The 67,780-nt window shown below is 56.4% G+C and overlaps 5 protein-coding genes and 1 long non-coding RNA gene across 6 annotated transcripts in view; 3 read left to right on the top strand and 3 right to left on the bottom strand.

Annotated features, from left to right (window-relative positions):
- Nucleotides 1-2,290, bottom strand: part of LOC137456639 (zinc finger protein 135-like) — a 22,551-nt gene extending 20,261 nt beyond the window's left edge. The window contains exon 1 of the mRNA XM_068168202.1: nucleotides 2,161-2,290. The gene's annotated coding sequence lies outside the window, so the exon portion shown is untranslated. The remainder of the gene's footprint in view (nucleotides 1-2,160) is intronic.
- Nucleotides 2,291-12,086: 9,796 nt separating this feature from the next.
- On the bottom strand, nucleotides 12,087-16,084 carry LOC137456692 (C-type lectin domain family 2 member E-like). The gene is made up of 5 exons (XM_068168253.1): nucleotides 16,060-16,084; nucleotides 15,040-15,132; nucleotides 14,583-14,776; nucleotides 13,737-13,840; nucleotides 12,087-13,077 (listed from the first exon to the last, which is right to left on the bottom strand). Exons 1-5 carry the CDS (start codon nucleotides 16,082-16,084, stop codon nucleotides 12,825-12,827), a joined length of 669 nt encoding a protein of 222 aa, XP_068024354.1. The 3' UTR covers nucleotides 12,087-12,824.
- Nucleotides 16,085-18,039: 1,955 nt separating this feature from the next.
- On the bottom strand, nucleotides 18,040-21,716 carry LOC137456630 (class II histocompatibility antigen, B-L beta chain-like). Its single transcript, XM_068168161.1, has 5 exons — nucleotides 21,276-21,716; nucleotides 20,705-20,974; nucleotides 19,983-20,264; nucleotides 18,639-18,745; nucleotides 18,040-18,429 (listed from the first exon to the last, which is right to left on the bottom strand). The coding sequence occupies exons 1-5, from the start codon at nucleotides 21,364-21,366 to the stop codon at nucleotides 18,421-18,423; spliced, it is 759 nt and encodes a 252-aa protein (XP_068024262.1). The 5' UTR covers nucleotides 21,367-21,716; the 3' UTR covers nucleotides 18,040-18,420.
- Nucleotides 21,717-35,184: 13,468 nt separating this feature from the next.
- Nucleotides 35,185-35,949, top strand: LOC137456691 (olfactory receptor 14J1-like). Its single transcript, XM_068168252.1, has one exon. It carries the CDS (start codon nucleotides 35,185-35,187, stop codon nucleotides 35,947-35,949), a length of 765 nt encoding a protein of 254 aa, XP_068024353.1.
- A 16,329-nt stretch (nucleotides 35,950-52,278) lies between these two features.
- LOC137456660 (uncharacterized) lies at nucleotides 52,279-54,665 on the top strand. The gene is made up of 5 exons (XR_010991074.1): nucleotides 52,279-52,386; nucleotides 53,374-53,412; nucleotides 53,538-53,576; nucleotides 53,972-54,046; nucleotides 54,524-54,665. It is a non-coding gene; the product is annotated as an uncharacterized lncRNA (long non-coding RNA).
- A 4,790-nt stretch (nucleotides 54,666-59,455) lies between these two features.
- Nucleotides 59,456-60,388, top strand: LOC137456690 (olfactory receptor 14A16-like). The gene has a single exon (XM_068168250.1). It carries the CDS (start codon nucleotides 59,456-59,458, stop codon nucleotides 60,386-60,388), a length of 933 nt encoding a protein of 310 aa, XP_068024351.1.
- The last annotated feature ends 7,392 nt before the right edge of the window (nucleotides 60,389-67,780 follow it).

Below are 67,780 nucleotides of genomic sequence, written 5' to 3'. Positions count from 1 at the left end.
CTGCCCTGGGGCTGTGCTCCTGTGCCAGGGGCTCAGCTCCCCCTGGGGCTGTGCTCCTGTGCCAGGGGCTCAGCTCCCCCTGGGGCTCTGCTCCTGTGCCAGGGGCTCAGCTCCCCCTGGGGCTGTGCTCCTGTGCCAGGGGCTCAGCTCCCCCTGGGGCTGTGCTCCTGTGCCAGGGGCTCAGCTCCCCCTGGGGCTCTGCTCCTGTGCCAGGGGCTCAGCTCCCCCTGGGGCTCTGCTCCTGTGCCAGGGGCTCAGCTCCCCCTGGGGCTGTGCTCCTGTGCCAGGGGCTCAGCTCCCCCTGGGGCTCTGCTCCTGTGCCAGGGGCTCAGCTCCCCCTGGGGCTGTGCTCCTGTGCCAGGGGCTCAGCTCCCCCTGGGGCTGCCCTGGGGCTCTGCTCCTGTGCCAGGGGCTCAGCTCCCCCTGGGGCTGCCCTGGGGCTGCGCTCCTGTGCCAGGGGCTCAGCTCCCCCTGGGGCTGCCCTGGGGCTGTGCTCCTGTGCCAGGGGCTCAGCTCCCCCTGGGGCTGCCCTGGGGCTGTGCTCCTGTGCCAGGGGCTCAGCTCCCCCTGGGGCTGTGCTCCTGTGCCAGGGGCTGTGTGGTCCCAGGCTGCTGTTTAAGGTTCCTTGGGATCCATTTTAGGGTCCTGGGCTCCACTGGGGCATCCTGCTGCAACACTTTTGAGTTCCAGGACTCATTCTGGGGTCCCCCAGGGCCAATTTGGAGTCCAGTGGAACATTTTATGGCTCCAGAGGAGCATTTCTGGGGCCATTTCCAGCTTCCATTGCTAAAGTGTCCTGGAGCTCAACGGCCCCCACGTGGTGGGCAGTCCCCCAAAACCGGGGGTGTCCTTCCCAGGAGCCAGGGGACCCCAAAACAAAACACCCTGAGGGAGAATCTGGAACCCCCCTGCAGAGCAGCACACAGGGGCAGGGGGGGTTTGGGGGCATCCTGCAGTTAAGAGGCTCCCCAAAACCCTGCAGTGGGGCTGGGGGCACTTGAGGTAGCAGCACAGGGCTGGGCACAGCAGAGCCCCACAGGCAGGGGCTGGGGGGGCACAGAGGGCTCGGATGCCACCACCCCCAGCACAGCCAAACCTCCCCAGGGCTGGCAGCAGCAGCAGGAGCTGCTAAGCTCAGGCTCAGCACAGCACCCACGGCTGGCACCCCCCCAGCACCCAGAGCACAGCCTGGGCTCCCCCCCCCCGGCACCCAGGGCACAGCCTGGGCTCACCCCCCCCAGCACCCAGAGCACAGCCTGGGCTCCCCCCCCCGGCACCCTGCTGGGCACAGCCTGGGCTCCCCCCCCAGCACCCTGGGCACAGCCTGGGCTCGCCCCCCCAGCACCCAGGGCACAGCCTGGGCTCCCCCCCCCCCAGCACCCTGGGCACAGCCTGGGCTCTCCCCCCCCGGCACCCTGCTGGGCACAGCCTGGGCTCCCCCCCGGCACCCTGCTGGGCACAGCCTGGGCTCCCCCCCCAGCACCCAGAGCACAGCCTGGGCTCCCCCCTGGCACCCAGGGCACAGCCTGGGCTCCCCCCCCAGCACCCAGAGCACAGCCTGGGCTCCCCCCTGGCACCCAGGGCACAGCCTGGGCTCCCCCCCCCCGGCACCCTGGGCACAGCCTGGGCTCCCCCCCCCCGGCACCCTGCTGGGCACAGCCTGGGCTCCCCCCCCCAGCACCCTGCTGGGCACAGCCTGGGCTGCCCCCCCCCAGCACCCTGCCCGGCACCGGTGGCTGCGGCTGGAGCGCAGCAGCAGCCAGAGGCAGCCTGCAGCTGCCCCTAGCAGGGGGCTCCAGCAGCACAGGGAACCCCCAAACACACCGACCCCTGCCCACCCCCACCCCCCCCCCCGGACCCACACCCGCACCCCACCCCCCAACAGCACAGACGACACCCAGGGACCCTGCACACCTCTGCCCTGCCCCACAGACCCCCCCCCCCAGACACAGACCCCCCCCAGACACAGACCTCCCCTAGACACAGACCCCCCCCCTAGACACAGACCCCCCCCCTAGACACAGACCCCCCCTAGACACAGACCCCCCCCAGGCACAGACCCCCCCCCAGACACAGACCCCCCCCAGGCACAGACCCCCCCCCAGACACAGACCCCCCCCCCAGGCACAGACCCCCCCCGCAGCCCCACACATTCCTCACCCCGCCTGCAGCCGGCGCGGAGGCGACGCAGAGCAGGAGGCCGAGGAAGGGCTCAGCGCGCAGGCGGCCGCCGGCCCCCGGGGGCAGGCTCCCGGCGAGCACAGAGCGCTGCGAGGGAGGCCCCGGCCGCGACCCCCGCCGAGCGGAAGCAGCTGTGGGGCCGGAGAGGAAGTCCCGCCCACAACTGGGCGTCAACAGCCAATGAGAGGCGCCGGGAGCGAGGCAGCTCCTCCCCCTCCCTGCCCCCGAGGCACAGCGAGATGCTGCCGCTGCCGGCCGCGGTGCCTGGGGGGGTGGCCGCGGTGCCGGGGCGGGGGGGGGCGGGCAAGCGGCAGCTGCCGGATCGTGAGCTGCGGCGGCGCCGGAGGGGCTGAGGGGCTGGGGAGCGCCGAGGGCGGAGGGAGCGGAGCGGGGCATCAACAGCCAATGAGAGGCGCCGGGAGCGAGGCAGCTCCTCCCCCGCCCCGCCCCCGAGGCACAGCGAGATGCTGCCGCTGCCGGCCGCGGTGCCGGGGGGGGGCGAGCGGCAGCTGCCGGATCGTGAGCTGCGGCGGGGCCGGAGGGGCTGAGGGGCTGGGGAGCGCCGAGGGCGGAGGGAGCGGGGCGGGGCATCAACAGCCAATGAGAGGCGCCGGGAGCGAGGCAGCTCCTCCCCCTCCCCGCCCCCGAGGCACAGCGAGATGCTGCCGCTGCCGGCCGCGGTGCCGGGGGGCGGGCAGCCGCGGTGCCGGGAGGGGGCGGCCGCGGTGCCGGTGGGGGCGAGCGGCAGCTGCCGGATCGTGAGCTGCGGCAGCTGCCGGATCCTGAGCTGCGGCGGGGCCGGAGGGGCTGAGGGGCTGGGGAGCGCCGAGGGCGGAGGGAGCGGAGCGGGGCATCAACAGCCAATGAGAGGCGCCGGGGGCGAGGCAGCTCCTCCCCCTCCCCGCCCCCGAGGCACAGCGAGATGCTGCCGCTGCCGGCCGCGGTGCCGGGGCGGGGTGGGGCGGGCGAGCGGCAGCTGCCGGATCGTGAGCTGCGGCGGCGCCGGAGGGGCTGAGGGGCTGGGGAGCGCCGAGGGCGGAGGGAGCGGAGCGGGGCATCAACAGCCAATGAGAGGCGCCGGGAGCGAGGCAGCTCCTCCCCCTCCCCGCCCCCGAGGCACAGCGAGATGCTGCCGCTGCCGGCAGCGGCGCCGGGGCGGGGTGGGGCGGGCGAGCGGCAGCTGCCGGATCGTGAGCTGCGGCGGGGCCGGAGGGGCTGAGGGGCTGGGGAGCGCCGAGGGCGGAGGGAGCGGAGCTGGGAAGGGTGCGGGAGGAGGGCCTGCGCGGGGCACGCCGGGAGGTGTAGTTCTCAGCCCGGGCGGCGCCGTCCTGCCTGTTGGGTGCGGGGCAGGAACAGGGCTGGGGCGCAGCAACTCCTTTGAAACTCTTCCTAATGAGTTCTTAGGAGATTTTCGTCAGCCTCGAAACGTCTTTAAGAGGCGCTCAGGAGCTTGGAAGAGCTTTTGATTGTTTTGTTTTGTTTTGTTTTGTTTTGTTTTGTTTTCAGGTTTGTTTGCAGAGTTGAGAATCCAAAAGCTCTAAATCAAAGCCACTGCAAAGCTCTTTACAAAGAAACTTCATAGTCTCTCCAGGGAGGTTCCAGAGAGCTCTGGGAGGTTTGGAACTATTTCAGTGACTTCTTTAGGTGTCTTTAAGAGCTTCAAGGAGATGCTGCTGTTTTTTTTCAGGCAGTTTCAAGCCCTCAGAAGCATTTTGGAAGGATGTTGAACACTGAAAGAAGGTCAGGAACTCGCTAAAATCTCTTCCAAATGAGGCTTTTGGAAGTTCCTTGGAGGGTTTAAGGACTTCTGAAGAGATTTCAATTGGTTTGAAGCAGATTTTTCAAAGATCGTTGAGTGCAAACTAAAAACTCCATCAACAACAAGGGCAGGTCCTGCCTGACCAACCTGATCTCCTTCTATGCCCAGGTGACTGCCTGGTGGATGTGGGGCAGGCTGTGGATGAAGTCTACCTGGACCTCAGCAAGGCCTTTGACACCGTCCCACATGGCAAACTCCTGGCCAAGCTGTCAGACCATGGCTTGGACAGCAGCTCTCTGAGCTGGGTTAGGAACTGGCTGGAGGCTGAGCCCAGAGAGTGGTGGTGAATGGTGCCACAGCCAGCTGGCAGCTAGGCACCAGTGGTGTGCCCCAAGGATCAGTGCTGGGCCCTGTGCTCTTTAACATCTTTATTGATGAGCTGGATGAGGGCATTGAGTCCATCAGCAGTAAATTTGCTGAAGACACCAAGCTGGGGACAGGAGTTGATCTGCTGGAGGGTTGAGAGGCTCTGCAGAGGGACCTCGACAGGCTGGACAGATGGGCAGAGGCCAAGGGCAGGAGATCGAACACATCCAAGTGCCAGGTGCTGCACATCGGCCACACCAACCCCATGCAGAGCTACAGGCTGGGGTCAGAGTGGCTGGAGAGCAGCCAGGCAGAGAGGGACCTGGGGGTACTGGTTGATGGTAGGCTGAACATGAGCCTGCAGTGTGCCCAGGCAGCCGAGAGGGCCAATGGCATCCTGGCCTGCATCAGGAAGAGTGTGGCCAGCAGGAGCAGGGAGGTCATTCTGCCCCTGTACACTGCACTGGTTAGGCCACACCTCGAGTACTGTGTCCAGTTCTGGGCCCCTCAGTTTAGGAAGGAGGTTGACTTGATGGAACGAGTCCAGAGAAGGGCAACAAAGTTGGTGAGGGTCTTGGAACACAAGCCCTGTGAGGAGAGACTGAGGGAGCTGGCGTTGCTTAGCCTGGAGAAGAGGAGACTCAGGGGTGACCTTATTGCTCTCTACAACTACCTGAAGGGAGGTTGTAGACAGGAGGATGTTCGTCTCTTCTCCCAGGCAGCCAGTACCAGAACAAGAGGACACAGTCTCAGCTGCGCCAGGGGAGGTTCAGGTTGGATGTCAGGAAGAAGTTCTATACAGAAAGAGTGATTGCCCATTGGAATGGGCTGCCCAAGGAGGTGGTGGAGTTGCTGTCATTGGAGGTGTTCAGGAGGAGACTTGCTGGGGTGCTTGGTGCCATGGGTTAGCTGTTTGGGTGGGTTGGATTGGTTGATGGGTTGGACACGATGATCTTGGAGGTCTCTTCCAACCTGGTTTGGTTTATTCTAAATAAAGGTTTATTCTAAATAAACTTTCCCAAGTCTTCAAGGAAGCTGTTTGAGTGCAGCTTTAGGTGGTTTTAGGAAGTTCTAAAGCTTTTGAAAGATTTCAGTCAGTTTTTAATGGGGTTTAAGAGTTCTAAAGAGTTGTTGATGATTTTTAGGGCAGTTAATAACCATTTTTAAGTGTGCTTGGAGTGTGTCAAAACTGACCAACAAGCCTAGAAAGTCCCTAAACCCTCTTCAGAATTAGTTGTTGTGAGGTGCTCAGAGATTTTCATGAAATCTTGCAGAACTAACCAGGTTGGAAGAGACCTTCGAGATCATCTGGTGACAGGTTGGACTCGATGATCTTTGAGGTCTCTGCCAACCTTAGTGATACTGAATACTGAATCAAGTCCAACCTATCACCCAGCACCATCCAATCAGCTAACCCATGGCACCAAGTGCCTCATCCAGTCTTAGAATCACAGTACTGTCAGGGTTGGAAGGGACCTCAAGGCTCATCCAGCTTTCCTGGAGCCTCCTTCAGATCCTGGAAAGCCACAAGAAGGTCTCCTGGGAGCCTTCTCCTCTCCAGACTGAACAGCCCTAATTCTCTCAGTCTGTCCTCACAGCAGAGCAGCCCCAGCCCTCTGCTCATCCTCGTGGCCCTTCTCTGGACACCTTTGTGGTGAAGGCACATTATGCCCAGATATTGAATCTTGTCCCAGCATGTGGACAAGTTCCCCTTCTTTCACGAGGGAAACAAAGGCCAAGGCATTAGCCAGGCCAGCACGGAGCACTGCACACACCCAGTGCCTGGGATGCTGGTGCTAATACCAAATATGGCATAATTCCAGCTTCATTCTTCCTATAGGCTGAAGCCAGTGGTTTACAAGAGTGCCCATTGGTCAAACCCAGCCCCGAGGAACCTAGAAGTATTACCCCAGTTGGTAAACAAGTTGCCCCCTCTTTCACTTTGCTTTCTCTCCTTGCTTGAGAGGACGAAGCTCATGCCATAGCCTCTGCCATTGAGCTCAGTGCTATTAAGTCTTCTCTCATATACACAAGCAAACTCGTAGCCTCTGCACGATGAGGAGAAGCCAGCATCCAGGGAGGCCTGCTGAGGCTCAGCCCTGAGAGTATCTCCAGAGGAGGGACCTTCGCTGAGCCCGAGAAGCTCCAGCGTCACATTGCCAGTCTCACCGAGCGGCAGAGCCCACCGTGCCTCCAGAGCACTGGACCCCTGAGGGTAAGATCTGCCCAGCTGTCAGGAAGGGACTTAGCCGAGTCCGGCAGTCCACACGTCTGCGTTAGCCCTAAGCAGCAGACCCACGGGCAGACACAACCTGTGTGTGTCAGATAGGAAAGCAGGATCGCATGCCTGTGTAACCCTGCCGTTGTGGGAGAGGAGTCACCGCTTCTGCCGCTCTGTGCCTCAGGGAAGCCCAGAGCACTGTCCGTGCCTGTGCTCCAAAGCCCAGACTGCTCTGGGAGAGTCCTGCTGCTCCTTCGAGCCAAGCAAAGGGGAAGCTGCCGCTCCACGCAGCCGTGCTTCTTCCCTGGGGCCGTCCACGCCAGCCCCGAAGCCATTGCCACAGGGCCGACCCTGCTGGGTCCAGCCCCGCCTGCTACTGTGCCAGATCAGAAACCTCCATGCCCACCGGGAACCATTGCCCTGCCCTGCCATGCCGGCTGACTCTGTGAGGGCCAACCCCGTCCCAAGACCAGCCCTGCCAGGCCGACCTCACAGGACTGATCCCTGTGGTCTGGAGGGAACTGCCCGAGTCCTGCATAGGGAACCTGCCTACCAGCTAGCCTAGGTTCCACCTCCTCTCTTCCAGGAACAGCTGCAAAGGATTCTCTGGATGCAAGATGGATTCTCTTTAGATGCAGTTCCCTTATCAGTCTGGAACAGTGTGGCACAGGCCCCAGCCACGTGGTTAAACAACTAAGAGCAGCAGCTGCAGGAGGGTGTTGGCAAAATGAGGGCAGGAGGAGAGAGAGAGCAAAGAAATCACCACCCCCCACCCCTGAAATAGGGTTGTGGACAGGAAGTGGGAGTGGAACAGACTTTGAGCCGGGGACCCCTTCCCCTGGGAAGGTGCCAGGTCTCTGCCCACCTGGTGTCAGGTTTTCTTCTCAACCCACTCTGCCCAAGGCTGGGCTTAAACTGGCACACATGCTGCCAGCAGTTCACATCCTCACACACAATTTTCTGTGCATTCTCACCCAGAAACTTTTCCATCTTCCTGCATTCCTCACCAGGTGCATCCTGGTCCTTGGGCAAAAGCAATCCCACAAATGGGTTTGCATTGACCTTGGGCAGGGCTAACCCAAACCTTCTTCCTTAGGATGTTCTTTATGTGTACCACAGGAACTTTATCAGCTTCTGCAGCACGTGGCAGCTTGGCCTGAATCATAGAATCATAGAATGTTAGGGGTTGGAAGGGACCTCCAGAGATCATCATGTGAGAAATTGTTTTTAATATTTGGCTTTCTCAAGGGGAATTCCTGGGCACCGTGGGGTTTGATCATTGGGCTGATTGGTTGGTTGTGGTCTGTATTGTGTGGGGTTCATTCTTGTGTGTTGGGAGGGAAAGGTGAGGTGCCAACATGTCTAAAGACTGGCCAGGTCAAAAGTGCAGGTTTTGTCTCAGTCCTATGGAGAGGGGTGGGAGCGTGCTGGGGAATATCACAGTCTCACAGTATCACTTAGGTTGGAAAGGACCTCGAGGATCATCGAGTCCAACCTATCAACACAGACCCCATGACTAGACCGTGGCACCAAGTGCCACGTCCAATCTCCTCTTGAACGCCTCCAGGGTCGATGACTCAACCACCTCCCTGGGCAACCCGTTCCAATGACGAATGACTCGCTCGGTGAAGAACTTCCTCCTCACCTCGAGTCTAAACCTCGCCTGGCGCAGCTTGAGACTGTGTCCTCTTGTTCTGGTGCTGGTTGCCTGGGAGAAGAGGCCAACCCCTTCCTGGCTACAACCACCCTTCAGGTAGTTGTAGAGGGGAATGAGGTCACCCCTGAGCCTCCTCTTCTCCAGGCTAAACAATCCCAGCTCCCTCAGCCTCTCCTCATAGGGCTTGTGTTCAAGGCCTCTCCCCAGCCTTGTTGCCCTTCTCTGGACACGCTCAAGTGTTTCGATGTCCTTCTTATGTATGTTTGAATATGAATATGTCTGTTTGCTGTCTCTGTAAGTTCAACTCATGTTGTTAGGATGCGCCTCTAGCAAATTCGCTCTGAGCCCAGCGCTGTGTTGCCTTTGTTTTATAACAAACTGGTTACAAATTTCAGCAGTGAGCTCGTTTCTCACAACTGGAAGTAAAAACTTCGGTTGCTGTGGGGATAAAGTCATGATTCTGGGCCCAGGCTGATAGCCCTTTTGATATCCCAGAATTGTCAGTAAGACCTCTCACGGAGAGGAGAGTTTGGAGGGCGTTTAGCACAGCCTCTTCTGTTTCGTGGGTGTCGTAGTTTGGGCTGGGTGTCCTCTGCTACAGGGGTGTTTCCTGTGTCCAGAAGTCCAGCCCAGTGGGTGGACACAGGAAATCAGGTTATTTCCTACCATGCTCCCTTGCACCACTATAAGTTTTATGGCGGGGTCTGGCACTTCCTCTTTCCTTCCTCCTCGCCACCCGGTAACTGGGGGAGAGATGAGATTTAACACATCCAAGTGCCGGGTTCTGCACATTGGCCACAACAACCCCATGCAGTGCTACAGGCTGGGGTCAGAGTGGCTGGAGAGCAGCCAGGCAGAGAGGGACCTGGGGGTGCTGGTCGATGGTAGGCTGAACATGAGCCTACAGTGTGCCCAGGCAGCCAAGAGGGCCAATGGCATCCTGGCCTGCATCAGGAACAGTGTGGCCAGCAGGAGCAGGGAGGTCATTCTGCCCCTGTACACTGCACTGGTTAGGCCACACCTCGAGTACTGTGTCCAGTTCTGGGCCCCTCAGTTTAGGAAGGAGGTTGACTTGCTGGAACGAGTCCAGAGAAGAGCAACAAAGTTGGTGAGGGGTTTGAAACACAAGTCCTATGAGGAGAGGCTGAGGGAGCTGGGGCTGCTTAGCCTGGAGAAGAGGAGACTCAGGGGTGACCTTATCACTCTCTACAACTACCTGAAGGGAGGTTGTAGACAGGCGGATGATGGTCTCTTCTCCCAGGCAGCCAGTACCAGAACAAGGGGACACAGTCTCAGGCTGCGCCAGGGGAGGTTCAGGTTGGATGTTAGGAAGAAGTTCTATACAGAGAGAGTGATTGCGCTATGGAATGGGCTGCCCGGGGAGGTGGTGGAGTCGCCGTCATTGAAGGTGTTCAGGAGGAGACTTGATGGGGTGCTTGGTGCCATGGGTTAGCTGTTTGGGTGGGTTGGATTGGTTGATGGGTTGGACACGATGATCTTGAAGGTCTCTTCCAACCTGGTTTGGTTTATTCTAATAAAGGTTCTAATATTCTATTCTAATATTATCTCCCGGCCATGGGCCTGGTTAGGCCCAAGGCCACAGGGGGATGGGCAATCTCAGATCTGGCCAGCTGAGACTAGCCTAGCAGTGGGGGGGGGGGGGGGAAGGAGGAGCCCTGGGTGTTTGGGTGCACCCTCAGGTGGGGATGGGATCTCTCTGGGTCTGTTTTGGGGTTTCCTCTTGTCACTGTGTTTCTAGTTCTCTGCACGCACTCACCGTTCCATTTAAACTTTCCATCACTTTTGCAATCTGTTTGTCTGAGTCGTTATTTCTGCGCGTGGTGGGGAGGGGGTTTGCCCCAACCCATTTCAGTGGGGTGCTCCCCCGTGCCTCTCCCCGGATCCTGGTGAGATTCGCTTCCTTTTCTGAGCGCACGCTGCTTCTTTGGTCAGCACCGGGGCAGTGCTGGATCGACCGGCTTTCCGTATCGCTCGGAACGTACCTCTGACGCTGAGTCGAGCAGCATCGCAGGCCGAGGAGCCCGACAATAAGTTTGGGTGCCAGATGTCAGTGACGGAGACTGGAGTCAATACAGAGGACCAAGATGATCGAGTGTTGTTCCTTTATTGTTCCAGTATTGTAGGACCATAGTGCGAGCATAGCGAGTACAGCACAGCTCCAGTATCGCAGGCCTATGGTGCAGGCCTGTGGTGCGAGTATAGCACAGTAAAGTAAAGCAAAGAAGAAGGGAAAGGAAAGGCAGAAGTGCGTAGCAAGCGAACTTCTACAACTTATATAAACTCAGAGAGCCTCGTTGGTATGGCTTCATTGGTTCCCTATGAGTGACCACACATTGCACTGTTATAGACTATTGGTCCAACTAGTAACGACACGTGAGGTTTGTTGATGCAGGTGCGTGTCCTGTTGTTCCAAGATAAGTTTTCTGTGTTTATAGCTACCAGTGTCTTGTTTTAGTTACATGCTGCAGGCACAGCACTGTTTTGCTACACTGCTAGCTGGCTCTGCACTTACGCTGAGCACAGCCTACCACCATGTCAGGCTCTAGGCCTGCACTGCCAGATTGCTCACACTGCTTGTTGCTGGCATTGCCACACCTGGGTGGCCACCCTGGACACAAAGGATCTGTTCTTTGTGATTCCTTGCTGGAGCAGGTGAAGCCTCGGGCTGCATTTACAAGGCAAGGTTCACAACACATTGAATCGTCTTCCACAGGGCCACAAGCAGGCAGCCACCACGGCACACAAGGCCCCAGCAGCATTGCTGGACACGGCCAGGGTGCCACAGACTGTCAGCATCTGTCCATACACAGATGACCTCATTGGAGGGGACAACAAAGACCAGGTGGGCTCAGGAGCTGGAGCTGTCTGGGTAGTGCTGACTGATAATAGGTTACAAGTTCCAGAGCCAAGTCCAGATTTCAGTCTGGAGTGAGTGCTACACACAGGCTGCTGGTGGCTCCCCTGCTCTGTGTTGAGCCATGGCAATGGCTGGGCTCAGCTTTGTGCCTCAGGATGCAGCCCATGGAGGCTGCACCCAGCACAGCCTCACTCAGAGCTGCAGCAATGGATGGGCTCAGCTTGTGCCTCAGGATGCAGCCCATGGAGGCTGCACCCAGCACAGCCTCACTCAGAGCTGCAGCAATGGATGGGCTCAGCATGTGCCTCAGGATGCAGTCCATGGAGGCTGCACCCAGCACAGCCTCACTCAGAGACAGGCAGTGGCTGGGCTCAGCTTGTGCCTCAGGATGCAGCCTATGGAGGCTGCACCCAGCACAGCCTCACTCAGAGCCAGGCAGTGTCTGGGCTCAGCTTGTGCCTCAGGATGCAGTCCATGGAGGCTGCACCCAGCACAGCCTCACTCAGAGCCAGGCAGTGGCTGGGCTCAGCTTGAGCCTCAGGATGCAGCCCATGGAGGCTGCACCCAGCACAGCCTCACTCAGAGCCAGGCAGTGGCTGGGCTCAGCTTGTGCCTCAGGATGCAGCCCATGGAGGCTGCACCCAGCACAGCCTCACTCAGAGCTGCAGCAATGGCTGGGCTCAGCTTGTGCCTCAGGATGCAGTCCATGGAGGCTGCACCCAGCACAGCCTCACTCAGAGCCAGGCAGTGGCTGGTGGCAGCTGAGCTCACGGCTGCCAGCGGCAGGGCACTGCGCTGGGGCAGGCAGCTGCGTTGTGGTCCGCAGGGAAGCTCTCAGGGCCCTGGCTGGGATCTCAGGACGAGTGGTTGGCGGCTCCTGGCGACAGGCAGGAAGCCTGGCAGGAGCACAGCACTTGCTTACCAAAACACCCCCAGGGTAACGCTGCCAAAGTCAAGGCTTGACCAATAGCAGAGCTTGCAAGCAGAGTCATTAACCAATCAGGAGGCGTTTGGCCAACTCCAGTCTGTGCATGTGCAGGGCAGCAGCCAATGAGGAGGCAGCCATGGGGGCAGCGGTGGTCCCTGCTCGGCACAGCGGTGCCAAACCTGGGCAGGTTGTGTGCCCAGGCTCGCTCCTGCCTCCTTCCTTTGGCTATGTGGAGCCAAAATCCCCCAGGCCAGAAGGGAGAGGGAAAGGGCTTTGAGCACAGCGTGTAGAGAACTGCTGGAGAGAGTCCCATGGGGGCTTAAAGGGTGCTGAGGGACCTGGAACACCTGTGTGAGGAGGAAAGGCTGAGAGCCCTGGGGCTGTTTGGCCTGGAGAAGAGCAGCCTGAGAGGGCAGCTGATCAAAGCTGATCAATATCTGAGGGGTGGGGGGCAAGAGGAAGGGGTCAGGCTCTTGTCAGTGGAGCCCTGTGATAGGACAAGAGGCAAGGGACACAAACTGGAACCCAGGAGGTTCCACCTCACCAGGAGGAGAAACTTCCTTGGTGTGAGGCTGCTGGAACCCTGGAGCAGGCTGCCCAGAGAGGTTGTGGAGTCTCCTTCCCTGGAGAGATTCCATACCTGCCTGGATGTGTTCCTGTGTGAGCTGCCCTTGGTGACCCTGCTTTGGCAGAGAGAGTCCCTTCCAACCCCTACCATCCCGTGGTTCCCAAGCCTCCCTGTGACTGCAAAAGCTGAGCAGGGCTCAGAGCAAAGTGAGGCTCTGTTGGTCCCAGCTCTGTGACATCATCACAAGGACCTTCTGCTTCTGAAAGCTAAACTGGAGCTCCAAACCCACCCTTGGCACACTCCCTGCCATGGCCTGGAGGGTTAATGGCAGCCTCTGGTTGACCTCCTGTGCTGAGGGGGACATTCCAGGTGGAGTTCAGGATTTCTGAGCCTCTCTGAATCCTCCTGGGTGGCTTCTGGGGGTGGCTGCAGAGGGAAGGTTTCAGCTGGGAGCACCAATCGCTGCCGAGTCCTGCACTGTCCATGTAGGCACAGCGTCCCCTGCCCTGCACATCCAACCTGCAGCAGAGAGAAGGGAGACCCTGAGGAGGGGAGGCAGACACCTCCAAGGTGGGAGGGAAGCCTCCAAGCTTGAGAATTAGCCTCCAAGGTGGGCAAAGAAACCTCCAAGGAGGAGGAGAAAGCCTCCAAGGGGTGGAAAGAAGAATCTAGGGTTGGGATGAAGCCTCTAAGGGGAGGAGGAAGCCTCCAAGGGTGGGGAAGAAGCCTACAAGGTGCTGTGGAAGCCTCCAAGGGGGAGAGAGAAGCCTCCAATTGATGGAAAGAATCCACCAAGGTGGGGAGGGAAGCTTCCAAGGGAAGCCAACGAGTTGAAGGTTCCCAGTGCTGCAAGGAGCAGGGACCACCCTGCCCAGCTTCCCCCAGAGCAAAAGCTCCTCAAGGGAGGGAATATTTTCAGTGTCTTGGTCCCAGGAGATTCCCTCAAGCTCTACCAGGTCTCAGGAGTTTTCACCTAGGGATGTCCTCACTGCCCTGCCAGCATCTTCACCCCACAGGTCCACGGGCTGTGGGCCGAGCGCTGTAGCTCAGGCAAGGGAAATGGAGTTTGATTGCTTCCCCCCTCTCCAAACTGCTCTACAGATGTCTTCTGCTCCCCAACTCCTGCCCCAGCTCAGCCCAGGGCATGGTTGTGTCCTCCAGAAGCACACAGGACGTACAGGTTGGTGAGGAGAGAGCCATTGAGCCACTGCCAAGGTCCAGAACCTTCCCTTCGGAGGCCGACCCAGTAGTGTGCGGAGCTGCCACAGCGCCACAGGAGACGCTGGAGGGGGAAAGAGAACCAAGGGTGACCTTTAGCTCCATGCCATGGCCTCCATGGGAGCCCTGCATCTGCTGCCCAGTGAAGGGGAGGCTCCTTCCCCCCCTTCTTCCTCCCTCCCACTCTAGAGGCTTCTTTTTCCACTCTCCCATCTTGGAAGCTTCTTTCCCCACCCCCCTTGGAGGCTTCTTTCCCCACCCCCATTGGAGGCTTCTTTCCCCACCCCCTTGGAGGCTTCTTTCCCCACCCCCCTTGGAGGCTTCTTTCCCCACCCCCTTTGGAGGCTTCTTTCCCCACCCCCCTTGGAAGCTTCTTTCCCCACCCCCCTTGGAGGCTTCTTTCCCCACCCCCTTGGAGGCTTCTTTCCACACCCCCTTGGAGGCTTCTTTCCCCACCCCCCTTGGAGGCTTCTTTCCCCACCCCCTTTGGAGGCTTCTTTCCCCACCCCCTTTGGAGGCTTCTTTCCCCACTCCCCTTTGGAGGCTTCTTTCCCCACACCCCTTGGAAACTTCTTTCCCCACCCCCTTTGGAGGCTTCTTTCCCCACCCCCCTTGGAGGCTTCTTTCCCCACCCCCTTGGAGGCTTCTTTCCCCACCCCCTTTGGAGGCTTCTTTCCCCACCCCCCTTGGAGGCTTCTTTCCCCACCCCCTTGGAGGCTTCTTTCCCCACCCCCCTTGGAGGCTTCTTTTTCCACCCCCCCTTGGAGGCTTCCCACACAGAAGTCCCTCAGGGGTCTCTCATTTACCAGCTCCTCCCAGGTGTCGATGGTGGCCAGCTGGGCTCCAAGAGCAAGGCAGGAGATCTGACTCCTGTTCCAGTCAGCTTTGTCCTCCATGAAGTAAAAGCACTTCTGCCTGTACCCAATGCCGTTGCCCAGGCAGCTGGGAAGGGTGGGAGAGGGGCAGGAGGGGCAGGAGGGGCAGGATGGACACCTCTTGGCTGCAGAGAAGCAGAACAAGTCCTGCTGACTTCTGCTGTTAGCTTCTCTCCAGGGGAGAAGGCTTTGGTGGTAGAGCCACAGAATCAGGGAGGTTGGAGAAGAACCTCTAAGATCATCGAGTCCAAGCATCGACCCAGCACCTCCATGAGCACAATCATGGAGTCAGTAAGGGTGGAGAAGGCCTCTGAGTGGGGGTGGGCACCTCCCTCCTCTGGTGGGCACCTCCCTCCTCTGGTGGGCACCTCCACCCTCAGCCACTCACCTGCCAGTGCGATGATGGCGAGCAGCAAGGCGGCGATGACCACGGTGACCCCGATGGGGACCTTCTTGTCTTGGATGCACTTGAGGCTAAAGCCTGAGGACAGAGCACGTGGGAGGAGCTTGGCCAGCAAACCCAAGGGCACCCCAAGCTCCCTGCAGCTCTTGCAGGCCTCCATGGGTTCCATCAACACCCATGGGTGCCTTCGACACCTTCCCACATCCCCTTCCTCTGCCTTGCAGGCATGGCAGGAGGGGAAGCAGAATCCTGGAATGGGTTTGGTTGGAAGAGACCTTGGAGATGATGGAGTCCAAGCCTCCCCCCAGCACTGCCAGGTCACCACCAAACCATGGCCCTCAGCACCACATCTCCACTGCTTTGAAACCCCTCCACGGATGGGGACTCTACCACTGGCCTGGGCAGCCTGGGCCAGGCCTGGAGAAGCCTCAGGGGGCAGAAATTGTTCCTCATGTGCAACCTCAACCTCCCCTGGGGCAACTCGAGGCCATTTTGTCTTGGGAGAAGAGACCAACCCCCACCTGGCTCCAGCCTCCTGTCAGGGAGTTGTAGAGAGCCACAAGGTCTCTCCTCAGCCTCTTTCTCTCCAGGCTGAACAACCTCAGTTCCCTCAGCTGCTCCTCACAAGGTCTCCAGACCCTTCCTTGTGCTCCAGACCCTTCTCTAGACCTTTCTCCTTGTTCTCCAGGCTCTTCCCCAGCTTTGTTGCCCTTCTCTGCACCTGCTCCAGCCCCTCAAGGTCCTTCTTGGAGCCAGCACTCAAGGTGTGGCCTCACCAGTGCCCAGTCCATGGGGACAATCCTGCTCCTCCTTTCCCACTTCAGGGGGATTTCAGTTCCCATCCCCACTCCAGCACCCTCAGCTCACCCCCTGTGGTGCTGGATGTCCCTTCAGAGCCACCCAAGCTACGTTCCTCAGCCCAAAGCATGGAAAGCAGCTCCTCCCCTCCCCCCCCATGCAGGGCAGCTCTGAAAGCCTCTGGGAAAGGGGATGGTGCTCACCTACCTGTGTCACCCACAGCTTCTGCCATCCCTGCTGCTGCAGAGGGGACAGCAGCACCCTGCAGGACCAAGGACGTCCCTCAGCCCCAGCAGCAAGGAGCTGAGCAGGGTCTGGAACACCCCCAAACCACAGCCAGGCCCTTCTCTGCCACAGGGCTTTGCCAGGATGCTCCTGAGGTCACCAGAAGAGCCAAAAAGCTCAGGATCCTCCCCAAAACTCAGTGCTGCTCCTCACAGAACTTCTTCCCAAGCCTTCCTCGGAGCTCTTCTGGCCACGTCCCAGCCTCACTCAGTGCTTCTCCAAGCCTCCCACCCCTGCCTGCTCCCATTCTGTTGCTGAGGCTTTTTCTGCATTCTTGGAGTTTTTGCCCTTTTCCTGCTCTCAGCCTTTTCCCAGGGCTCCCAGCAAGGCCCTGGAGTCCTGCTGGACAAGAAGTCCTCTGTGACTCAGCAAGGTGGCCAAGAAGGTCAATGTTCTCCTGGGGTGCATGAAGAGTGTGGCCAGCAGGTCAAGGGAGGTTCTCCTGCCCCTCTGCTCTGCCCTGCTGAGGCCAGCTCTGGAGTCTGGCATCCAGCTCTGGGCTCCCCAGTTCAAGAGGGACAGGGAACTGCTGGAGGGAGTCCCATGGGGGCTATGAGGATGATGAAGGGCTTGGAACAGCTCTGAGAGGAGGGAAGGCTGAGGAGCCCTGGGGCTGTTTGGCCTGGAGAAGAGCAGCCTGGGAGGGGAGCTGATCAAAGCTGATCAATATCTGAAGGGTGGGGGGCAAGAGGTTGGGGCCAGGCTCTTGTCAGTGGTGCCCTGTGACAGGACAAGTGGCAGTGGACACAGACTGGAACCCAGGAGGTTCCACCTCTGCCTGAGGAGAAACTTCTCTGGTGTGAGGGTTCAGAGCCCTGGAGCAGGCTGCCCAGAGAGGTTGTGGAGTCTCCTTCCCTGGAGGTTCCAAACCTGCCTGGATGTGCTCCTGTGTGACCTGCCCTGGCTGGCCCTGCTTTGGCAGGGGGCTTGGACTCAATGACCTCCAGAGGTCCCTTCCAAGCTCACCATGCTGTGATGATCTGAGCTTGTGTGGGGAGCAGAGAGCCTGAAGCAGAAGCTGAGGAGGGGGAAATGATTTTGCTGTAAAACTGGGAGAATTTGGGCAACAAGGAAGCCATCAGCAAAGGGGAGGGGGGGGATGGGGCAGGCCATAGGGGCTCTGCCTTCCCCTGTGGGACAGCAACCACCAAAGCCAAGCTGAGGAGGTCCAAGTGCCCGCGGGGGGGCGCTGCCAGCTGCCTGCCAGGGGGAATAGTTCACCCCAAAGCCACCACACTTGGGAACCTCTTCTCTGCCTCAGCCCTGGGGCTGGGGGCCCAGGCCTCAGCCCTCCCTCCAAGGGCCACCTGGGTACTCCCTGGCTCATCTTCAGCTGCTGGCACCAACCCCCCCCAGGTCCTTTCCTGCTGGGCAGTTCTCAGCCACTCTGCCCCAGCCTGAAGGGTTCCTGGGGTTGGTGTGAGCCAAGTGCAGGACCCAGCACTTGGCCTTGGTGAACCTCATCCCATTGATCCATCCTGGCCAGCTCCCTGCAGAGCCTTCCTACCTTGGAGCAGATCAACAACCACCCAACGTGGAGGCACTGCAGGGGTGGTGGCTTTGGGCAACTGGAGCTGTTTAGTGTGGAGAAAAGCAGCCTGAGGGGAGACCTTCTGGCTCTCTACAACTCCCTGAAAGGAGGCTGGAGCCAGGGGAGAGTCATTGCCTCCTCCCAGGGAACAAGGTCTAGGACCAGAGGAAATGGCCTCAAGTGCCCCCAGGGAGGTTTAGGTTGGACCTCAGAAGAAACTTCTTCCCTGGAGGGCTCTCAAGCACTGGAACAGGCTCCCCAGGGAGGGGGCTGAGTCCCCATCCCTGGAGGGGTTTCAGAGCCACAGGGATGCGGTGCTGAGGGCCATGGGTTAGCAGCAGCCCTGGCAGAGGCAGATGATGGTTGGACTGGCTGAGCACTGGAGGTGTCCAGGCAAGGTGCAGACAGGGTGCTGGGGCCGTGCTTGAGTGGCCATGGGTGGTGCTGGCTGGAGGCTTGGCCTGGATGATCCCAAAGGTGTTTGCCAAGGGAAGGATTCCATGGCTCCATGACTCCAAGGCAAGGCTAAAGAAGCCATCCTGGGACACTTTATTGGGCAGAGCTGCAGCAGTCCAGGGCCAGTGTGGAACGGCCCTGGAGAGCCCCCAGCTGCTGAGCAGCCACAGCCGAGCTGGGCTGGGCCACAGGGGCCGAGCCCGGGGGGCAGTGTGGGGCCGTGGGGCTGCAGCACAGGGTGGTGCCAGGCAGAGGGCAGCCAGTGGCCGAGCAGGGGGGCAGGGGCAGGAGCTGCTTCAGGAGCCCTAAGGGGAGAGAAGAATCCCAGAGTCACAGAGTGGTGGGGGGCAGGGGCACCTCTGGAGAGCATCGAGTCCAACCCCCACCCAGAGGCCAGCACCCAGCAGCACAATGGCCGGGGGGGGGGGGGTTGGAAAGCCTCCAGAGGTGCAGCCTCCAGCACCTCTCTGGGCAGAGAGAGGCCCCCAGCTGCTGTCCCCTCCCCCCAGCTCACCTTGCTGCGCAGGTGGAGGCAGAGCCCCAGGCCCAGGCAGAGGAGCCCCAGCACCAAGCCCCCCACCCCTGTCAGCATCTTGCTGCGGCCGGGCTCTGCCGGCAGCTCTGTGGGGAGGAGAGTGGGGAGGGGGCTGAGGGCTGAAGTCAAGGCAGAGCCCATCCACCACCCTCCCTCTGCAGCCCCACAGCTCCCATCCACCACCCTCCCTCTGCAGCCCCACAGCTCCCATCCACCACCCTCCCTCTGCAGCCCCACAGCTCCCATCCACCACCCTCCCCCTCCAGCCCCACAGCTCCCATCCACCACCCTCCCCCTCCAGCCCCACAGCTCCCATCCACCACCCTCCCTCTGCAGCCCCACAGCTCCCATCCACCACCCTCCCTCAGCAGCCCCACAGCTCCCATCCACCACCCTCCCTCAGCAGCCCCACAGCTCCCATCCACCACCCTCCCTCTGCAGCCCCACAGCTCCCATCCACCCCCCTCCCTCTGCAGCCCCACAGCTCCCATCCACCACCCTCCCTCAGCAGCCCCACAGCTCCCATCCACCACCCTCCCCCTCCAGCCCCACAGCTCCCATCCACCACCCTCCCTCGGCAGCCCCACAGCTCCCATCCACCACCCTCCCTCTGCAGCCCCACAGCTCCCATCCACCACCCTCCCTCTGCAGCCCCACAGCTCCCATCCACCACCCTCCCTCGGCAGCCCCACAGCTCCCATCCACCACCCTCCCCCTCCAGCCCCACAGCTCCCATCCACCACCCTCCCTCTCCAGCCCCACAGCTCCCATCCACCACCCTCCCCCTCCAGCCCCACAGCTCCCATCCACCACCCTCCCTCTGCAGCCCCACAGCTCCCATCCACCACCCTCCCTCTGCAGCCCCACAGCTCCCATCCACCACCCTCCCTCTGCAGCCCCACAGCTCCCATCCACCACCCCCCCTCTGCAGCCCCACAGCTCCCATCCACCACCCTCCCTCTGCAGCCCCACAGCTCCCATCCACCACCCTCCCTCTGCAGCCCCACAGCTCCCATCCACCACCCTCCCTCTGCAGCCCCACAGCTCCCATCCACCACCCTCCCTCGGCAGCCCCACAGCTCCCATCCACCACCCCCCCTCTGCAGCCCCACAGCTCCCATCCACCACCCTCCCTCTGCAGCCCCACAGCTCCCATCCACCACCCTCCCTCTGCAGCCCCACAGCTCCCATCCACCACCCTCCCTCTGCAGCCCCACAGCTCCCAAGCTTCCCCAGCAGGGCTCCATGGGAGATGGGGACCCCACAAGCACCTTGTGCCCCCCAGCTGCCCCAGGCTGCCCCGGGGCCAGGGCAGGGCCTTACCCCAGCGCTGGCTGATGGGGTGCTGCAGGCTGCTGTGCTCCACCTGGCACAGGTAGGTGTCCCCAGGCTGCGGGCTGCTTTCCAGCAGCACCAGCACCTGGTAGGTCCAGTCCCCGTTGGGCAGCACCTCCGTGGACACCAGGCTCTCCGTCTCCTCCTGCCCGTTCCTGAACCACTTCACCTCCACCTCCGCGGGGTAGAAATCCATCACGGCACAAACCAGCCTGGGGCTCTGGGGCAGGGAGCTCGACTGCACAAGGTGGATCTGCACCCGGGGCTGCACTGGGGGAGAGCCAGAGCCGACAGGGAAGGGGCTGACAGAGACCAGGCAGGGGCCACCCTGCCCCCCAGCCCGGCCCGGGGCTGGCCCCGGTGTCCCCGTGCAGGACGGGACATGCCCAGGGACTCGCTAAGTCCTGTGAGGCACAGCCGTGCTCTGCCCTCCTGCCAGCCCAGGGCATCTTCTCTGTGCCCAGCAAGAGCCACAGCCTGGGGGGCAAGAGGCTGGGGCCAGGCTCTTCTCTCTGCAGCCACACAAAGGACAAGGGGCCACAGGCACAAAGGGCCACCCAGCAGCTTCCATCACAAGAACCTTCTCGCCTTGGAGGGTTCCGAGCCCTGGAGCAGGCTGCCCACAGAGGCTGTGGAGTCTCCTTCTCTGGAGAGATTCCAGGGCTTGGCTTGTGCCCGGTGCCCCGGGAAAGGTCCTGCCACGCTCTCACCTCTCCTCTCCACGGCGAATGAGGTCACTGCCTTGTAGTTGCTCCGGCAGAAGGTGTCCACCTCAGCTCGTTTCTGCTCCAGGAACTCCGGCAGGCTGTTCAAGTGCTGCGCTTGGCGCTCGCCCAGGGGGGTGTCGGCCACGAAGATCCCCAGGTCGCTGTCGAAGTGCACATACTGCTCCCGGTTGTGGATGTAGCTGTCCACAAACCTGACCCGCTCGGAGCCGTTGAGGAACTGACACTCAGCCTTTTCCATCTCCAGGAAAACCCCTGCGTGGGTAGGGGCCAGGGCAGGGCAGGGCAGCGAGGCACCGTGGAGCCCCCTCCCCGTCTCCACTCTCGCCCCCTCCCCAGTGCCACGCAGCTGCCACAGGACCGCTGCGGGGATCCTGACCCCGAGGGGACTCCGTGGCTCAGCCTGGGCACTGCGGAGAGCCAGGGAGGGGGCAGGGAGGAGGGACTGGCACCCAGGAGTGGGGGGCAGGACGGCACAGCAGAGCCCAGCGCCTCCCAGGGCACCTGTGGCACCCAAGCCCAGCAATCTGCTCCCCGTGCCCAACTCTGAGCCCACCTGAGAGCTTCTCAGCACCAGCCGGGTGGGCTCCCAGCACCACCGGTGCCACCAGCAGGGTCACAGCTCCCAGCACCGCAGCAGGCTCCATGGCTGAGGGAGCTGCGGCTGCACAGGTGCTGGGACCGCTGAGTGCGTTGGACTCTGTCCCTGTAGGCTTTCGCTCCAGCCCTGCCCAGGGATGGCACTGGGAGCCCCAGCACGGCCAGTAAGGAGCGGGGCTGGGCAGCGCCAGCAGTCACCAGGCAGAGCCGAGCCCCGCAGGGCTCCCAGCGCCGCTTCTGCCCCGGCCGGAGCAGTGTCCCCAGGGAGGGGGCTGCTGGCCCCAGCAGCTCTGGGGCTCCCCGGCCTGGGCAGCCCCCACTTGCCCCCTGCCCACAGCCCTCTGCAGGGCCGTGCGCGGCCCAAGGGCATCGCTGCCCCCTTGGCAGCCTGCTTCCCATTGGGGGGACCCCGGGTGGGGCAGAGCGCAGAGGGCCCGCCCAGCCCTGTGCAGATTAGCCAATCAGCGTGCAGAGTCTGGGGGTGGCGGGCGAGGCAGCCAATGGCGCAGAGGGGCGGTGCCTTCTCGCCAGGCCCTGCCTCCGCTCTGCGCTCCGAGGGCTGCGAGCCGCGGAGGAGCATCTGCGAGGGGCAGCAGGGAGGGAAAGGCTCTGGGGTGAGCGGAGCCCAGAGCGGCTGTGGGCTGCGCTCCTCTGCCTGCAGCCAGCCAGGGCCCCCTGGGTAAGGAGAAGGCCTTGGAACGAGGGAGCAGAGCTGGGCAGTGCCCGGAGGGGCCGAGCCGCTGCTGGGGGCAGGGCTGTGCTGTTGCCTGGGTTGGCTGCCGCCGGCTCTGCTCCTGCCTGTGGGAGGAGGAGGAGCAGGAGGAGAAGGAGGATGAGGAGGGGAGGGGAGGGGAGGGGAGGGGAGGGGAGGTATGAGCGGAGCTGCTGTCTCGGGGCCTCGCTGGCTGTGCCCAGCAGGGAGTGGAAATGGTGAGCGAGGGCTGCCGCGGCCGCGTGGGGCTGCAGGGTTCAGGTTGGTCCCGGGCGGTGTTCGTGGGTCGGGCAGAGCCCCGGACCCCTGGGGCCGTGCCGGAGGCTGGCGCGGGGCTGGCAGCAGGGCTGAGCCTTATTTGTAGAGCATGAACCCGCCGAAGAAGTCCAGGTTTGGAAAGCTGCCGAGGGAGGAGGTGGAGAGCAGCTGGAGAGTGATGCTGCATCTGGAGCAGCTGTGCTGCCGAGCTGCTGCTGGACACAAGGCAGCTCCTTTGCTGTTCTTGTTTGCCCTTTTCTTGGGCATTTAGAATAAAACCTTTATTTAGAATAAACCAAACCAGGTTGGAAGAGACCTTCAAGATCATCGTGTCCAACCCATCAACCAATCCAGCCCTCCCAATCAACTAACCCATGGCACCAAGCACCCCAGCAAGTCTCCTCCTGAACACCTCCAATGATGGCGACTCCACCACCTCCTTGGGCAGCCCATTCCAATGGGCAATCACTCTCTCTATATAGAACTTCTTCCTACCATCCAACCTGAACCTCCCCTGGTGCAGCCTGAGACTGTGTCCTCTTGTTCTGGTACTGGCTGCCTGGGAGAAGAGACCATCATCCTTCTGTCTACAACCTCCCTTCAGGTAGTTGTAGACAGCAATAAGGTCACCCCTGAGTCTCCTCTTCTCCAGGCTAAGCAACCCCAGCTCCCTCAGCCTCTCCTCACAGGGCTGTGTTCCAAGACCCTCACCAACTTTGTTGCTCTTCTCTGGACTCGTTCCAGCAAGTCAACCTCCTTCCTAAACTGAGGGGCCCAGAACTGGACACAGTACTCGAGGTGTGGCCTAACCAGTGCAGTGTACAGGGGCAGAATGACCTCCCTGCTCCTGCTGGCCACACTGTTCCTGATGCAGGCCAGGATGCCCTTGGCCCTCTTGGCTGCCTGGGCACACTGCAGGCTCATGTTCAGCCTACCATCGACCAGTACCCCCAGGTCCCTCTCTACCTGGCTGCTCTCAGCCACTCTGACCCCATCCTGTAGCACTGCATGGGGTTGGTGTGGCCAGTGTGCAGAACCTGGCACTTGGATGTGTTCAATCTCATGGCCTTGGACTCTGCCCATCTGTCCAGCCTGTCGAGGTCCCTCTGCAGAGCTTCTCTACCCTCCAGCAGATCAACTCCTGCCCCCAGCTTGGTGTCATCTGCAAATTTACTGATGATGGACTCAATGCCCTCATCCAGATCATCAGTGAAGATGTTAAAGAGCACAGGGCCCAGCACTGATCCTTGGGGCACACCACTGGTGCCTGGCTGCCAGCTGGATGTGGCACCATTCACCACCACTCTCTGGGCTCAGCCCTCCAGCCAGTTCCTAACCCATTGCAGTGTGCTCCCGTCCAAGCCATGGGCTGACAGCTTGGCCAGGAGTTTGCTATGGGGGACAGTGTCAAAGGCCTTGCTGAGGTCCAGGTAGACTACATCCACAGCCTGCCCCACATCCACCAGGCAGTCACCTGATCATAGAAGGAGATCAGGTTGGTCAGGCAGGACCTGCCCTTCCTAAATCCATCCTGGCTGGGCCTGATCCCTTGGCCATCCTGTAAGTGCTGTGTGATTGCACTCAGGATGACCTGTTCCATAATCCTGCCTGGCACTGAGGTCAGGCTGACAGGCCTGGAATTCCCTGGCTCATCCAACCGGCCCTTCCTGTGGATGGGCACCACGTTGGCCAGCTTCCAGTCCTCTGGGACCTCTCCAGTGAGCCAGGACTGCTGCAAGATTATGGATAGTGGCTTGGCCAGCTCATCTGCCAGCTCTCTCAGCAACCAACCCTTCAGCTGACAGCAGAGCAGAGGAGAAATGGGAAGGGAAAGAACTGCATCGACTGAGGTTCAGTGCTGGAGAGCAGAGGGAGGAAAGGTCTGGGTGTGAGGTGCTGGAGCCGAGGGGAGCCAGAGGGGCAGGAGGGAAGCTGTGAGCTGAGGGCAGTGCAGGAGCTGCAGACTCTACAAGGCCAGAGGAGGTTGCAGAGGGGAGACCCTCTCCTTGCCCCCTGTGTCTAGCAGGCCTGGAGAGGTTCTCCTGCCCCTCTGCTCTGCCCTGGTGACACCACAGCTGGAGTATTGTGTCCAGGTCTGCGCTCCCCAGCTCAAGAGGGACAGGAAACTACTGGAGAGAGTCCAGTGGGGGCTGTGAGGATGAAGAAGGGCCTGGAATGTCTGTGTGAGGAGCAAAAGCTGAGGCCCTGGGGCTGTTTGGCCTGGAGAGGAGCAGCCTGAGAGGAGATCTGCTCAATGATGACAAATATCTGAGGATGGGGGAAGGGGGCAAGAGGAAGGGGCTGGGCTCAGTGCCCAGTGCTAGGACAAAGGGTGACAGACAGACTGGAACCCAGGAATTTCCTTCTCAACATGAGGAGAAACTCCTTTGGTGTGAGGGTTCAGAGCAGGCTGCAGGTTGTGGAGTCTCCTTCTCTGGGGGCTCTGGCCCTGACCACACCCAAATCATGCTGGGAAATGGAAAAATCCAACTTCTGGGGGGAAAAGTGAGAAAAAGGCAACTTTTGTCTGCAGGAAGAGGGGACACAGTGAGGAGTCACTGCCAGGGGCTGCTCTGGGCTCACCAGGACCCTTCCAAGTGAGACCCAGAGCCCAGGGTGCTGAGGGGGAAGGTGTTGGAGGGTGGAAAAGTCCTGCCCCCAGATGCAGTTTGGGGGTCTCCCACCCAGGGGGCTTTGTGAGGTGCCCCCAGTGTCCATCTCTACAGGTTCCCAACTCACCCTCCATGAGCTCCAAGGCAAAGAGGCTTTTCCACTCCAGCTTCCCAGCCCCAACTGGGAATGTGGCTGCATCCCAAACTCTGGCCAGGATCTGCTGGGATGTGGAGAATGGAGCAAAGCTACAACCCCCTGCTGCTCCAAGACACCCTGGACCTTGGCCAGGGATAGGAGAAAGGACAACTGCTACAAACTGGAGCCCAGGAGGTTTCACCTGAACTTCAGGAGAAACTTCTTCACTTGGAGGCTGCTGGAGCCCTGCAGCAGGCTGCCCAGAAGGTTGTGGAGTCTCCTTCTCTGGAGACTTCCAAACCCTACCTGGATAGCTTCCTGTGCAGCCTGATGTGGAACCTGCTTCAGCAGGGAGGTTGGACCAGATGATCTCCAGAGGTCCCTTCCAGCCCTCACCACTCTGTGATTCTTGGGTTGGGCATAACCACCTCTGCCAGTGGTCCCCACCGCACTGCAGCCCAATGCTCACCCTCCCCCCTCTCTTTCCTTGAGGTTTTCCCCCAGCTCATGGCCTGTAACTCCTTGCTTGGTCCAGGGCAAGGTGGAGGATGTGAACATCTGGGATCCCACCAATTTCAGCTCTCCCAGCTCCATCCCCAACCAGCCCAAGGCTTTTCAGCCCACACCCAGGAGGCCTGGTGCTGGGTGGTGGCACATTGGCATCCTCAGCTTGTCCTGCCCAGGATGTTCTGAGCTCAGAGTCTCTTGGGAGCCTCCATCCTGCCTCAGCTCCTACAGAGGAGATGTCAACTTTCCCTATGTTCTCCAGCACCTCTAAGGGTTGGGGGATGTGGGAGCTGCTCCAGACTTGCATCTCCAAGTCCTCCAACCTCGGTGGCAAAAGGGCTTGGAGGAGAGGCATCTCCCCCAACCTGTCCTGCAGATTTCCCTTCTCCTTTCTCCTCCCTCAGCTTTTCTGCAGAATCCTTAAATGCCTCACAGAGTGGTCTGGCTTGAAGGCACCTTTCAAGGTCACTGTTCCATGACTCCAGCTGGATCAGGTTGCTCAGATCTCAGTCCAACCTGACCTGGGATGCTTCCATGGTCTCCCCTCTGCTCCCGCTCCTTTTTCGGACGAAGCAGCTGCTTGAGGGACTTCCACCAAGAGAAAGAAACCAGCCCAGAAGGTGGCAGCAGCTCCAAAACCTCCTCCCAAGGCATCAGTCAAGAGGTCACCATCTTAACCCAGCAGCCCCAGGGTGAGTTGGTGTGGTGAGTTGAAGAGGCTGATGCTCCCACCACGGGCAGAAAATAAGACTCAGACAAATGGATTGCACAAAGTGGTGGAAAGTTGCAATGGAAAAGCAGTGAAAGTTTTACAGAGAACCGTGAGCACAGTGACAAAAGAGATCCCAAAGCATACCCAGAAGCATCCCATCCCCACCTGAAGGTACAACCAAACCCCCCAGGGCTCTTTCTTCCCCCTCCCCTCCACTGTTAAGCTAAGCTCAGCTGGCCAGATGTGAGATTGCCCTTCCCCCTGGCCTTGGCCCTAGCCAGGCCCAAAAGGCCCTGAGATAGCTCCCCCCAGCAGCAGTGAGGGCAGAAAGAGGAAGTGCAGGACTTTGCAGGTCAGTTTATAGGGAGCAGGACATAATGGGATGAAATGCACAGCTTCCTGTGTCCACCCACTGGGCTGGACCCCTTTGGGACAGGGGAGGTGTTCCTCATGTGGGCACAGCAGGGGGCACCTGGCCCAAAGTGCTACACACAGTGTCACAGTACCAGGGTGTCACAGTGCCAAAGCGTCAGGGTGTGTGGCAGTGTGAAGGTTTAATCCTCCCACCACGTAAAGCACAGCTCACTCAGTGGGAGGAGCAAAGGAAATTGCTGCATTGGACAAGCAGAATGAAAGGCAATGAAGATATCATAGTATCATAGTATCATAGAATCATTCAGGGTTGGAAGGGACCACAAGGATCATCTAGTTCCAACCCCCCTGCCATGGGCAGGGACACCCCACACTAGATCAGCCTGGCCACAGCCTCAGCCAGCCTGGGCTTAAACACCCCCAGGGACGGGGAATCGACCACCTCCCTGGACAACACATTCCAGGGCTTCACCACTCTCATGGGGAAGAACTTCCTCCTCACCTCCAACCTGAATCTCCCCACCTCCAGCTTCATTCCATTCCCCCTAGTCCTATCACTCCCTGAGATCCTGAGAAGTCCTTCCCCAGCCGTCCTGTAGCCCCCTTCAGATACTGGAAGGCCACAATGAGGTCACCTTGGAGCCTTCTCTTCTCCAGACTGAACAGCCCCAACTCCTTCAGTCTGTCCTCATAGGAGAGGTGCTCCAGACCTCTGATCATCCTTGTGGCCCTTCTCTGGACACCTTCCAGCACCTCCACATCCCTCTTGTTCTAGGGGCTCCAGAACTGGAGGCAGTACTCCAGGTGGGGTCTCCGCAGAGCTGAGCAGAGGGGGAGAATCACCTCCTTCGACCTGCTGGCCACACTTCTCCTGCTGCAGCCCAGGATCTGATTGGCTTTGTGGGCTGCAAGTGCACACTGAGAGCTCCTGTTGAGCTTCTCCTCCCCCAGCACCCCCAAGTCTCTCTCCTCAGTGCTGCTTTCCAGCCAGTCCCTGCCCAGCCTGTATTTGTGCCTGGGATTGCCTCGACCCAGATGCAGGACCTTGCACTTGCTCTTATTGAACCTCCAGAGGTTGGCTTGTGCCCACCTCTCCAGCCTGTCCAGGTCCCTCTGGATGGCCTCCCTTCCCTCCAGCTGTCTGCTGCACCACACAGCTTGGTGTCATCAGCAAACTTGCTGAGGGTGCACTCAATGCCACTGTCCATGGCACCCACAGAGATGTTGAACAAGACAGGTCCCAGGACTGATCCCTGAGGGACTGCGTTTGTCACTGGCCTCCACTGGGACATGGACCCATGGACAGCCACTCTTTGGGTGCAGCCATCAAGCCAGTTCCTTATCCATCTAGTTCCCACCCATCACACCCATGTGTCACCAGTTTGGAGACCAGGATGTGGTGTGGGACAGAGTCAAAGGCTTTGCTCAGCCCCAGGTAAACGACATCAGTTGCTCTCCCCTCATCTATTAATTTTGTCACTTGCTCATAGAAGGCAACCAGGTTGGTCAGGCAGGATTTGCCCTTGGCAAAGCCATGCTGACTGTTCCCAATCACCTCTTCACTATTCTTCTGAGCCAGTAGTGCCTCCATATACAAAGCATGCAGCATTTACAGTATGCCCAAAAATACACAGGGAAGAATGTAACACAGAAACTCCCTCCCGAGGAGAATGCACTCGGCCAGGAGCAGAAGAGAGGCAGAACTGGCTGAGAGGAAGGACTGTGAGGGATCTGTTGCTGTGGTAGTCTCACAGCTGACCAATGAAATTCATGTAGACATCTTCCTTTTGTTTTCCTTCTTACAGCAAAGCTTTCAGCTAGAGAACTCTGCAGCTATCTTTCTTGAAGGCACAGCCTGAAACTGTCACAGTTCCTAAGTGCTGCTCCCCAGGGGACTCTCAGGATCAGCTGCTTAAGTAAGCTGAAGTCTGCCTTCTGGAAGGCCAAGGTCAGGGTTTTGTTGTTGCTCCTCCTTATTTCCCTGCATAGTGAAAACTCCACTGTCTCATGGTTGCTGCACCCTAGACAGCCTCCTACCATCACATCTCCCACCAGCAGGTCAAGCAGGGCCTGACCCCTGGTAAACTCACTTAAGAGCTGTGCCAAGAAGCTGTCCTCCATACACTCTAGGAACCTTCTGGGCTGCCTCCTCTCTGCTGTGCTAAGGCCCCAGCAGATATCTGGCAGGTTAAAGTCACCACAAGAGCAAGGGCTGGCGATCTTGAGACAGCCTCCAGCTGCTTGTAGAGCACTTCACCTACCTCTTCATCCTGGTTGGGTGGTCTTTAGCAGACTCCAACCAGGATGTCAGTTTTGTTAGCCCTCTCTCTGATTTTAACCCACAGGCACTCGATCCTTTCATCCTCTACCTCAAGTTCTGTGGCCTTGAGAGATTCCCTGACACCCAGAGCCACCCCTCCTCCTCTTCTGCCTCGCCTGTCTCTCCTAAAGAGATTGGAAGCATGCAGTGCAGTGCTCCAGCCCTGGGAATCACCACCCCACGCTTCTGTGACGGCAACTACACCATGAGATGCAGAATCCTGCCGCTCGGCACATTCCCTTGCAGGGTTCAGGTGGCTACCTCGGGGCAGTGTGCAGTGGCCACGGAGCTTCCCCTTGGCTCAGAGGAGCTGGCAGAACTTTCACAGCTAGTCCTGGCTTTGAGGTACCCTGGGGGTTACAGGGCTGCAGAGCAGGCACAGGTGGTGATTCCTCTTCCCCCGTGACAGAGCAGGGTCGGGCAGGATGCGGCTGGGCACTGTTCCTGCTTTACAAGCTGGCACACAGGGTTGTGGCTCTGCTGCTTGGAGCTGTGGCAGATGTTTGGACTGCCGAGATTCAGGCTAGTCCCTTCCCCCACCCCTGGGCACTCTCACCCTCAGGGCTGCAGTCCTCTTGGAGACACAGCAGCTGTCTCCCACTGGTGGGACTGGCAAATGCGACGCTGGCCGCCTGGAGCTGCAGCGAAGGCCTCTCCTTTGCAGGCTCTGGAGGGTGCTGGCTTCTCTCCAAACTGCAGAGGCTGCTAGTTTGCTTGTGTGTGGAATGAGAAGGCTTCCTAGCAAAGAGAGAGTGTCTTGTTTGCAGCTTGGGGCAATACTTGTAAGTTTCTGGAGGCTGAAGTTGGCCAGTGGGCAATCTTGTCAGCAGAGAGCTTTAGCCTCCAGAAAGTCCCAGGCAAGATCATGGAACAGGTCATCTTGAGTGCAATCACACAGCACTTACAGGATGGCCAAGGGATCAGGTCCAGCCAACATGGATTTAGGAAGGGCAGGTCCTGCCTGACCAACCTGATCTCCTTCTATGATCAGGTGACCCGCCTGGTGGATGTGGGGAGGCCTGTGGATGTAGTCTACCTGGACCTCAGCAAGGCCTTTGACACTGTCCCCCATAGCAAACTCCTGGCCAAGCTGTCAGCCCATGGCTTGGATGGAAGCACACTGAGATGGGTTAGGAACTGGCTGGATGGCCGAGCCCAGAGAGTGGTGGCGAATGGTGCCACATCCAGCTGGCAGCCAGTCAGTAGTGGAGTCCCCCAGAGATCAGTGCTGGGCCCCATCCTCTTTAACATCTTTACTGATGAGCTGGATGAGGGTATTGAGTCCATCATCAGTAAATTTGCAGATGACACCAAGCTGGGGGCAGGAGTTGATCTGCTGGAGGATAGAGAGGCTCTGCAGAGGGACCTCGACAGGCTGGACAGATGGGCAGAGTCCAAGGGCATGAGATTGAACACATTCAAGTGCCGGGTTCTGCACATTGGCCACACCAACCCCATGCAGATCTATAGGCTGGGGTCAGAGTGGCTGGAGAGCAGCCAGGTAGAGAGGGACCTGGGGGTACTGTTCGATGGTAGGCTGAACATGAGCCTGCAGTGTGCCCAGGCAGCCGAGAGGGCCAATGGCATTCTGGCCTGCATCAGGAACAGTGTGGCCAGCAGGAGCAGGGAGGTCATTCTGCCCCTGTACACTGCACTGGTTAGGCCACACCTCGAGTACTGTGTCCAGTTCTGGGCCCCTCAGTTTAGGAAGGAGGTTGACTTGCTGGAAGGTGTCCAGAGAAGGGCAACAAAGTTGGTGAGGGGTTTGGAACACAAGCCCTATGAGGAAAGACTGAGGGAGCTGGGGTTGCTTAGCCTGGAGAAGAGGAGACTCAGGGGTGACCTTATTGCTCTCTCCAACTCCCTGAAGGGAGGTTGTAGACAGGCGGGGGTTGGTCTCTTCTCCCAGGCAGCCAGTACCAGAAGAAGGGAACACAGTCTCAAGCTGCACCAGAGGAGGTTTAGGCTGGAGGTTAGCAAGAAATTCTTCACAGAGTGACTGCCCATTGGAATGGGCTGCCCTGGGAGGTGGTGGAGTCGCCATCGATGGAGGTGTTCAGGAGGAGACTTGACAGGGTGCTTGGTTGCATGGTTTAGTTGATTAGGTGGTGTTGGATGATAGGTTGGACTTGATATTGAAGGTCTCTTCCAACCTGGTCTGGTCTATTCTATTCTATTCTATTTGTGAGGCTGGAATTCTGCCCTTACTAGGCAGTGCCACGAGCATCCCATGCAGGGGTGCATGTTGCTGTTTACCCCTGGGAAGGCAGGCTGGGTTGTTTACTTGACTGGCTGGTACCCTGGTGTGCTGGGTTACACTCATCCTGGGGGGCAGAGGGGAGGCTGAAAGAGGCCAGCTCATCAGGAGGACACAAGAAACTTGACCCAGGTGGGCAGAGAAGGACTTGGTTTCCCCTTCCCAGGAGGAGGGATCCCCTGGGTCAAAGGTGCTCTATTCCACTCCCCCTGCCTGCCCAGCAAGCTTATAAAGACAGGACATTTGCTGCTGCCCTCTGCTCCTGCCTTGCCTGCTCGAAAGAGCATTCAGCTGCTGCTGGTTTCCTGTGCTGGCCACGTGGTCAGGCCTGGTTCTCTCTCCAAGCTGCATCCAAGCTTTCTGAAGGACTGAATCCACTTCCATCCAGGGAAATCCAAGGCCATCCAGGCTTGGGTTTGTACATTTTCCTATCTATCCTTATCTCTTGCCCTTGTGAACCCTCCCTGCTATTGCTATATATATATTTTGTTAAAAAAGTTACTTCTCCTACTTCCAAACCAAGTCCAAACTACTCTTTTGTAGAGTCACCTCCTTCCCTTTTTTCCTATCCCCCCTGTGACCATTTGAGGCGGTGCCTTTAACAAAGGGACACCATGTGTCGAGGGTTGGAAGGGTAAGGCCAAAAAGCCTCCTCCCTCCCCCCTGTAAAGTAAAGGGAAAGAAAATTGAAGGGAAAGGGGAAAAAAACCCTCACAGCTGAATTAGCAAAGCAGTGGAGCTGTATATTTACAAAAGCAATGCAGGATATGCAGGGGAATTTACAGAATTTACAATATTTGCAATATATACAAAAATATACAACAAAGCAGCACAGAAATGAGAGTTCCCCCCTCTGCTGAGGGGGGAATGACTCTCCCCCTTTCCCCAGAGCGGGTTAGAAAGAGAGAGAAAGAGAAAAAAGTTAGAAGCATATGTGTTAATTGGAAAGCAGTTAATACAGGCCTTGCAGCTTATCAGTTTCAAGGTCAAGCCTTGGCCGAAAGCCCAGAACGCTGTGAGCTGCAAACCACCGAAGGAGCGGAAGAAAGACAGAACTGAACTGAACTGGAAAAGTGCAGGAAAGCCCAAGATACCCTGCTGCACTCCCAGTCCAGAAGGTGCTTCCTCCCAATCTACCAATGAAATTAGTTTAGATCCTTCTTTTCATTTACCAACTTCCGTCCACCATATTCCCTTTCTTAAGGGGACAGCCTCAACCGGTCACACCATGGCAGAATGTTTTATAAGCAAGACAGGTCTAAACTAATTTCATTGGTGGAGAAGCAGAGGCACTGCCTTAGGTTTTGATTCCCAGTGGGACTTGTCTCAGTTCAGTCTTGCACTTTCTCCTTCCCACTGCTCACAGGTTCTGGGCTTTCAGCCAGACTGACCTTGGAAAAAGATAAGGCCTCTGCTAACACACTTGCTCTAACCATATAACTGCTTTTAATTAACAACTTCTCTTTTTCTCTCTTTCTAACCCTCTTCTGGGAAAAAAAGGGGAGAGAAGGGGGTACAGGGGGAAACCCTTCCTCCTGGTGGGGGAGGGGAATCTCATTTCTGTGTTACTTCGTTGTATATTTCTGTATATATTGTAAATACTGTAAATTCTGTATATTCCCCTGCATTTCCCAAACTGCTTTGTAAATATAGCACACAATCCTTTGCTAATCCAGCTGTAGTTTTTTTTCCTTTCAATTTTCTTCCCTTTACTTATGGGGGGGGGGGAAGAAGGCTTGAGGCCTTCCCCCCAACCCTCGACACCCCCTTTTTTTTCCCTTTTCTCCTTTTCCTTTCCCCTTCCTTACTAGGGAAAGGGAGGGGGAGGGGGGAGGAATTCTCAGTCTGTTCTCATCTGAGCTGTTAAACTCCAGTTAAGGCTCAAACCAGCACACCTGGTCTTTGTTCCTCAGCTCTGGGCTGAGTACCCACTCTGGAAAGGAGGGTGGAAGGGGGAATGTGGCCAAACATGTTGGGGTAAGTTTGACAGTATTGGGGGCATAATTCTAGGCACCTGGTGCCTTCAGCACAGAACCCTGAGCAGAAGGGCCTGGGCACTGCGGGGGATGCAAGAGGAGCCAGCAGGGAATGCTCACCGTGAACAAGGCCATTGTGTACCCAGGTCTGTGTTAGGAGGAGCTGGGTCTTCTACACCAGGGCAGTTGTCATCCCCCTCCACTGAGCCCTAGTGTGGCCACGAGAGGACCAGTGAGTCCCTCTGGGGGGCTTCCTGTTGGAGAGAGGTGGGGAGGAGTGGAGAGAGTCCAGAGGGGCTCTGACAAGCTGAGATTGGAAGCCTTGAGCACAAAGCCTGCCTGGGGAGGCTGAAGGACCTGGGCTTCTTGAGGCAGGTAAAGGAGAGGCTCAGAGCATCCCAGTGACAACCTGCAGGTAGCTGAAGTGTGGCTTCAGAGCTGGTGGAGTTGTTCTGGATGGTGGGAAAAAAATCAGGAGATAGGAAGTGTGGCTTGGGAGGCTGAGAGCAGAAATGAGGAGAAGGAAATGTCCCTGCAAGGGCAGTGCTGTGGGACCAGAGGGCACTCAGAGGGAGGCTGACCCAGCCCTTGGCTTTCTCTTCCGTGGAACCGGCAGGGAGGATGGAGAGATGTCAGTGAGGGGGAGGAGGGATTGAGGTGAACTTGGAGAGAGGACTGGGTGTCTTCAAAGGCAGAGGTGCAGCTATGGGACACCATAGGGCAGGCTGTGGTGGGGATTGGCAAGGCTGAAAGCCCTCATCAGAGATGACCTCTTCATCACCATGGCTGTGGCCATTGTCTCTGCAACCAGAAGGTAGCTGAACTTCATTCACAAAGACCTCATTGCCTCCCGGCCCCACCTAGCACTGTCACACCATAGACCTGCTCCAGCATCATCACACCCCACTGCCCCAGGAAGAGCCCTGAGCCATGTCTGAGGGACAGGATCTCCCTTCCAAGGGGCTGGGGGCCAGGACTTGGACCTTTGGCTTGATCAAGCCCATCCAGGTTTGCTCAGCATCAGAGCAACCTTGATATTGTCTTAGTCTTCCTAGTTCTTGCTTCTGCTTTTCTGCTCTAACAAGCCCCTGGGGAGGCTTTGTCAGTGATGGTCCTCAGTGGGACCCATTAGGGCTCCAGCAAAGTTGGCAGTTGGCATTTGGCTTCCTGAGAGGTTTCTTCAGCTTGCTCTCAGTCTCTGAGACTCATGGACTCGACACCAAGGCCACCAGAGGAGTCATTAAATGCCTGGGGCTGGTCCTCTGCTGCTGAGCTGGTTCAGGCTCCTGGGCTGGAGGGAGCTTCTGTCAAGCAGGCAGCACTGCAGAGAGACAGCTCTGCCCAGGAGCTGCTCCTCTGCACAGGGCAGCAGGACTGAGGGCACTGCCAGGACATCTCAAGGAGATGAGGAAGGCAGAGAGAGCTTCAAGGTAGGCAGGACAGGTTGGGTGCTGAGAGCTCAAAGAGGAGAAAGCTTCCCAGCCCTGGGTGTGGTGAGTCTGTGGTGCAGGAGGATGGATTTGCAGTTTGTGGAGCTTGTAAAGCTGCCACATCCCACAGCCTCTGGCATCTCTCTCTTCTAGGGAGGGGCAGGAGATGCTCCAGAGCAGAGCTTCCCATCTGCACCATCAGAGACACAGGACAGGACAGCTGCCTCCTGCTGGGGTGACTGCAAGGCTGTGAAGCTTGGAGTGCACAAAGCTCCTGCACAGAAGGAGAAGTAAATATGAGAGGATTGTCTGGGAAATAGCCAAGGAGTTGTCTGAAGGAATTCTCTCCTAACCTGTGTGATGTCTTCTCCTCTTCCAACAGTCCTCCATGCCCAGAGACAGACCATGTCCAACAACAGCTCCACCACCCACTTCCTCCTGCTGGCATTCACAGGCACAAGGCAGCTGCAGCTCCTGCACTTCTGGCTCTTCCTGGCCACCTACCTGGCCACCCTGCTGGGTAACAGTCTCATCATCACCACCATAGCCTGGGACCACCACCTCCACACCCCCATGTACTTCTTTCTCCTCAACCTTGCCTTCCTAGATCTCGTTTCCATCACCACAATTCTTCCCAAATCCATGGCCAATTTCCTCTGGGACACCAGGGCCATCTCCTATGCAGGATGTGCTGCTCAACTCTTTTTCTTTTCCTTGTTCCTTTCAGCAGAGTATTTTCTCCTCACCGTCATGGCCTACGATCGCTACGCTGCCATCTGCAGACCCCTGCACTATGAGACCCTCCTGGGCAGCAGAGTTTGTGTCCTCCTGGCAGCAGCTGCCTGGGCCTGTGGCTTTCTCACTGCTCTGCTGCACACAGCCAATACATTTTCCCTGCCCCTCTGCCAGGGCAACTCTGTGGAGCAGTTCTTCTGTGAAATTCCCCCAATCCTCAAGCTCTGCTGCTCCACCTCCTACCTCAGGGAAGTTTGGCTTCTTGCTTTCAGTGCTTTTGCATTTGCAGGATGTTTTGTGTTCATTGTGGTGTCCTATGTGCAGATCTTCAGGGCAGTGCTGAGGATCCCCTCTCAGCAGGGACGCCACAAAGCCTTTGCCACCTGCCTGCCTCACCTGGCTGTGGTCTCTCTATTTATCACCATTGGCATCTTTGTCTACCTGAAGCCCCCCTCCATCTCCTCCCCATCCCTGGATCTGGTGATGGCAGTTCTGTACTCGGTGGTGCCTCCAGCAGTGAACCCTCTCATCTACAGCCTGAGGAACCAGGAGCTGAAGGATGCCCTCAGCAAACTGATGCCTGGGTGTTTTGAGAAGCAATAAACTCTTTGTGTTCTCCTGCAGAGCAGTTCTGATGCCTCTCAGAGCAGGCCCAGCCTGGCTCCTGTACTTGGGGGGGGTGGAGCTGGGGAGGGGGATTTTTGCTCTTTATAATGTTGTCATCCCCTTTCTAATCCCCTCCCTGCTTTGCTTTTCTGACCCAGAGTTTGTGTAACAGGAGCTGTGCTCCTTCTTTGGTTAAACAACAGCAAGGCTTTTCTGTGAGCATTTGTCTTTTCCTGAGCTCCTTCCTCCAAGCCTTCTCTGCAGCTCCAGGGGCAGTTCATCTCTTCAGAGGTAGAGGTGAAGAGTCCCAGCACAACAGCTCTGCCACACAGCCCCAGCACTTGTTCTTCCAGGGCTGCTCTCTTTCCCCTGCCACACTCTCCTTCAGATCCCTTGTGTTGGTCTAAGGCCTGAGTGCTGTGGCACCTTGCTCATGGCTCTGCCGTGTGCAGCCCTGTGACCGCAGGCAGGGACAGGCCATGAGCACTTCTGTGACTGAGCTGGCCCCCAAGGGCAGTTCCATGAAGACAGGTGATCTGCTGAGGGCAGTGTCTGGAGGCTTAGGTCTTCATCTAAAGTTTCTTTCAAGAGCATGCCCAAGAAATTGTCCCCCAGAGACAAACACCAGGGAAGGGTTGAAGTGTGGGGTGTGCAGGGATGGGGCACACAGCAGTGTCCTCACACAGCCAGGCCTCCTGCAAGAGACCTGAAGAGCATCAGAGCAGGGTCTGACCTGTGCCTGTGCTCACTGCACACCCTGGGGAAGCTGTCCCAGGGCAGTCACCCTGGACTAGTCCCTCACAGCCACCACTTCCAGCACTGGCCTCTCACCCCAGCTTGGATAGGTTCCTAGTCCCTCCCTGGGAGGCCAGCAGTGCCTGCTTGCATTGTGCAGGTGAGAGGTCAGCAGGGGCATTGTGTGTGGGGTGAGGGGAACCTGAGTGAGCACAGACACCAACAGCCAAGGCACTGGAGGTTGGAGGAGCCTCTCAGCCTCTGGCAGGGGCAGCAGGAGGCCAGGGAGACCCTGTGACTGCTGCAGTGCAGGGTCTGTGTGAGTGATGGGGAAAGATTCTGTCTCTAAACATCCCAAGGTGAGGAAGGAGTTCATGAGGCCAGCTCAGATGTGGACACCTGACAGAGCTCTGACCTTTCTGTGTGTGACTGCAGAACAAACTCTCTGCTCCAGGGAGATTCATCTCAGGTGCCTTGGACAGGTTCATTGCAACAGTTCCTGTCTGCTCACATCACCCTCCCTGGACTGTGCCCTGCACTGTGCACAGAACCAGCAGAGAGGTTTTGGGTCTTTGGAAAATGCATCTTCAAGAAGGCCAAGAAGGAGGATGGGACACATTCCAGACTGGTCACCCTCAGCACAGTCCCTGGGAAGGTGATTGGCCAAACCCCCCTGCAGCTATTTGCAGGCCAAGAGAGAGAGTAAGGAATATCTGTGAGTAGGGGAAAGAAGATGGTTTGTCCCTGGACCTTAGCCAGGGCTTTGCTATGGTCTCTCATAGTTTCTTTAGAGCCAGAATGGTGATAGCTGGAGAGAAGCAATGGATGAGGTGGTGGATGGGAAGCCAGCTGGTGGATCAAGGCCAAATGTCACCAGCTTGGAGTGCTCCTGGCAGATGCTTCCCAGTGACATCCCCCTCAGGGCAAGCCCTTGGGCCAGCACTGTGCAATGTCTTCATCAGCTCCCTGCACCATCTGACCCAGGGCCTGTGCAGCTCCTTTGGGGATGAGGCCAACCTGGACAGAGCCTTTGAGGGACATCATCTGCCTCACCCTGCCTTGAGTAGGGTCACTGGACAGGATGATGTGCAGGGACCCCTTCCACCAGGACAGATCCAGCAGCTCCTCTGAGGAAGGTTTCTCCACTCAAACCCTTGGCAGGAAAGGAACCAGATGGGTTTGATGAAACTGTGATCTGCTCAGGCTCTGGCCACAAGGAGGGGGATGGTTGGGTGTGAGATCATGTGGTCAGTTGTGTGTCAGGAGCTCACAATTCACTAGGGAGACTGTGAGGTGACTTCTGCCTCAGGAGGGGATTGGCCAGCAGCAGGAGCATGGCTGGAAAGGGACTGTGAGGTCAGTTCTGTCTGCAGGAGCTGATAGGGCAGCCCTGGGCTCCTGGCTGGCAGATGAGCTTTTAAGTTGCCATCTGACAGCATCTCTGCCAGGCCAGCAGAAGGCAGCTGGCTGGCACAAGGACTGTCAGATGCCCTCTGCCAAGGGACCTGGGCTCACTGCAGGAAGGGGCTCAGGTATTGGTTGCCAGGTCTCTGCTGCCTGAGTACCTGATGGGACAGCAGCAGGCACAGGGCTCGGTGGTGTCTGTCTGAGAAGCTGCAAGGCCAGCAGCCTTGGGAGCTCCTGGTGAGGCCACTTCTGCCTGCTCAGCTGAAAGGCCACAAGAAGGCTGATGGGATGGGTGCCTGCTTGAAGGGTGCTTCCCAGATGGAGCTTTCCTTGGAGATAGGAAGCAGCAGGAGAGAGGAACACTGCCACATGGTGCAGCTTGGCAGGTGGGGACTGGACATGAGGAGCAAGAAACCTCTCTCAAAGGGGAGTGCTGTGGTAGGAGAAGGTCTCCAGAAGGAGTCTGAGCTCAGCTCAGCAATTTGTGTTCCAAGGAGCAGAGTGTGAGTGTGGACAGACATCAGGGAAGGTCTGGAAATGCCAAGGTGGGGAAGTGAGATGAGGGTCTCCAGCCTGCAGGGAAGCAGAAGCAGCTGTGAGACAGTGCAGGGCAGTCTGTGGTGGAGATGGCAAAGGGCACAGACAATGCTGGGAGTGATCAAGAGAACCCAAGGCTGTGCCCCTTGGCTATGACAACCATCTGCCACCAAGGCCTGTGAGGAGACATTGTCCTAAGGCACTAGCAGGGCCTCAGTGCCTCCTTGCACTTCCCCAGGAAGGCTGGGGGCTGTCATCCCCTTGTCCTTCACTCAGCATCACAACATCCACAGCCCCCTGCACCACACATGAGGGACAGGATCTGCCTGCCCCGGGGGCTGTGGTCAGACCTTGGCCTTCCTGCTCCACTAACCAAACCCAGGTTTTGCTGCCCTGCACTTTGCCTTTGTCTCCCTGCAGTCATGGCCTCCAATGAGCTGCTCTAAGGAGTCCCTGGGGAGGCTTTGGCAGTAACAAGCCTCAGTGGGGCCCATTCCTACTTCAAGGAACTTGTGTTTTGCTTCTGACTTCTTGAGCAATCTCTTCAGTCTTCTCTCAGTGCCTGAGGTTCCTGTAATGAGCCCAAGTGCCCTAAGGAGCTATTTGTGTCTCTGTAATTTCCTTCAAGATTCCAAAGTGCACCTAATAAAGCTCATTTGGTGATCATTCATCAAGTGATATGAGCCAGGCTGTCTCACCAGCACAGCTGCACTTGCAGAACATCTGTTTCTTCAGCTCTGACACTGTATGGACAACTTTGCTCCTCACCTCCCCAGCCTCCCCATGATTGTCCCTGCCCACCTGGGGCTTACTTACTGCTCCTTGCATCAGACTTCTCCACTGCTCTCTGCAGCTGGAGCTCACAGCTCCATGGCACCAGCTCCCCCCTGCTCTCCTTAGAGACGTGTCTGCACACAGCCACAGCAGAATTGTTGCTGTTTGGAAGCTAAGCAAAGTAAAGCCTGAGAAAGTCCCATCAGCAATGCAGCCCCCCTGGAGCCAGCTGCTCAGCACAAGCTGTCTCTCAGCAGGTGGCCTCTCTACAAGCCTGTGGCCACACCAACAAGTTGAGGCATGGTTATGATTTATCAGCCAGGCAGCATTTCTGGGTAGTGAGAAGGAGGTTGGGTCATAGCAGCCCTTAATCATTAACCACTTTGCAATCCCCAAGGTGATTCAGCAGAATGTGTTATAGCCAAACAGCCACTGAACAGCCTCCTCCTCCTCCAGAACAAGAGGACACAGTCTCAAGCTGCACCAGGGGAGGTTTAGGCTGGATGTTAGGAAGAAGTTCTTCATAGAAAGACTTGTTAGCCATTGCCATGTGCTGCCCAGGGAGGTGGTGGAGTCACCATCACTGGAGGTGTTTAGGAAGAGACTGGATGGGGTGCTTGGTGCCATGGTTCAGTTGATTAAATAGTGTTGGATGATAGGTTGGACTTGAGGATTGCAAAGGTCTTTTCCAACCTGGTTAGTTCTGTTCTATTCTGTTCTATTCTATTCTATTCTATTCTATTCTATTCTATTCTATTCTATTCCATTCTATTCCATTCTATTCCATTCTATCCTATTCCATTCCATTCCATTCCATTCCATTCCATTCCATTCCATTCCATTCCATTCCATTCCATTCCATTCCATTCCATTTCACAACTCTGGAAGTGCCTCACACAGGAAATTCTCCTGAATAGGTTTTGGTTAATTCTTCCATAGGCTCTCACGTTTGGCTTGATCTGTGTCCTTGACTCTATTACTGCATCACAGGTTCCACCTTGTGACCAACACCAGAACTGCAGCTTTTCTCTTCCCCAAACATTGCTTTCCCTAATTTTCCCAAGTTTCTGATTTTCCTACATGATTTCTACTGTTGTGTAGAAGCCTTTTGTGTAAATAACCAAACCACCACCGAATCTGCAAATGAGCTCTGGTGAGACTTTTGCATTAATAAATAATGTATGTATTTGTGTGAATATCTTTGCCTGATTATTGATAGATAAATGAATAATTCATATCCTCATGGTGCAGTGAGCAGGGTATTCCATCCTAGAGGCCTTGCCCACAAGGGGAAATGGATTTACAAGCTCAGATTTGGAATGGGTGAGACAAAATTGTAAAATTCCAGATCCCACTGAGGAAGACTTAGCCAAGGCTGCTGCGAACCCACAGTGACCCTGCTGTGACCCTGCTGTGACCCCATCAGTGATCCTGCTGTGACCCCTCTGCGACCCTGCTGTGACCCTGCTGTGACCCTGCTGCGACCCTGCTGCGAACCAGTGACCCTGCTGTGACCCCATCAGTGACCCTGCTGCGACCCTGCTGTGACCCCATCAGTGATCCTGCTGTGTCCCCTCTGCTACCCTGCTGTGACCCTGCTGTGAACCCACAGTGACCCTGCTGTGACCCTGCTGCGACCCTGCTGTGACCCTGCTGCAACCCTGCTGTGACCCTGCTGTGAACCCAGCAGTGACCCTGCTGTGACCCTGCTGTGACCCTGCTGCAAACCCAGCAGCGACCCTACTGTGACCCCAGCAGCAACCCTGCTGTGCTCCAGCAGTGACCCCAGCAGTGACCCTGCTGTGACCCTGCTGCAACCCTGCTGCAACCCTGCTGCAAACCCAGCAGCGACCCTGCTGCGACCCCAGCAGTGACCCTGCTGTGACCCTACTGTGACCCCAGCAGTGACCCTGCTGTGACCCTACTGTGACCCCAGCAGCAACCCTGCTGTGACTCTGCTGTGAACCCAGCAGTGACCCTGCTGCGACCCTGCTGCAAACCCAGCAGCAACCCTGCTGTGCTCCAGCAGCGACCCCAGCAGTGACCCTGCTGTGACCCTGCTGCGAACCCACAGTGACCCTGCTGTGACCCCATCAGTGGCCCTGCTGCGACCCTGCTGTGACCCCATCAGTGATCCTGCTGTGACCCCTCTGCGACCCTGCTGTGACCCTGCTGTGAACCCACAGTGACCCTGCTGTGACCCTGCTGCGACCCTGCTGTGACCCTGCTGTGACCCTGCTGCGACCCTGCTGTGAACCCACAGTGACCCTGCTGTGACCCTGCTGTGACCCTGCTGCGACCCTGCTGTGACCCTGCTGCAACCCTGCTGTGACCCTGCTGTGAACCCACAGTGACCCTGCTGTGACCCTGCTGTGACCCTGCTGTGACCCTGCTGCAAACCCAGCAGCGACCCTACTGTGACCCCAGCAGTGACCCTGCTGTGACCCTACTGTGACCCCAGCAGCAACCCTGCTGTGCTCCAGCAGCGACCCCAGCAGTGACCCTGCTGTGACCCTGCTGCAACCCTGCTGCAACCCTGCTGCAAACCCAGCAGCGACCCTGCTGCGACCCCAGCAGTGACCCTGCTGTGACCCTACTGTGACCCCAGCAGCAACCCTGCTGTGACTCTTCTGTGAACCCAGCAGTGACCCTGCTGTGACCCTGCTGCAAACCCAGCAGCAACCCTGCTGTGCTCCAGCAGCGACCCCAGCAGTGACCCTGCTGTGACCCTGCTGCGACCCCAGCAGTGACCCTGCTGCAACCCTGCTGCGACCACAGCAGTGACCCTGCTGTGACCCTACTGTGACCCCAGCAGCAACCCTGCTGTGACTCTGCTGTGAACCCAGCAGTGACCCTGCTGCAACCCTGCTGCAAACCCAGCAGCAACCCTGCTGTGCTCCAGCAGCGACCCCAGCAGTGACCCTGCTGTGACCCTGCTGCGAACCCACAGTGACCCTGCTGTGACCCCATCAGTGACCCTGCTGTGACCCCATCAGTGACCCTGCTGCGACCCTGCTGTGACCCCATCAGTGATCCTGCTGTGACGCCTCTGCGACCCTGCTGTGACCCTGCTGTGAACCCACAGTGACCCTGCTGTGACCCTGCTGCGACCCTGCTGTGAACCCACAGTGACCCTGCTGTGACCCTGCTGTGACCCTGCTGCGACCCTGCTGTGACCCTGCTGCAACCCTGCTGTGACCCTGCTGTGAACCCACAGTGACCCTGCTGTGACCCTGCTGTGACCCTGCTGCAAACCCAGCAGCGACCCTACTGTGACCCCAGCAGTGACCCTGCTGTGACCCTACTGTGACCCCAGCAGCAACCCTGCTGTGCTCCAGCAGCGACCCCAGCAGTGACCCTGCTGTGACCCTGGGCTCCTGCGCCGAGCAGGTGCTGGACGAACTTGAAAATGATGAGGCAAAAAAGTGGATATTTTGATAAGAGGATTTTTTATTTGGAGAAAGAGTTGAGAGGTTGGAGATAAAGAGCCAGAGGCTTCATGGTTAAGGAGTCTAATGCTGTCTTTAGATCACTTGTGGAGTCAGACACTGATTGTATTTCCAGCTCCTCCCAGAGCCCAAACAGCTGTGCAATCCCAACATGGTTGGTGGAGACCACGCCTGGGTGTCCGGAGCCAGACCCTCTTCACCTTCTTTATTTCAAACTGCCTGAACTGTGGTGCCACAAAAGGGATTTTAAGGAGATAGACTCTAAAGTGGTGTCTTTTACTGTGGCACAAGACTTTAAGCCGATAGCAGCCATGGATGTTCTGGTTGTGCCAGCTGCTCTGGGCACTGTGGCACTGAACCTTTCTGCGATGTGCATTTTGAAGGAGCTGCAGCGTGTTTCACCACCAGACGCTGATTCGGCCTTAGCCTTACCAAGGATCACCACTCCACCAGCTCTGTACCCAGCCTGTCACTTGCCAAGCCCCTACAGGACACGGGATGCAATGGCACTGTGACACTATTGCACTGTGACCACATAGTACTGTGATGTTCTGGCACTCTAACACTCTGTCACTCTGATCCTATGGGACTGTGATGCTCTGGTAGTGTGATGCTATGCACTGTTTTGATATGGCAGTGTGAATCTGGGGCACTGTGAGCTCTGGCTATGTGATGGTATGGCACCAGGATGCTCTGATCTTGTGGAGCTCTGCTATTGTGGTGCTCTTGTACTGTGATGCTCTAGCTCTGTGATACTCTGGCACTATGATGCTCTGAGGTTGTGAAGCTCTGGTACTGTGATGCTCTTTTACCGTGACTCTGTGGTACTGTGACTCTGGCACTGTGAAGCTCTGGCACTGTGACACTATGGCACTGTGAAGCTCTGTTGTTGTGGTGCTCTGTCACTGTGACACCATTGTATTTTGACCCTCTCTCATGGTGGCACTATTGCATTGCTACACTCTGGCAGTGTGACTCTGGCACTGGGACGTTATGGTACTGTGATGCTATGGCACTGTGTCGATATGGCACTGTGATGCTAGGGAACTGTGATACTGTGATATTGTGATGCTCTGGCTCTGTGATGCTGGGGCACTATGATGCTCTGAAGTTGTGACGCTCTGGCACTGTGACACTCTGGAATTGTGATGTTCTGGAACTGTGACACTCCAGCACTGTGATGCTATGCTATTGTGATGCTCTGGCTCTTGATGCTCTGGCACTGTCTTGCTCTCTCACTGTGATGCTATGGCACAGTGATGCTCTGGTACTGTGATGCTATGGTACTATGACACTCTGGCACTGTGATGCTCTGTCGTTGTGATGCTCTGGTGTTGTGATGCTCTGGTTCTGTGATGCTATGGCATTGTAATGTTCTGGCACTGTGACACTCTGGCACTGTGACACTTTTTTACTGTGACATTCTGGCGCTGTGATGGTCTGGCATTGTGATGCTCTGGCTCTACCATGCTCTGTCACTGTGACGCTCTGTCACTGTGACACTATGTTACTGTGACACTATGGTACTGCGACATTCTTGTACTGTGATGCTATGGCACTGTGATGCTGTGGAACAGTGATGCTATGGCAATTTGATGGTATGGTAGTGGGACACTATGATACTGTGATGCTATGGCTCTCTGATGCTCTGGCATTGTTACAATCTGGCATGGTGATGCTCTGACTCTACCACACTCTGGCACCATGATGCCCTAGCACTGTGACAGTATGGCACAGTGACACTCTGGCACTGTGATTCTCTGTCATTGTGGTGCTCTGATCCTGAGACGCTCCGGAATTGTTACTTTCTGGCACTGTAATCCTCTGGTATTGTGGCACTATGCTACTGTGATGCTCTGGCATTGTGATGCTCTGATACACTGACACTCTGGTATTGTTACTCTCTGGCACTGTGATCCTGTGGTGCTGTGATGCTCTGGCACTGTGGTGCATGGCATTGTAACACCTGCACTGACATGCTATGGTACTGTGATGCTACGGTGCTGTAATGCTCTGCTACTGTGACGCTCTGATACTGTGATGCTATGGTACTGTGACTCTCTGGCACTGTGACACACTGGCACGGTGACACTCTGGCACTGTGATACTCTGGCACTGTGATGGTCTGGCACTGTGATGGTCTGGCACTGTCACACACTGGAACTCTGGCACTTTGGCACTGTGACACTCCGGAACTGTAACACTCCAACACTGTGAAACTCTGGCAGTGTGACATTCTGGCACTGTGAGGCTGTGGTACTGTGATGCTCTGGCACTGTGATAATTTGGCAGCGTGATACTTTGGCACTGTGTCTCTCTGGCATTGTGACACTCTGCCTCTATGACACTAGTAGTGGTTTGAGCCTTAACTGGGAGTTAAGAGCTCAGATGGGGGCAAGGCTGAGAATCTCTCCCCTGCTCCCCCCTCCTCCCTCCCAACAGAGGGGGGAAAAAGGAAAAATGGAAAGGGAAGGAGCAAATCCACCAAGCAATAATTTGGAGTCAGCCTGGAAGTAGAGAGGTAAAGAGTTTTCTTTAAACAATATATAACAATATATATAACAATATATAATAAGAGCAGGTAAGGTTCACAAGGGCAATAAAAACCTTTATTAGAATAAACCAAACCAGGTTGGAAGAGACCTTCAAGATCATCGTGTCCAACCCATCAACCAATCCAACCCTCCCAAACTGCTAACCCATGGCACCAAGTACCCCATCAAGTCTCCTCCTGAACACCTTCAATGACGGCTACTCCACCACCTCCCCAGGCAGCCCATTCCATAGCGCAATCACTCTTTCTGTATAGAACTTCTTCCTAACATCCAACCTGAACCTCCCCTGGCACAGCCTGAGACTGTGTCCTCTTGTTCTGGTACTGGCTGCCTGGGAGAAGAGACCATCATCAGCCTGTCTACAACCTCCCTTCAGGGAGTTGTAGAGAGTGATAAGGTCACCCCTGAGTCTCCTCTTCTCCAGGCTGAGCAACCCCAGCTCCCTCAGTCTTTCCTCATAGGGCTTGTGTTCCAAACCCCTCACCAACTTTGTTGCTCTTCTCTGGACTCGTTCCAGCAAGTCAACATCCTTCCTAAACTGAGGGGCAAGGAACAAGGATGGATAGGAGGGGGGGAAAAAAACCAAGAATACAAAACTAGTCTCTCCCTCTGAAGAGGCATGGAGGCAGCAGGGAGAATTACATAGAATAGAATTACATAGGATAAACCAGGTTGGAAGAGACCTTCAAGATCATCGCATCCAACCCATCAACCAATCCAACCCACCTAAACAACTAACCCATGGCACCAAGCACCCCATCAAGTCTCCTCCTGAAAACCTCCAATGACGGCGACTCCACAACCTTCCCAGGCATCCCATTCCAATGGGCAATCACTCTCTCTGTATAGAACTTCTTCCCGACCACATGGCAGAGGATCAGGAGGGCAGCCGCAGTAGCTCTCATCCAGGAGAGGCAGGAGCCAAAAGGAGAGAGCCTAATGACTGCAATGTCCTGCTTTTTATACCCTAGCTGGGCAGGGAGGGGGGAGTGGAACAGACTCAGTTTCCCAGGGGGAAAATGCCCTGAAGGGAGGGCAAAGCACCTGCAAGCCCTCCACCCTGCTCTGTGTTATTTTCAGAATGGGTGTTAACCCACCACAATCCACCCCTCTGTTCCACTTCCACTCTCCTGTCGCAGCCCCTTCATCCAATCTTGACATGTGGTATTGGAATCCTTGGTACAAGTCCCTTGTTATCCCGGCTCGCTCTCTCTCAGGGCAGTCTCTCTCTCTCTGGTGCTGGTCAATGTAGGTGGTGCTTGAACTGGGCAGGGATGTGGAGAAGAATCAGGAATCAGTCTGTTTTTGAAAGGGAAAGGAAAAAATCAGGAGCAGTCCGTTGCTGTAGGGAAGCAGGAACAGGTGCAGGTGAGATGACCCAGGAGCTCTCTGGGTTGGTGTGTGGTGTGTATGTTGAGTCCTGGATGCTAGGCTGATATTAAGCTAGGAGGGAGAAACTTTGAACAACTTATAACTATTCACACAGTGACTATAATACATTGATCCACGCTGCCCCCTCTCAGTTCATCCCCTCTCAGCCAGAGTCACATTCTGCTGTGGGATACACTGAATGTCCCCAGTTTCTAACATGACTCAATAGGTGTCACCAGGCCCCTCAGCCAAGACCACCCCTCGGGTTAGTCTGCACCCACCAGCAGCAGGGAAAACCCACACTGGCTTCCCCAGCAGGTTCTTCTCAGCAGTCACAGGAACTCCATCTCCATCCACTGTTTGCAGCAGGTGGGACTGGGCAGGACAAGCTCATTTCACAGATCCTCTGCTGGTCACTAACCAAGTGGCTTGAGCTAGGTGTCTCTCCCAGTTCCTAAAGGCTCCACTCCCCATGGCTTTTAGGGCGGTTTTTAGCAAGCCAGTGGAGCGCTCAACCTTCCCTGCAGCTGGTGCAAAGTATGGGATGTGGTAAATCCACTCAATGCCATGTTCCTTTGCCCAGTCCCTTAGGAGATGGTTCCTGAAGTGGGTTCCATTGTCTGATTCAATCATCCCGGGGGTGCTGTGTCTCCACAGGACATGTCTCTCTAGGTACAGGATGGTGTTGCGAGCAGTGGCATGAGGTACTGGGTAGGTCTCCAGCCACCCTGTACTTGCCTCCACCATGGTCAGTAGGTACTGCTTGCTACTGTGAGACCGAGGAAGGGTGATGTGGTCAATCTGCCAGGCCTCTCCGTACTTATATTTCGACCATCTCTCTCCATACCACAGAAGCTTTGTGCGCTTGGCCTGCTTGAAGGCAGCACAGATGTCACACTCATGGATTGACGAGAACGGAGACAGGGATGGCAGCACTCAATATGAGTAATAGAAATCATCCAACTTTTTTGTTCCATGCTTTATTATTTATAGTCTTATCTTATACATAGTTAATTCTATTCTAATTTAACACATACTATTGGTTTAACTCTAAAAGGTTACATCATTATTTCACTACTCTGTGGTTTTTTCTACTAAGTCTAATTGCTCTTTTTCCCAGATCTTGCCTCCTCCTTATCTTGTTTGTCTCTTCTCAGGGGAAGCTTGACCTTAGCATATCAGGCTCTTTTCCACAACTCCTACTCCATTGCTATATTTTCAACAGAAAGTCCTTCAAGGCCTGAATTGCACAGATGTTCCTGGGACCATTGTCCCTTCTCCCTAAGCCAATCCCCAACAATTCCCCCATTTTTCTTTTGTGCAAGTAAGGCCTTGGAGGTTATCCTTTGAACACTTTGCATGATACAATTATAGACAAGTTTAACAAGAATCAGAATTAGTACAATAATACCTAAAAACCTTAAAGCTTCTTTTATCAATTGTATAACCCACTGTGACACATTCCCAAATATTGATCTTAACCAATCATCCAAGGGACTTTTTACAATTGCAACAGCACGCGTGTGATTCCTTAGCCACTTAATCTCAGCATGCATTGACACTCCATGATCTGACAGGTTCAAACAACACATTCCATCAAAGTCTTCACACCCGTACCCTTGAGCCATTGTTCCAGTATTGTAGAGCAAGCATAGTGAGTATAGCACAGTAAAGAAGGTAAAATAAAGCAAAGAAGAAGAAGTGCATATCAAGGGAACTCCTACAACTTATATAAACTGGGAGAGCCTCGCTGGCATAGCTTCATTGGTTCCCTATGAGTGACCACACATTGCACTGTTATAGATTATTGGTCCAACTCCTAATGACATGTGAGGTTGTTGATGCAGGTGTGTGTCCTGTTATTCCCACATAACTTTCTGTGTTTATAGCTACCAGTGTCCTGCTTTAGTTACATGCTGCAGGCACAGCACTGTTTTGCTACACTGCTAGCCACTTCTGCACTTATGCTGAGCATGGCCTACCACCATGTCAGGCTCTAGGCCTACACTGCCAGATCGCTCACACTGTTCGTCACTGGCATTTGGTCATAGGAGTTGTTCTCATCCTATACAAGATACTACTTGCATACACAGAAGCTAGCAAATTAAACCTAAGCTATATAGCAAAAGCAGGAGTTCTGTAGTGCAGCATGTCTAACAGACTGATGTAACCCATACAAGGCACAAAGCTTAAGTTGAACTAGTTACAATGTTCTAACAGAGCTGGCATAATACATGGTCAAAGATAACAGGCATTGTAAAGAAGAACTTAGATCTTAATAGTTCTGATCTTTACATTTCACTCCTGACAGAGAAGACTTGATCATGCCTGAACACATTGCACACAGACATTAAGACACAAATCCTGTCTCACACTTCCCATCTGAGGGACGCTGGGAGCAGAGGGGAAAAAGTCAAATTTGTGTGCTGAAATAAAGACAGTTTAATAGGACAGAAAGTGAAAGGGAGATGTAATAATGATGATGATGATGATGATGCAAATCTAATTAGAATGTTGTCTTAGTTTAGAGAGTGGACAGAGATCATTTTGCTCCCAATGGAAGTAAACCAAAGACACTCTTGTGGAATTGGAGATAAGTACAGAAACTGTATTCAGAAATAGACAGGAAAAATACAGAATGCATGAAAATGCACAAACCCCATCCCCCAAGCAGACTGAACCACAAACCCCAGCTGCTCCTTTTCTCCCCCACTCATTGTCTCCCTGGCCTAAGCAGGCCATAATTGCACAGGAGAAAATTAGTCAGGCGTCTGCAGGTCTGCCCTTCATGTTAGCAGGAGATAAGGACTCCCTCCAAAGAGCTGGGTTGGTCTCTTCTCCCAAGAAACCAGCACCAGAACAAGAGGACACAGTCTCAAGCTGCGCCAGGGGAAGTTTAGGCTGGAGATGAGGAGAAAGTTCTTCACTGAGAGAGTTATTCATCATTGGAATGTGCTGCCCAGGGAGGTGGTGGAATCACTGTCTCTGGAGGTTTTCAAGAGGGGACTGGATATGGCACTTGGTGCCATGGTCTAGTTCTGTGGTGACAGGTTGGACTCGTTGACCTTTGACGTCTTTCCTCTGCCCAGCTGGAGACAGGACCCTTTACTTCTGGTCAGCATAGGCAGGGTTTGGGTTTTGTAGCTGCAGAGCAGAATTCCCTTCCTCCAGGTGGAAAGTAGGAGCAGCCCTTCTGCTCCACCCAACAGACCCTTCAGCAGCACTTTTCCTGGGTCCATGGCCTTTGGCTGTTGGTTGTTCTTGCACTTCCTATCCCCAAGGTTCCAGTCCCCAGGTAGGTTCACCATGCCACCTCCTCATGTCCTCCCTGGTCACACAGGGTGGCATGTGGTGTGTGCCAGCAGTGCCCTTTCCCTTGAGCAGAAAAAGCCTGAGCCTTAACTGCAGAGACACAGCTCAGTGTGAGAGAGGAAGGCATCCTCTTGGAAATGCTGGGACAAGGGCTGGGATACAGGCTTGTGGGGAGGAGGTGAGATTCTCTTGCAGTCCTGGAGGGAACTCCACAACACCAATCAGCTCACAGCACAGGGTTGATAGGCTCAAGAATTCATCCCTGAGCCACTCAGCTCTGACAAAGAGCTCCCAGAGCAGGAGCTGTCACAGTGACCATCTGCCAGGTGACTGCCTGCTCTTGGGCAGCTTCCAAAGCAAACTCTCAAGTCTGTTGCCTTAGGCCTTTGCACAACTGCCCCACAGCAGAGCTCTTGTTTAGAGTTAGTGTCCTGTAAAGAGAGACCAATGGCCCTTCAAAATGCCCCAGGAGGTCAGTGCTGAAGGGGCTCTTTGTGCCACAGGCCCTGGGCACTCACAGCTGAGCAGAGGTGCTGCAGGAACAAACATCCTTCCTCTTGACAGGGCAGCTCTGGCCCCACCATTAGCTCCAAGTGGCTGCCTGGGCACAAGAGCCCTCTTCATTGTGACCCTGTGGATGGCCACACCCTGCTCAGGGACAGTGCTGGCCTGGACCAAGGAAAAGGGCATTGAAAGGACACTCAAGGGCTTTGGGTGAGCTGTGGCCAAGTTCCAGCTAGGGACAGGGCTGGAGCCAGAGTCTTGTTGGGGCCAGAGTCACTGGGACCTACCATCCAGGGGCAGCTCTGCAGAGTGGGACCCAGGTTGTCTGGGAGGGCTCAGTGGCCCCAGGCATTGTCAGGGTGAGGGCCAGGGCAGAGGATATTCCCCTCTGGTCTCTGCTCTGGGGAAGCAGACATGACCACTTTGGGTCCTGGAGTGCAAGGGCAATGGGTGGGCTGGAGCTGAGCACTGCAACCACCCCAGCACTTCCCCCAAATGAGCTCTCATCTCCCAGTGGTCAGCACCCCCCAGTGCTCCCCAGCAGTGCTTCCAGTCACTGAAGATCTCAGTGTCGAGGCTTTAAGCACTGGGGTGTCGTAAACCATACCTTACAGGCCTCCTAGATAGGTCCCAGAGGGGGACCAAAAAGTGTAATCTCCTGTTATTTCATGCCCATAAGCCCTGCATTTCTATAAACACTGCCATTTCTCTTTGTTCTTCCATTTTTTGTACCTCTCTGCTCCCAGGAGGACAGGTGGAGCTTCATCTTGGGTTTGTGCAGGGGACTCAGGCTTGTTCAGCCTTGGCCAGGCTGCCACTTGGGGCCTGGAGTGGCCTGGCTTGGCCTGGAGCTGGCAAGCAGAATTTCTCTTGGGGGTGGGGAGGAGGGTGCATGTGAGGCCTGGGTGTTTGGCCTGGTTTGGAGGAAGGTGGTGTGAAGCTTTGGCTTAAGGAGGTTCTTGGAGAGCCATGGCCGAGGTGGATGATGGATTTTGTGCTGCTGTATGCAGTTGTGATTGATACTTCCACTGCCACTTCTTTCTTTCATAGCCAGCAGGGAGCATTGTCCTTTACTCCCCTGGGAAGGGCTGAAGAGCAGCTGTCTCGCTCCTCAAACCAAGACACTCAGCCACTCTGCTGTCCCTACTGCCCAGGCCACCAATTGTCCTCCCATCTCCCAGTGTTCCCAAGAAGAGGAGTCAGTCTCAGCCCCAAATTTCCCCAGGGGGCTGGAGAGGTGTCAGGGATGGCTCTTAGTGACCCTGGGTTTGAGTTTGGTGTCATCTCTGGGGCATTACTGGAGTGAAAGACTGGGCTGGGAGGTGAGGGAGACTGGAAGGTGGCAGTGCTGGGAAAGGAGAGGCACTGGGAGATGGGGAGGGTCTGGCTTTTGGAGTCTTCATGTTGAAGCAGTGAGTGGTCACTGCTGTCAGCAGAACTCTATCCACCCCACCCCCCAGTGCCCCTGGAGGCCTGGGCTGTTTGATTTGCAGCTGCCCCATGCAGGAAGCTGGAGAGATGCCAAGGAAGGTGGATGGATCTGTGCCAGAGGTGAGGGTGACTCCGTGCCAGGGCTGGGCTTGTTGCCAGGGCTGGTGCCACTGCCAAGCCTGCCTTTGCCCTGGGGGCTCTTAGGAGGAACAAGGAGGAGTCATGAGAAGGATAAATCTGGCCCTCACCTTCCCCAGCTTCACCCAGGACTTACCACACCACAGAGGAAAATGAAGGTGGCAGTGGTCGGCGTGGCTCTGCTCTTCACCATCCTGCTGTGCACCCCAGCAGATGCCAAGGTAAGACTCCAGTGCCACAGGGAGGGGCTCATGGGGATGGGTCATGGCTACACGACATGTGGAATGAAATTGGAGTGGTGAGGATGAAACCCCTTGATTTGGCCTCTCCCTTGCCCAAGCAAGAGGCTCCTCCAGGCTCCCCTGCCTCTCCTGGCAATGCAGCTCTCTCCCTCCCACAGCTCCATCTCTTCCCTCCACTTCCCCCACTAAGCAGCTTCTTGTGCCCAAGGCCTGAGTTCCTCAGTGAATGCCTGGAGCTGTTCCCTCCCTGGGAAGGTCCAACACCAAAGCTGGGAAGGCTCCCACCAGTTTCTCCTCTTGGTGACCCCACACCCCTCCCTTCTGCAACTCCCCAGCCCATGCTTTTGCTCCCCTCAAACATCTTCTGCCTGGGATCTCCTCCATGTCCTATCTAATGTCCCCAGATGCCCTCCCTTTGATCTCTCCCAATGCCTTTCTTTCCATCTTGTCCCTCAGCCCTTTGCCTTTCATCCTCTCCATTGCAGTGGTCACCCCAAATCCTCTTCCTGCCATAGCCATTCCCAAACACTCTCCCAGTCCCCTTGGTTGTGTCCTCTTCCTTCTGCCCCACCAACCAGCTCTCTTGATGTCCCCATGCCCCCTCATCTTGAATCCTTTACCTATCAATTGCACCCCACACTGTCCTGCCCCTTCAACACTCCAGCCCAGTCCATTGGGGTCCATTAATTCACCCCAGGGCTCTGTGGTTGGAAGCCTTTTCCTTAACCTCATCCTCTTTGGAGACCTGAATTCCCTACACTCTTCTTGTCTCCATCCCCAGCCCTGGACCCTGCATGGAGAGGCATCCCAGGGGAACTTGGAGGAATCAGGCTGAGGGGAGCAGAAGGCATTTTCCCCTTCAGACCAGAGGGAAGCCTTTGGCCTGCTGGGACTGAGGACACTTGTGCCCCACTCAGGGCCCCACTGAGGTTCCTTCCAGGTCACCTCTTTGCTCTTCCTCCCTAGGCACTGCTGGAAAGCATTGAGGAAAATTCTCAACTGGATGTAAGTAGTGAGGTGGACTTGGAGGGCATCCAGTCTGGGGGACGGGAGGGCATTTTGGCCCTCCCATCTCTTGCTGGGACTGGAGGTATCCCAGTGACCAGTGAGGTCTCCTGGTCTCTCTGCAGGTGAATGTAGCCAAACCTGAGCCATTGGAGAGTGTCGAGGTGGGTACCACGAGTTCTGCTGGCCCCACCCCCTCCCTTCCCATGGCCACAACACTGCAGAGCATCCCAGGGTGCTCCAGCACACCCCAGTGCATCCCACTGCAACTCCAGAGAGTACCCCAGCACCCCAGTGCTTTCCAAGGGAGGACCTCTCCCCCAGAGCCCCCTTTGCATCCCCATCCACCCCAGTACAACCCAGTACACCCCCGGATGCCCCAGTACACAACCACACAGCCAGGTGGGCCCCTTCCCAGGACCCTCACTGCCTTCTGGGCACCACCATCCAAGCTCATCTGCTCCAGAAGCAACTTCCCCAAGGACTCCATTGCTTCCCCCCATCCTCCCAGCACACCCCAGTGCACCCAGACTTGTCCCTAACCTCCCTTTCTCCCCAGCTGCCTGCGGCTGATGTCCTGCTGGAGCGGGTGCGCCAGAAGCGCCTGGCTGTAGCTGCTAAAGCTGCTGTCTAGGTGAGCAGCACCAGGGCATTCCTAACCCCACAAAGAATCCTGGGCCCTGGGGCATCCCTGAGCCCTCTGGGGTGGGCAGACCTTAGGTGTGAGAAAAGGAAACAGAGGTCACTGTCCCTGATCCGTGCCCCAGGGGACACAGCACAGAGCTGGCTCTGTGCCTTTGCTTCAACTCACTAGGGCTCTACAGACCCAGAGGGTCGCTGTGCAGGCCAGGCAGAGGCTGTGGTGCCACACAGACCCCCACAGGCACAGTAAGAGCTGGGCAGGGCTCTGGGAGATTTAGGGACATCCCAGGGTAACGACACACTGGGCAAAGGACTCTGATGACATCTGGATCTCAGGAGAGCCAAATCCTGTCCAGGGTATATTGAGAGCTCCAATTCCCTTCTCTTTCCCCAGGTCTCTGCAAAGAGACATAGTGGGGACAAGGTTCCTCTTATGTCCTAGCTGACCCTGGGAGTCTCTCTCTTTCAGGACTGGAACTGCTGCTGACACCTCTGTCGTGTCCCCCTTCAGAGGAAAGAGGAGATGATCATCCCTGGATGTCCCCACCTGATCCCCTGGGAGCCCTGGGCCATGTCCCTCTCATGATCAATAAACCCCCTCAGCAAAGCTACACTCTGTGTGTCCAGGACCATGTTGCCCCTCCTCTGCCATTGCCACAACACCTGCATCGTCTGGCAGCACCACAGTGAGGAGCAGACTGGCAGAGGGCAGGTCTGGGAGCATGGATGCCTGGGAGCCTTTGTCCAGAGAAGGTTCCCCTGGAGCACCCTGCCATGAGGCTGGGAGATGCAGGCAGTCACAATGCCAGGCCTTGGGCAGGTGGTGTTTGGGAGGGGTGAAACGCTCTGGTGTTTTGGGGTGAGGGCAGGTGAGAAGCATGGAGAGGCAGCTGGGACCCCTGGGTCCTCTGCCCCACTCTGGCAGGGGTGGTGGTTCCCTGTCCCATGGGCTCAGCACCCCTGGGCTTACAGGAGATTTCAGAGCCCCATGCAGGGCCCAGCGGCCTTCCTGGCCCTCAGCCCACACTCTTCTCTGGGGTACCCCAATGCAGACCAGGAGGGCAGGCCATGGGCACAAGACACTGGTTGGATGCTCCTCTGTCCCCTGCCCTGTGTGGCCCAGCCTTGGGCACTTTGTGTCCATTCTCTGGGCTGTGCTTTGGTCTCTCCAGGCATGCACTGACTTACCAGCGACTGTCACAGCGGCAATGTTTCCCTCACCCCATGGCATGTGGTGATCTCAAGGGTCTTTTCCAGCCTCAGTGGTTCCATGATTGCATCATTTCCTCTCTTCAGTGGAGGTGACTTCAGGGGAATATTTCCCTGGATGCAAAGGGAGACCTTAGCATCCCCAGGGCAGCCAAATGCAAGAGGAATGGTGGGCAGCAGCTTCCTGTGGCTTATCCCTGGACTGCAGGGAACCAACAGGAAAAGGGGAAACCACAACTGGGGCCTAACAGTACTTAAAGGGCTGATGAGAAAGCTGTGGAGGGATTCTGAGCAGGGCCTGGTGTGACAAGGCAGGGGCTGATGGTTTGACCTGAGGGAGATTCAGACTGGAGAGAAGGAAGAAATGTTTGACACTGAGGGAGGTGAGAGCCTGGCCCAGGTTGCCCAGGGAGGTGGGAGATGCCCAATCCTGGAACCATTCCAGAGGAGATTGGAGGGGGGCTTTGAGCAGCCTGCTCTAGTTGCAGATGTTCCTGATCATTGCAAGCAGGTTGGTCTCTGTGATCTTTAAAGGTCTCTTCCAACCCAAATCATTGCATGATTCTGGGATTCTTTGGGATTCTTGAGGACAAAACATGGAGAGGTGTCCTGGCTTGAGCTGGAATAGAACCAACTCTGTTCAGGGATCTGACTGCTCAGCTCAGTCTCTGCTCAGTGCCATCACTTTCTGATGTTCAGAGCAGGTTTGCACGGTGGCTGCCTCTGGCAGTGAGAATGCTGATGTTCAGAGTGCCTGCCAAGGATTGGTGTGCAGGCCAAGGTCACTGCTCAATCTTGTGTTCCACCTTGGGGAAGCAGAGTACAAGGCTGCACTTGCAGGGAGGAATGGACAGGAGAGGTGACCCTGAACTGATCAACAAGGGATTCCACTCCATCTACATCACACTCAGTGTAAAGCTGAGGCATCACCAGCATGACACCTCTTCCTCAGTGGCCAACACCCGAGGGGGACTCTGTTCTGCCTTCTGTCACAATCCATGAGTTCCTATTACAGTCTGAAGGGGGAACTTCAGCCTAGTCCCTGACTGCAAGGAGTGAAAGTAAAACAACTTTTTAGTACCCACTGGGCACAAAAGCAAAATAATGCTAAGGTCTACAGAAGTCATTCCTGTGACCCTGTGATCCTGGGATAGAGAGCAGTGTCACAGCAGATTGGTCACAGGCTCCAATATGATAATTGAAGAGGTTCATGAGAGCATCTGAGGGCCCTTGTTCATGCCCCAAATAGCTGCTGTAAGCCAGCAAAAAACCAGAGCTGGGTCAATGAGCTCATTCTGACACAACTGACACAATAGGTCCCAGAGGACTGGAAGCTGGCCAACGTGGTGCCCATCCACAAGCAGGGCCTGTTGGATGAGCCAGGCCTGTCAGCCTGACCTCAGTGCCAGGCAAGATCATGGAACAGGTCATCCTGAGTGCAATCACACAGCACTTACAGGATGGCCAAGGGATCAGGCCCAGCCAGCATGGATTTAGGAAGGGCAGGTCCTGCCTGACCAACCTGATCTCCTTCTATGATCAGGTGACTGCCTGGTGGATGTGGGGAGGCCTGTGGATGTAGTCTACCTGGACCTCAGCAAGGTCTTTGACACTGGCCCCCATAGCAAACTCCTGGCCAAGCTGTCAGCCCATGGCTTGGATGGGAGCACACTGCATTGGGTTAGGAACTGGCTGGAGGCTGAGCCCAGAGAGTGGTGGTGAATGGTGCCACAGCCAGCTGGCAGCCAGGCACCAGTGCTGGGCCCCAAGGACCAGTGCTGGGCCCTATTCTCTTTAACATCTTTATTGATGATCTGGATGAGGGCATTGAGTTCATCATCAGTAAATTTGCAGGTGACACCAAGCTGGGGGCAGGAGTTGATCTGCTGGAGGGTTGAGAGGCTCTGCAGAGGGAACTCAACAGGCTGGACAGATGGGCAGAGGCCAAGGGCAGGAGATTGAACACATCCAAGTGCCAGGTTCTGCACATTGGCCACACCAACCCCATGCAGTGCTACAGGCTGGGGTCAGAGTGGCTGAGAGCAGCCAGGTAGAGAGGGACCTGGGGGTGCTGGTCGATGGTAGGCTGAACATGAGCCTGCAGTGTGCCCAGGCAGCCAAGAGGGCCAATGGCATCCTGGCCTGCATCAGGAACAGTGTGGCCAGCAGGAGCAGGGAGGTCATTCTGCCCCTGTACACTGCACTGGTTAGGCCACACCTCGAGTACTGTGTCCAGTTCTGGGCCCCTCAGTTTAGGAAGGAGGTTGACTTGCTGGAATGAGTCCAGAGAAGGGCAACAAAGTTGGTGAGGGGTTTGGAACACAGCCCTATGAGGAGAGGCTGAGGGAGCTGGGGTTGCATAGCCTGGAGAAGAGGAGACTCAGGGGTGACCTTACTACTCTCTCCAACTACCTGAAGGGAGGTTGTAGACAGGCAGATGATGGTCTCTTCTGCCAGGCAGTCAGTACCAGAACAAGGGGACACAGTCTCAGGCTGCGCCAGGGGAGGTTTAGGTTGGATGTTAGGAAGAAGTTCTATATAGAGAGAGTGATTGCCCATTGGAATGGGCTGCCTGGGGAGGTGGTGGAGTCACTGTCATTGGAGGTTTTCAGGAGGAGACTTGATGGGGTGCTTGGTGCCATGGGTTAGTTGATTGGGTGGTGTTGGATTGGTTGAAGGGGGACACGATGATCTTGGAGGTCTCTTCCAACCTGGTTTATTCTATATTCTATATTCTATATTCTACTTCCTCCTGATTGCCCTGAGGATATTAAATTCACTGCTTCATGGTCACTGCAGTCAAGGATGTCTCTGAGCCTCATATTGCTTATCAGCCCTTCCCTGTTGGTGAGAACAAGGTACAGCATAAATTGATAACCTCTGGGACAAGAGGGCACTCAGAGGGAGGCTGACCCAGCCCTTGGCTTTCTCTTCCATGGAACAGGCAGGGAGGATGGAGAGATGTCAGTGAGGGGGATGAGAGATTGAGGTGAACATGGAGAGAGGACTGGGTGTCTTCAAAGGCAGAGGTGCAGCTATGGGACACCATAGGGCAGGCTGTGGTGGGGACCACTGAGGGCACTGGCCAGGCTGAATGCCCTCATCAGAGATGACCTCTTCATCACCATGGCTGTGGCCATTGTCTCTGCAACCAGAAGGTAGCTGAACTTCATTCACAAAGACCTCATTGCCTCCTTGCCCCACCCAGCAGTGTCACACCATAGACCTGCTCCAGCCATTGCACATCCTCACATCCCACTGCCCCAGGAAGAGCTGTGAGCCATGTCTGAGGGACAGGATCTCCCTTCCGAGGGGCTGGGGGCCAGGACTTGGCCCTTTGGCTTGATCAAGCCCATCCAGGTTTGCTCAGCATCAGAGCAACCCTGGCACCGTCTTGAGCTCCAGGTTGTTGCTCTTGCTTCTGCTTTTCTGCTCTAACAAGCCCCTGGGGAGGCTTTGTCAGTGATGGTCCTCAGTGGGACCCATTAGGGCTCCAGCAAAGTTGGCAGTTGGCATTTGGCTTCCTGAGAGGTTTCTTCAGCTTGCTCTCAGTCTCTGAGACTCATGGACTCAACACCAAGGCCACCAGAGGAGTCATTAAATGCCTGGGGCTGGTCCTCTGCTGCTGAGCTGAGCCACACTCCTGGGCTGGAGGGAGCTTCTGTCAAGCAGGCAGCACTGCAGAGAGACAGCTCTGCCCAGGAGCTGCTCCTCTGCACAGGGCAGCAGGACTGAGGGCACTGCCAGGACATCTCAAGGAGATGAGGAAGGCAGAGAGAGCTTCAAGGTAGGCAGGACAGGTTGGGTGCTGAGAGCTCAAAGAGGAGAAAGCTTCCCAGCCCTGGACGTGGTGAGTCTGTGGTGCAGGAGGATGGATTTGCAGTTTGTGGAGCTTGTAAAGCTGCCACATCCCACAGCCTCTGGGATCTCTCTCTTCTAGGGAGGGGCAGGAGATGATCCAGAGCAGAGCTTCCCATCTGCACCATCAGAGACACAGGACAGGACAGCTACCTCCTGCTGGGGTGACTGCAAGGCTGTGAAGCTTGGAGTGCACAGAGTTCCTACACAGAAGGAGGAGTAAATATGAGAGGATTGTCTGGGAAATAGCCAAGGAGTTGTCTGAAGGAATTATCTCCTAATCTGTATGATGTCTTCTCCTCTTTCAACAGTCCTCCATGCCCAGAGACAGACCATGTCCAACAGCAGCTCCACCACCCACTTCCTCCTGCTGGCATTCACAGGCACAAGGCAGCTGCAGCTCCTGCACTTCTGGCTCTTCCTGGCCACCTACCTGGCTGCCCTGCTGGGTAACAGTCTCATCATCACCACCATAGCCTGCGACCACCACCTCCACACCCCCATGTACTTCTTTCTCCTCAACCTTGCCTTCCTAGATCTCATTTCCATCACCACAATTCTTCCCAAATCCATGGCCAATTTCCTCTGGGACACCAGGGCCATCTCCTATGCAGGATGTGCTTCTCAACTCTTTTTCTTTTCCTTGTTCCTTTCAGCAGAGTATTTTCTCCTCACCGTCATGGCCTACGATCGCTACGCTGCCATCTGCAGACCCCTGCACTATGAGACCCTCCTGGGCAGCAGAGTTTGTGTCCTCCTGGCAGCAGCTGCCTGGGCCTGTGGCTTTCTCACTGCTCTGCTGCACACAGCCAATACCTTTTCCCTGCCCCTCTGCCAGGGCAACTCTGTGGAGCAGTTCTTCTGTGAAATTCCCCCAATCCTCAAGCTCTGCTGCTCCACCTCCTACCTCAGGGAAGTTTGGCTTCTTGCTTTCAGTGCTTTTGCATTTGCAGGATGTTTTGTGTTCATTGTGGTGTCCTATGTGCAGATCTTCAGGGCAGTGCTGAGGATCCCTTCTCAGCAGGGACGCCACAAAGCCTTTGCCACCTGCCTGCCTCACCTGGCTGTGGTCTCCCTATTTATCACCATTGGCATCTTTGTCTACCTGAAGCCCCTTTCCATGTCCTCCACATCCCTGGATCTGGTGATGGCAGTTCTGTACTCGGTGGTGCCTCCAGCAGTGAACCCTCTCATCTACAGCCTGAGGAACCAGGAGCTGAAGGATGCCCTGAGCAAACTGATCCCTGGGTGTTTTGAGAAGCAATAAACTCTTTGTGTTCTCCTGCAGAGCAGTTCTGATGCCTCTCAGGGCAGGCCCAGCCTGGCTCCTGTACTTGGGGAGGTTGGGGGGTTGGGGGGGTGGAGCTGGGGAGGGGGATTTTTGCTCTTTATAATGTTGTCATCCCCTTTCTAATCCCCTCCCTGCTTTGCTTTTCTGACCCAGAGTTTGTGTAACAGGAGCTGTGCTCCTTCTTTGGTTAAACAACAGAAAGGCTTTTCTGTGAGCATTTGTCTTTTCCTGAGCTCCTTCCTCCAAGCCTTCTCTGCAGCTCCAGGGGCAGTTCATCTCTTCAGAGGTAGAGGTGAAGAGTCCCAGCACAACAGCTCTGCCACACAGCCCCAGCACTTGTTCTTCCAGGGCTGCTCTCTTTCCCCTGCCACACTCTCCTTCAGATCCCTTGTGTTGGTCTAAGGCCTGAGCGCTGTGGCACCTTGCTCATGGCTCTGCCGTGTGCAGCCCTGTGACCGCAGGCAGGGACAGGCCATGAGCACTTCTGTGACTGAGCTGGCCCCCAAGGGCAGTTCCATGAAGACAGGTGATCTGCTGAGGGCAGTGTCTGGAGGCTTAGGTCTTCATCTAAAGTTTCTTTCAAGAGCATGCCCAAGAAATTGTCCCCCAGAGACAAACACCAGGGAAGGGTTGAAGTGTGGAGTGTGCAGGGATGGGGCACACAGCAGTGTCCTCACACAGCCAGGCCTCCTGCAGGAGTCCTGAAGAGCATCAGAGCAGGGTCTGACCTGTGCCTGTGCTCACTGCACACCCTGGGGAAGCTGTCCCAGGGCAGTCATCCTGGACTAGTCCCTCACAGCCACCACTTCCAGCACTGGCCTCTCACCCCAGCTTGGATAGGTTCTTTGTCCCTCCCTGGGAGGCCAGCAGTGCCTGCTTGCATTGTGCAGGTGAGAGGTCAGCAGGGGCATTGTGTGTGGGCTGAGGGGAACCTGAGTGAGCACAGACACCAACAGCCAAGGCACTGGAGGTTGGAGGAGCCTCTCAGCCTCTGGCAGGGGCAGCAGGAGGCCAGGGAGACCCTGTGACTGCTGCAGTGCAGGGTCTGTGTGAGTGATGGGGAAAGATTCTGTCTCTAAACATCCCAAGGTGAGGAAGGAGTTCATGAGGCCAGCTCAGATGTGGACACCTGACAGAGCTCTGACCTTTCTGTGTGTGACTGCAGAACAAACTCTCTGCTCCAGGGAGATTCATCTCAGGTGCCTTGGACAGGTTCATTGCAACAGTTCCTGTCTGCTCACATCACCCTACCTGGACTGTGCCCTGCACTGTGCACAGAACCAGCAGAGAGGTTTTGGGTCTTTGGAAAATGCATCTTCAAGGAGGCCAAGAAGGAGGATGGGACACATTCCAGGCTGGTCACCCTCAGCACAGTCCCTGGGAAGGTGATTGGCCAAACCCCCCTGCAGCTATTTGCAGGCCAAGAGAGAGAGTAAGGAATATCTGTGAGTAGGGGAAAGAAGATGGTTTGTCCCTGGACCTTAGCCAGGGCTTTGCCATGGTCTCTCATAGTTTCTTTAGAGCCAGAATGGTGATAGCTGGAGAGAAGCAATGGATGAGGTGGTGGATGGGAAGCCAGCTGGTGGATCAAGCCCAAATGTCACCAGCTTGGAGTGCTCCTGGCAGATGCTTCCCAGTGACATCCCCCTCAGGGCAAGCCCTTGGGCCAGCACTGTACAATGTCTTCATCAGCTCCCTGCACCATCTGACCCAGGGCCTGTGCAGCTCCTTTGGGGATGAGGCCAAACTGGACAGAGCCTCTGAGGGACTTCATCTGCTTCCCCCTGCCTTGAGTAGGGTCACTGGACAGGATGATGTGCAGGGACCCCTTCCATGAATCACCAGGACAGATCCAGCAGCTCCTCTGAGGAAGGTTTCTCCACTCAAACCCTTGGCAGGAAAGGTACCAGAGGGGTTTGATGAAACTGTGATCTGCTCAGGCTCTGGCCACAAGGAGGGGGATGGTTGGGTGTGGAGTCATGTGGTCAGTTGTGTCTCAGGAGCTCACAATTCACTAGGGAGACTGTGAAGGGGCTGTGAGGTGACTTCTGCCTCAGGAGGGGATTGGCCAGCAGCAGGAGCATGGCTGGAAAGGGACTGTGAGGTCAGTTCTGTCTGCAGGAGCTGATAGGGCAGCCCTGGGCTCCTGGCTGGCAGATGAGCTTTTAAGTTGCCATCTGACAGCATCTCTGCCAGGCCAGCAGAAGGCACCTGGCTGGCACAGGGACTGTCAGATGCCCTCTGCCAAGGGACCTGGGCTCACTGCAGGAAGGGGCTCAGGTATTGGTTGCCAGGTCTCTGCTGCCTGAGTACCTGATGGGACAGCAGCAGGCACAGGGCTCGGTGGTGTCTGTCTGAGAAGCTGCAAGGCCAGCAGCCTTGGGAGCTCCTGGTGAGGCCACTTCTGCCTGCTCAGCTGAAAGGCCACAAGAAGGCTGATGGGATGGGTGCCTGCTTGAAGGGTGCTTCCCAGATGGAGCTTTCCTTGGAGATAGGAAGCAGCAGGAGAGAGAAACACTGCCACATGGTGCAGCTTGGCAGGTGGGGACTGGACATGAGGAGCAAGAAACCTCTCTCAAAGGGGAGTGCTGTGGTAGGAGAAGGTCTCCAGAAGGAGTCTGAGCTCAGCTCAGCAATTTTTGTTCCAAGGAGCAGAGTGTGAGTGTGGACAGACATCAGGGAAGGTCTGGAAATGCCAAGGTGGGGAAGTGAGATGAGGGTCTCCAGCCTGCAGGGAAGCAGAAGCAGCTGTGGGACAGTGCAGGGCAGTCTGTGGTGGAGATGGCAAAGGGCACAGACAATGCTGGGAGTGATCAAGAGAACCCAAGGCTGTGCCCCCTTGGCTATGACAACCATCTGCCACCAAGGCCTGTGAGGAGACATTGTCCTAAGGCACTGGCAGGGCCTCAGTGCCTCCTTGCACTTCCCCAGGAAGGCTGGGGGCTGTCATCCCCTTGTCCTTCACTCAGCATCACAGCATCCACAGCCCCCTGCACCACACATGAGGGACAGGATCTGCCTGCCCCAGGGGCTGTGGTCAGATCTTGGCCTTCCTGCTCCACTAACCAAACCCAGGTTTTGCTGCCCTGCACTTTGCCTTTGTCTCCCTGCAGTCATGGCCTCCAATGAGCTGCTCTAAGGAGTCCCTGGGGAGGCTTTGGCAGTAACAAGCCTCAGTGGGGCCCATTCCTACTTCAAGGAGCTTGTGTTTTGCTTCTGACTTCTTGAGCAGTCTCTTCAGTCTTCTCTCAGTGCCTGAGGTTCCTGTAATGAGCCCAAGTGCCCTAAGGAGCTATTTGTGTCTCTGTAACTTCCTTCAAGATTCCAAAGTGCACCTAATAAAGCTCATTTGGTGATCATTCATCAAGTGATATGAGCCAGGCTGTCTCACCAGCACAGCTGCACTTGCAGAACATCTGTTTCTTCAGCTCTGACACTGTATGGACAACTTTGCTCCTCACCTCCCCAGCCTCCCCATGATTGTCCCTGCCCACCTGGGGCTTACTTGCTGCTCCTTGCATCAGACTTCTCCACTGCTCTCTGCAGCTGGAGCTCACAGCTCCATGGCACCAGCTCCCCCCCTGCTCTCCTTAGAGCCGTGTCTGCACACAGCCACAGCAGAATTGTTGCTGTTTGGAAGCTAAGCAAAGTAAAGCCTGAGAAAGTCCCATCAGCAATGCAGCCCCCCTGGAGCCAGCTGCTCAGCACAAGCTGTCTCTCAGCAGGTGGCCTCTCTACAAGCCTGTGGCCACACCAACAAGTTGAGGCATGGTTATGATTTATCAGCCAGGCAGCATTTCTGGGTAGTGAGAAGGAGGTTGGATCATAGCAGCCACTTTGCAATCCCCAAGGTGATTCAGCAGAATGTGTTATAGCCAAACGGCCACTGAACAGCCTCCTCCTCCTCCAGAACAAGAGGACACAGTCTCAAGCTGCACCAGGGGAGGTTTAGGCTGGATGTTAGGAAGAAGTTCTTCATAGAAAGACTTGTTAGCCATTGCCATGTGCTGCCCAGGGAGGTGGTGGAGTGACCATCACTGGAGGTGTTTAGGAAGAGACTGGATGGGGTGCTTGGTGCCATGGTTCAGTTGATTAAATAGTGTTGGATGATAGGTTGGACTTGAGGATTGCAAAGGTCTTTTCCAACCTGGTTAGTTCTATTCTATTCTATTCTATTCTATTCTATTCTATTCCATTCCATTCCATTCCATTCCATTCCATTCCATTCCATTCCATTCCATTCCATTCTATTCTATTCTATTCTATTCCATTCCATTCCATTCCATTCCATTCCATTCCATTCCATTCCATTCTATTCCATTCCATTCCATTCCATTCCATTCCATTCCATATCACAACTCTGGAAGTGCCTCACACAGGAAATTCTCCTGAATAGGTTTTGGTTAATTCTTCCATAAGCTCTCACGTTTGGCTTGATCTGTGTCCTTGACTCTATTGCTGAATCGCAGGTTCCACCTTGTGACCAAAACCAGAACTGCAGCTTTTCTCTTTCCCAAACATTGCTTTCCCTAATTTTCCCAAGTTTCTGATTTTCCTGAATGATTTCTACTGTTGTGTAGAAACCTTTTGTGTAAATAACCAAACCACCACCGAATCTGCAAATGAGCTCTGGTGAGACTTTTGTATTAATAAATAATGTATGTATTTGTGTGAATATCTTTGCCTGATTATTGATAGATAAATGAATAATTCATATCCTCATGGTGCAGTGAGCAGGGTATTCCATCCTGGAGGCCTTGCCCACGAGGGGACATGGATTTACAAGCTCAGATTTGGAATGGGTGAAACAAAATTGTAAAATTCCAGATCCCACTGAGGAAGACTTAGCCAAGGCTGCTGCGAACCCACAGTGACCCTGCTGTGACCCTGCTGTGACCCCAGCAGTGACCCTGCTGTGGCCCTGCTGCAAACCCACAGTGACCCTGCTGTGACCCCAGCAGTGACTCTGCTGCGACCCTGCTGCAAACCCACAGTGACTCTGCTGTGACCCCATCAGTGACCCTGCTGCGACCCTGCTGTGACCCCATCAGTGATCCTGCTGTGACCCCTCTGCGACCCTGCTGTGACCCTGCTGTGACCCCATCAGTGACCCTGCTGCGACCCTGCTGTGACCCCATCAGTGATCCTGCTGTGACCCCTCTGCGACCCTGCTGTGACCCTGCTGTGAACCCACTGTGACCCTGCTGTGACACTGCTGTGACCCTGCTGCAACCCTGCTGTGAACCCAGCAGTGACCCTGCTGTGACCCTGCTGCAACCCTGCTGTGACCCTGCTGTGAACCCAGCAGTGACCCTGCTGTGACCCTGCTGTGACCCTGCTGCAAACCCAGCAGCGACCCTACTGTGACCCCAGCAGTGACCCTGCTGTGACCCTACTGTGACCCCAGCAGCAACCCTGCTGTGCTCCAGCAGCGACCCCAGCAGTGACCCTGCTGTGACCCTACTGTGACCCCAGCAGCAACCCTGCTGTGCTCCAGCAGCGACCCCAGCAGCAACCCTGCTGCGACCCCAGCAGTGACCCTGCTGTGACCCTACTGTGACCCCAGCAGCAACCCTGCTGTGACTCTGCTGTGAACCCAGCAGTGACCCTGCTGCGACCCTGCTGCAAACCCAGCAGCAACCCTGCTGTGCTCCAGCAGCGACCCCAGCAGTGACCCTGCTGTGACCCTGCTGCGAACCCACAGTGACCCTGCTGTGACCCCATCAGTGACCCTGCTGCGACCCTGCTGTGACCCCATCAGTGATCCTGCTGTGACCCCTCTGCGACCCTGATGTGACCCTGCTGTGAACCCACAGTGACCCTGCTGTGACCCTGCTGTGACCCTGCTGCGACCCTGCTGTGAACCCAGCAGTGATCCTGCTGTGACCCTGCTGCAAACCCAGCAGCGACCCTACTGTGACCCCAGCAGTGACCCTGCTGTGACCCTACTGTGACCCCAGCAGCAACCCTGCTGTGCTCCAGCAGCGACCCCAGCAGTGACCCTGCTGTGACCCTGCTGTGACCCTGCTGCAACCCTGCTGCAAACCCAGCAGCGACCCTGCTGCGACCACAGCAGTGACCCTGCTGTGACCCCACAGTGACCCTGCTGTGACCCCATCAGTGATCCTGCTGTGACCCCTCTGCGACCCTGCTGTGACCCTGCTGTGAACCCACAGTGACCCTGCTGTGACCCTGCTGCGACCCTGCTGTGACCCTGCTGCAACCCTGCTGTGACCCTGCTGTGAACCCAGCAGTGACCCTGCTGTGACCCTGCTGTGACCCTGCTGCAACCCTGCTGTGACCCTGCTGTGAACCCAGCAGTGACCCTGCTGTGACCCTGCTGTGACCCTGCTGCAAACCCAGCAGCAACCCTACTGTGACCCCAGCAGTGACCCTGCTGTGACCCTGCTGTGACCCTGCTGCAAACCCAGCAGCGACCCTACTGTGACCCCAGCAGTGACCCTGCTGTGACCCTACTGTGACCCCAGCAGCAACCCTGCTGTGCTCCAGCAGCGACCCCAGCAGTGACCCTGCTGCGACCCTGCTGCGACCCTGCTGCAACCCTGCTGCAACCCTGCTGCAAACCCAGCAGCAACCCTGCTGTGCTCCAGCAGCAACCCCAGCAGTGACCCTGCTGTGACCCTACTGTGACCCCAGCAGCAACCCTGCTGTGACTCTGCTGTGAACCCAGCAGTGACCCTGCTGCGACCCTGCTGCAAACCCAGCAGCAACCCTGCTGTGCTCCAGCAGCGACCCCAGCAGTGACCCTGCTGTGACCCTACTGTGACCCTAGCAACAACCCTGCAGTGACTCTGCTGCGAACCCAGCAGTGACCCTGCTACGACCCTGCTGCAAACCCAGCAGCAACCCTGCTGCGCTCCAGCAGCGACCCCAGCAGTGACCCTGCTGTGACCCTGGGCTCCTGCGGCGAGCAGGTGCTGGACGAACTTGAAAATTTTGAGGCAAAAAAGTGGATATTTTGATAAGAGGATTTTTTATTTGGAGAAAGAGTTGAGAGGTTGGAGATAAAAAGCCAGAGGCTTCATGGTTAAGGAGTCTAATGCTGTCTTTAGATCATTTGTGGAGTCAGACACTGATTGTATTTCCAGCTCCTCCCAGAGCCCAAACAGCTGTGCAATCCCAACATGGTTCGTGGAGACCACGCCTGGGTGTCCGGAGCCAGACCCTCTTCACCTTCTTTATTTCAAACTGCCTGAACTGTGGTGCCACAAAAGGGATTTTAAGGAGATAGACTCTAAAATGGTGCCTTTTACTGTGGCACAAGACTTTAAGCCGATAGCAGCCATGGATGTTCTGGTTGTGCCAGCTGCTCTGGGCACTGTGCCACTGAACCTTTCTGCGATGTGC

The sequence above is a fragment of the Melanerpes formicivorus genome, unplaced genomic scaffold (genome assembly GCF_026170545.1).
Source record: "Melanerpes formicivorus ecotype bairdi unplaced genomic scaffold, bMelFor1.0.p_v2 SCAF_134, whole genome shotgun sequence".
Classification (NCBI taxonomy): Eukaryota; Metazoa; Chordata; class Aves; order Piciformes; family Picidae; genus Melanerpes; species Melanerpes formicivorus.
The sequence above is the reverse complement of the archived record's forward strand: the minus strand, read 5'-3'. Positions and strand labels throughout refer to the sequence as shown.

Excerpts from the sequence above, each read along its gene's own strand:
- LOC137456691 (XM_068168252.1), top strand. The coding sequence starts at position 35,185 with ATGTACTTCTTTCTCCTCAACCTTGCCTTCCTAGATCTCGTTTCCATC.
- LOC137456630 (XM_068168161.1), bottom strand. The coding sequence starts at position 21,366 with ATGGAGCCTGCTGCGGTGCTGGGAGCTGTGACCCTGCTGGTGGCACCG. Across the intron at positions 20,975-21,275 it reads TGGTGCTGAGAAGCTCTCAG|GGGTTTTCCTGGAGATGGAA; the intron begins GTGGGCTCAGAG and ends CTACCCACGCAG. Across the intron at positions 20,265-20,704 it reads ATTCGCCGTGGAGAGGAGAG|TGCAGCCCCGGGTGCAGATC; the intron begins GTGAGAGCGTGG and ends GCTCTCCCCCAG.
- LOC137456692 (XM_068168253.1), bottom strand. The coding sequence starts at position 16,084 with ATGGCAGAAGCTGTGGGTGACACAG. Across the intron at positions 13,841-14,582 it reads TCGACACCTGGGAGGAGCTG|CGTCTCCTGTGGCGCTGTGG; the intron begins GTAAATGAGAGA and ends TTCCCCCTCCAG. Across the intron at positions 13,078-13,736 it reads GGCTCTCTCCTCACCAACCT|GTTGGATGTGCAGGGCAGGG; the intron begins GTACGTCCTGTG and ends TCTCTGCTGCAG.
- LOC137456690 (XM_068168250.1), top strand. The coding sequence starts at position 59,456 with ATGTCCAACAGCAGCTCCACCACCCACTTCCTCCTGCTGGCATTCACA.